The 56,020-nt window shown below is 42.7% G+C and overlaps 1 protein-coding gene and 2 long non-coding RNA genes across 5 annotated transcripts; 1 reads left to right on the top strand and 2 right to left on the bottom strand.

The window, feature by feature from the left end:
* Positions 1 to 7,166: 7,166 nt before the first annotated feature.
* Positions 7,167 to 15,840, top strand: LOC119087124 (putative leucine-rich repeat-containing protein DDB_G0290503). Its single transcript, XM_037201768.1, has 6 exons — positions 7,167 to 7,526; positions 9,486 to 9,645; positions 11,227 to 11,358; positions 12,428 to 12,611; positions 14,642 to 14,757; positions 15,711 to 15,840. The coding sequence occupies exons 1-6, from the start codon at positions 7,394 to 7,396 to the stop codon at positions 15,838 to 15,840; spliced, it is 855 nt and encodes a 284-aa protein (XP_037057663.1). The 5' UTR covers positions 7,167 to 7,393.
* Positions 15,841 to 21,344: 5,504 nt separating this feature from the next.
* Positions 21,345 to 27,718, bottom strand: LOC119087125. The gene is made up of 3 exons (XR_005090568.1): positions 27,138 to 27,718; positions 23,829 to 23,951; positions 21,345 to 21,519 (listed from the first exon to the last, which is right to left on the bottom strand). It is a non-coding gene; the product is annotated as an uncharacterized LOC119087125 (long non-coding RNA).
* Positions 27,719 to 37,938: 10,220 nt separating this feature from the next.
* Positions 37,939 to 47,940, bottom strand: LOC119087127. Of its 3 annotated transcripts, XR_005090570.1 has the most exons (5): positions 47,738 to 47,940; positions 47,251 to 47,323; positions 45,708 to 45,831; positions 45,131 to 45,424; positions 37,939 to 45,041 (listed from the first exon to the last, which is right to left on the bottom strand). It is a non-coding gene; the product is annotated as an uncharacterized LOC119087127 (long non-coding RNA). The 3 variants fall into 3 exon arrangements; XR_005090569.1 differs by having other exon boundaries at positions 37,939 to 45,424; XR_005090571.1 differs by lacking the exon at positions 45,708 to 45,831 and having other exon boundaries at positions 37,939 to 45,424.
* Between the last annotated feature and the right edge of the window lie 8,080 nt (positions 47,941 to 56,020).

Raw genomic sequence — 56,020 nt, forward strand, 5'->3', positions numbered from 1 at the left:
TCACCAGTGGAGTTCTGACACCTGAGAAGCACTCCACACCTGTCACTCACTCACTTCACCTTGGGAAGACATTACTATTCTCCTTCCCCTGTCCTGCCCAAGGAACTACCTGTTCTTAGTTCCCAAGTTCTAGCATACTATGAGCTAAGTTCAAAAATAGCAAGCATGTGGACTTTAGGAAGGAGAGCAGTGGGAGGAAGGTGACTGAAGCTGTCTGCCATGTAGAGTATGTTGCAATTTGAGTGAAGTTACTGACGGTGACAGTTATTGGCTGTTGACTTGCAGCATTATCACACTGGAATAATCCCTGTTAAATATTAAACAGAGACCTCAATTAACCACATGAACTTCATGAATTTCAGTTTGTCCTCACTCTGTGTTGGGAACTCTGACAACAGGGATTTGGCTCAGCCCAGGTGCACACACTTAATAACAACTGTACTGCTGGCCTCAGGAAGTCATGTCTTTTACTGCTTCCCCCAGGTAAGGTATGTTTAAATGCACCCAAAGGGCAGATGTGGGAAAACCACTGATAATGACATGTACCTCATGCTTTTCTGTAGTAGTGTCTCACTGATGTAATCATACCAAGAAAATCCCTCAATGAACAATTAATCCTTAGTAAATTCAGATATTAATCAATGAATATTAGGCAGATGCATTAAATAAAATTGGGATTCCTTAGTGACTACTCTAATTGTCCTGAAAAATGGTCAACAACATACCCAAAAATTATTCTAGCCAAAGGAAAGGCCAGAGGAAGCCTTTTGAATTCAAATGTCTTCCTAGCCATTAAATTATCTGGGAGAAAAGTCAGTCTTGATGATGACATGACTGTAGTGACACCAGAAGATTGGAGATACTTTCCAGGAAAGGGGAATGGGCCGTCTAACACTCTGCTCCTATTCTAATGGGTTACAATGAGTGCAATGTGTACATTTTCACTAGAGAATAACTTCAACTTATGTGAAAACATAAAATTCTTTGGTAAAATTAAATATATACATAAATCTCAGAACAGATTCCCATAATTTGGGTTGGTAGTTCCCCTCTTCATCATTTCATAAGATACAAAAGGAAATGGGTAAAATGTCAACCGTAATTGGTATAGGATATATAAAGATGTAATTTGTGATGTCAATGGTATAATGGATGGAGGAGGAACGAAAGAATGCAACTGTTTTATACAACCTACAAAAAGTTTAAATGAAGTTTACAAGTGACTATTGTATTTGAACATGTTTCATGTATTCCTCTTGTCAGCCACTGAGGATAGACCTGTAACATGTACACTGAAGGAAAAGAGATCAAGTCTGCTTGGCTGTCTGGATGCCTGTTCATTATTCTTGGCTGTTCAAGAGGAAAACTTTAGGTGAGGCTCAGCAGATATACCTTCTGGGTCATCCATCTTCCACACGGATGTGTGTCCTTGGACAGAGTCTTTAGAAAGCTCTTTATCTAAATCTTAATTGCATTCCTTTCTGCTGTTTTGCACTAGATATTTTCTGGGTTTGGAATGTTCTCCCACTTTCTGTCAGTGGACTCCTACACTACCCCCAATTTTAATGAATCACTAAAAAGGTTCCTAGGTTAATAAACCAGTCAGATTTATAGGTATAGTTCATGGTAGCAAAATATGTTGGTATTGAGAGCTTCTGCTAAGTATATCATACATACATGGAGATCTTATGTGGCTTACATTGGTTCTTTATTTTCCAGACCAATCAGAAATGAAACACAGATTGGTGTTTCACAACCTGCACCTAAATAACATTGTCAACAAAAACTCTTTTGCATAGAGATCCCATCCCAACTACAAACCATGGGGGTGTGATAGTTTGAATGTTAACTGTCCCCCAGGGGCTTGTGTGAATGAACACGTGGTTCCTCTCTGGTGAAGCTATTTCGGGAGGTTGTGGAACCTGTGAGACAAAATGACAAGCTGATAAACGAAGGTCACTAGGTCCAGGCTTTGAGATCCTACATTTCCTCTGCTTCTGATTCTGTGTCTTCTTCCTGGTCAGTACCATGTGATGATGCCACAAGTCCTGAGCATTATCTGTATGATGGACCATACCCCTTAAGATGTAAGTCACAACCAACTTCTCGTCCACTAAGCTGCTTCTATCACATACTCTAACAGAGTGCTGGGAAAATTAGCATAAAACTATGCCGAGAATTACAGTGTTTACTGTGAAATTCTGACCATGTGTCTTTTAGGCCTTTAGTTAAGGTTTGTGGTAGAAAAGTCAAAAAGCTTTGTGATATAGGTTGAGGAAACCCTAGGCTTTCACCAAGTGCCTTCCCCCACTGAGCGTTCTTGCCAGGACAGAAGTTACTATTTTAATAAGTCATTGAGAATTAGGCATATGTCCCATGACCAGCCAGGAGAACACTACAGATATGCATTGCAAAGACCCAGAGAAAGGAGAGGGTTAGACTCTGTTTGGAGACCTGTTTGACTGGAGAGTGAAGTAAGGCTGAGAGAAGAGATGAGACTAGGGAATGGGTCAGAACCCTGATGGCCAACAGCAAGTGTCTGATCTTACTGTGCTCATGAACCTTTCATTAACTGCATTTTGAAGCCAATCCCTTCCTGAGCCTTTTAGGCATTCATTACTAACCTACCCATAGAACTTTATTCCATAAAGTTTAGGAAATATTTAGATATTTTTTTGATCCTAGATGCCAGAGAGAGAAGAGAGTAGGAAATTTTATAACTGCTAGGGGGTTCAAGCTCCTAAGAGGAGTAGGTATGGGGCTAGGTGGTCTTACTGGAAACATAGGTCCACAGAGCCACAGATGATGCCAGTTCTGATTAACACTCAGGAAATTAATTCCTTACCAATTTGTTATACTCATCGAGAGGCATGTGATAAGAAGAGGTGGTTATGTGCAGGTGATAAAGGTCAGTAGATAATTCTCAACAAACTCATGAAATTGTAACCATGTGGTTGGGATTTTCTGAGCAAGAGTCCCAGTTTGCTGGCCTGGACCTCACTATGCAGACCATGCTGGCCTCAGACTCTCAGAGATCTGCCTGCCTCTGGTTCCTGAGCGATGGTATTCAATGTGTGCTCCACCACACACAGCTTAATCAGGGCTTTAGCCTAAGTGTGAACTTGCTCCTCTTTTTGACACTTGAATGTACACTGTGCATTCTACACTGTGCATTCTAGTGATGTCACTCTACAATGCTCTTAACTCTTTTGAATTATTTGTGAAATTCAGAGAATGGGCAGGGTTGGCTACCAGCCTGGTGCCCTAGTCTCTTCAGTAATACATTCAAATTAGATGTGGTATTGAATAAAGATGGTGGATAGGCTTGAAAAGAAATACTTTTATTCAGCTAGGTGGTGGTGGCACATACCTTAAATCAGCACTTGAGAGGCAGAGCTAGTCAGATCTCTGTCAGTTTGAGGCCAGCCTGATCTGTAGAGTGAGTTCCAGGACAGCCATGGGTACACAGAGAAATCCTGTCTCAAAAAAACAAAACAAAATGTTAGAAATATTTGTATTCTCCACATAATAATGTTCATTATAAAATATTGAATGGAGAACATTTGACATGAATTTAACTACTAGAGTAATCATAATTCTTCTCATTGTTATTAAAACCATAAATAAAATTACAGGCTATCATTTACTCTAATCAGAGCCCAACTGTAATGGATGGAGTCAAGTGTCAGAGATGAACCTCCACATTTCAGTCATGTACATAATGATTTCCTTTACACTAGACAGTTGATAATACTATGCACAGACATTGACCCTGTTCAGAGAATGTACTAACTTCTTAACCATTAAGGTTACAGACAGTGGATTAAGTCCATCTTCATTTGGACTTCATTCAAAGGTAAATTTGAGTCTATGTGTTCTGGGACATAAAACCCTTGATGAATACAGATGGACTCATTAGGAAATTCACACACCAGTTATGATGCCACCTCTCAACACAACCTTTAGGACAATTGATTTTTGTGGTTGAAGAAGCCCTTGCCCACTAGACACCAAGGGACCTTGAACAAACACAGTGAGAAGAAATGAGTGAACCATCCCCAACTCTAGAAGAAAATAGATAAGGTCCATTAACTACAAAGATGCTTTACAAACGCATGAAAACTATTAATTTTAATACATATTATCTAACCTGTGGCAAGATTGCACAATGAAAGCAATCTCCCAGACATTGATTTAGTAAAATATTTATTGACCACCAGCTGTTTATAGGGCCTGAATCACATATGTTCATCAGCTTATCAATTGTTGGTTGTCCTGTAGTTTCATTAACAAGTGAGTTTTAGTTTGATTTTACAGCTAGTGAGAAAGCTTTTGCCCATCAAATTCTGTAACCTTTATAAGAATGGAAAGTGGCTAAAATTCAGTTTAGATTAATTTTAGAGTATTTCAGCAAATTTGATTTAGTCTAAAATTTAAATCCAAGTTGCTTCCAATACAATATTTTACAAAAAGAGAAAGAAGTGAAAAGTTTAAATTTGGGGTTTTCACGTTTTAAAAGTGTTTACTAAAGCAAATGGAGGAATACTTGGTTTGTACAATTGTCATGCTTAGACTTACAGCTACAGGTTTTAAGGCTGTTTTAAATTGTCCCCAGCTTTGGTCTTCCCTATGTATTTCAGCTGAGAATCTGACGTGATTTTTCTCATGGTATAGACTCAGGCAGATGGATAGATGGAGGGTTGGTGGTGAGGTTTTGCCTCCAGAGTGCTGGGCTGAAAGGTGTGTGCCTGATGGACTTGGGTGTGTGGAAATGACTTTAGATTACATATTTAATACATAAGAACTGTCGCGTTTGCCTAGTTTCCCCCCACCTTTTTTTCCTTTGAAAGGATGTTCATCTAAGACAGAAGAATTGAAATCATTTCCTTAGAATTCAAGACGGCAGGAAAACTGGTTATATGAGACTCTCCTCTGGCAAGCCCCACTAAAATGGTGACTGCTTAACAGAGGAATTTCAAGCTTCCCTCCAGCTGCACAGGTTTGGGTTTGGTGCCCTCAACTGTCAGTTATGGAAACTGAGGCTGATGAAAGTATCTTGTTATGGGGTGGACTGGAGAGATGAGGACTATCTTACATTTAAATGGTGATTCAATTCTTAAAATATGGTCTTCTTAAGTGCTAAGAAATTTTCTAAATTTTCTTTTTTGCCAGACAAACTTAAAATGCAATTTCAAAAGATTGATTTAGAATTGGCCTCTCTGTAACAGAGATAGTTTTGCATGATTTCTGGGCCTTGGTGCATAGGGTATATACATATTGATGTCGAGGTGGGTGCCCCTTCTGTACTTTCTTTCTTTCTCTCTTTCTTTCTTGTTTGTTTTTTTTTTTTACATTTTTTATTGGGAATTTCACATCATGTACCCCAATTCCATTCACCTCTCATTCTCTCTGTATGTGCCCTTTACACTTGCAGTGTCCCTGCAAAAGGAAAACTAAAAAAATAAATAATGCAATTAAGATGAAAATAAAATAACAAATAAGAATATTAATTAAAAAGCAAAAACAAACATACAAACGAAAACAAAAAAACAAAACGCACTTTACTCCTCGGCCTTTCCTGCCTCGCCATCGCCTCTGCATTTGTCTTGGTGGCACTGGGAGCTGCCGTGTGTCAAGCAGGATACCCTTTGTCCACACAGCTTTACTTGCAAATGTTCATTTTGTAATGTGATGTTGGTCTGGTACAAGGCCTCTGGCTTCTGGTACACCATCAGTACTAGACCCTCACTGAAAATCCTCTTGGATATCCTGCCGTTGCCCTGAGTTACAGAGATCTCTGTGGCTATGGTTCTGAAGGACCAGTCCTTTTAAATGTTCCTGCAGGTCACAGATGGAGTAGAGGTTGGGGTGTGCCAACTCGAAGCTCTGGATGCATGTGTGCGTGGTAGCTGAGTTGGTCTGACATTTCCTTATAATTTCCTTGGCTTGTTGCCAGGTTATGGATAAATCCTTTTTTAAGTCTTTACTATTGACATAATATTTTTATGAAATTCTCTAGCCTCCAGCACATTTCCTATCAATAGTTTATTGATCTAGTCATTACCTTGTGCTAGAGGGCCTGGCAGACCCATATAGGATCCGATGTAAATTATATATAAGGGATGTTTCTTATTCCTGATTATATCTATAAAGGCTAAAAGCTTAAAAAAGGCTATAGTGCCTGATACTCACACATTATATACCTTTCTGATTCCTGCCATCACTTCCTGGGATGAAAGGCATGAGGACCAGGAACTAGAGCCTTTTTTAAGCTTTTAGCTTTTAGCAGCAGTTCATCTGGATCCATTCAGATGAGAACTCGGAGGCTTCCAGTCTGAGGAAACAGGATTGACTGAGAAATTGGCAAGCTGAGGTTAGCTGTGGCTTGTTCTGTTTCTCTGATCATTCAGCATTCACCCCAATACCTGGCTCCAGGTTTGTTTTTATTAATATGAACTGTTAAGATTTGTGCTACACAGGGTCAATAAGACAAAATGACAGCCTACAGAATGGGAAAAGATCTTCACAAGCCCACATCTGACAGAGGGATGATCTCCAAAATATATAAGGAACTCAAGAAACTAGACATCAGATTACCAAATAATCCAATTTAAAAAATGGGGTACAGATCTAAACAGAGAATTCAAAACAGAAGAATATTAAATGGCAAAAAGAAATTTAAGGAATTGCTCAAAATCCTTAGCCATGAGGAAATGCAAATCAAAATGACACTGATACCATCTTACACCTGTCAGAATGACTAAGATCAAATCCATTAATGACAGCTTATGTTGGAGAGGATGTGGAGCAAGGGGAACACTCCTCCACTGTTGGTGGAGTGCAAACTTGTACAGCCACTGTGGAAATCAGTAGGGCAGCACCTCATAAAGTTAGGAATCTACCTACATTAAGACACAACTATACCACTCTTGGGCATATACCCAAAAGATGCTCAATCATGCCACAGGTCACTTGCTCAACCATGGTTATAGCAGCATTATCGTAATAGCCAGAACCAGAAAACAACCTAGATGGCCCTCAACTGAAGGATATAATAATATAAATGTGGTACCTTTACACAATGGAATATTCCTCAGTGGTTAAAAAAAAAACAGTGACATCATGAAATTTGTAGGCAAATGGATGGAACTAGATACTGAGGGAGGTAACACAGACCCAGAAAGACAAATATGGTATGTGCTTACTCTTAAATGGATATTAAATGCAAAGCAAAGGGTAGCAGGGAAGTAATAGCTAGACCATGTGACATCAGCACATGGACATTCTACTGTCTCCTGGAGAGCCCTGGCATTCCATGTGATGTCACCAGTGTTGTGGCAACACCAACTGTCATTGGGGCATTGGTGCAGTGTCTCGTGTTTCACCTACAGACATGCTGACTAGACTGAACAGGATTCTTGGGAGACAGGATGGCGAGCACAGGGAGATCAGAGGGAGGCAGAAGGAAGATGGCCTTCAGTCTCCATGTCACACATCAAGAAACAAATGGTTCTGGGGAAAGCACAGTGAGTCCTGGGAAAGGGATGAGGAGCTCCTGAAGGAGGAAGGCTTCAGCTGATCCTTCCAGGAGTGGGGCTAAGGAGGGGAGAGTTTCTGAGAAGCAATGGGCCTATCCTGGTCCTCTGAGTTCTTCAAGAGCAGACCCAGAGATGAGGATTTCCCATGGTTAGTTTGCAGAGAGCCAGGGATGGTCAAGGCTGAAGCTGCTCTGTTGAGGGCCCTCTGCTTTCACTCTGAGTGGGAAGGAAGCACAGAGGGACTAAAGAGGTTTCAGTTCCAGCCCTGCACTTCACCCACACTGGATTTCTTTTGGTGTGTGTCACTAATAACAGGGAGAGTAAAGTCCCCTGGCCAGAGCTAGAGAGTCTCACATTTTAAATAACAACCACTGGCAGGACAGGAGCCACCAAGTATTGCCGCATGTCAGTGACCCCTAAGGTTTCTGAGTTCCTGCCTCTCACTAGCCAGTCCTCTTTCCTCTACTTGAGTACAGGACTGGGACATCACTCTTCCTGTAAGTATTTGTTCTTGGTGACTGAGGGCTCACCTGGGGATGCCCAGTCCTTAGTTATTTTCAGTCATACCTATCAGTAGTTGATAACACTTTTGCTAACTTCATGATGGTTGAAATGTATTCTGCTGAAGGTTTTAGCAAAAGTTCCATCATTTCCAATATGACTTATCATTGTTCTGACAGGACCCACATAATCATCCACCATTCCAATACATTGTAACTGCCCCGTGGATCTTCTCTAATGTGCTTGTTCATCTCATGGAACTGATCTTCCTTCCCCATTATCCTGAGCTAATTTCTTAGCATCCTTAATTTCTCATCTTATTAGCTTGCGATTGTAAGAATGAGAAGAACCATTTTTGGGCAGTGTTTGGAAAATGACTCTTGCTCTCCACACATGATGAACTGTTGAATTAGAATGAACTAGATTCTAATGAATCAGAGAGATCTCAGGATTGGAAGGAGGAGGTGCTGAAGGCCTTGCCCTGTTTCTCAGGAAAGGCTCCTGGAAAGGGCAGTTTGGCTTTTGGTGAATTGGGGAAGAGCTTGTTATCAGATAGGTGATGACCATTGGCAGTGGCCCTAACAGTCCATTCTCTGGAAATTCTATTGTATCCTGGAGAGCCCTTGGCATCTTCTGTGAAATCACCAGAGTCGGGCAATGCCAACTGCCCTTGAGGCATTCACTAAGTACTTATAGAGTTCACCAAATTGACATGTTGGCAAGACTGATCACACTGATTGCAGAGAGAGTTTCCTAAGGAGGTGAGGCTAGAACTGGACCTTCTAGTAATTGGGGTTCAGTAGCTGTGATCATGAAGCAATGGGCCTATGCTGCTTATCCGGGTTCCTAAAGAGCAGATCCAAGGTGGAGGATTCCTGATGGTTCGGTGGCAGAGGGCCAGGATGGTCAAGGCTGCAGCTGCTGTGCTGTGACCTCCTTCAGTTCATTCTGAGTGGCAAAGAATGCAACAGGAGGCCCAGAACCACTAATGCGGTATCAGAATGGGATGTTGTTGCACTTTATGTCTGATGTAAATACCAAGGAGGAAAGTTTCCATCCATGTACCCAGGTCTGAGACATTCAGTTCCTTTTAGTCATGGACACAGGTTATCAGGGCTGTTAGGCGAAGAGCACTAGGGACTCCTGGACTTCCTTGCATCACATCAGGTATGAGATGACAATTCCAAACCAACATGGCTGGCCTTGCTTATGTCTTTCAGGACCAGTGGGGCTGCAGTAGGGGCTGAGGCATATATCTAGCCATAGTGATTAGAGACAGACACATGGCTTATGAGGCCCAGCTTAAGGAGAGCTGCTCTGATCTTTGAGGGCTTCACTGGGTTCCATGCTTTTCCTCTTCCTCAGGCCTCCTCTTGGGACACCACATGATCTTCTTGGCTTATGCCATTCATCTGTACAAATTCACTTGTGTTTATGTACCTACAGGGACTGCTAGGAAGGCATCATCCACACCCTTCTTCCTCACTGAGCAGGAGCAGCAGCTGAACCAGGTGGAAAAACTGAAACTTCAGCTACAGATGATGACCAATGACAGGAATGAACTGCGTGAATTCCTGGCCCATTACAACAATGAGTTGAACAACAGGTATTCATCATGCCCTGTTCTCTGGTGAATGTCTTGACCCTACTGTGTCAATTCCAGCAGTCCTTGGGTCACTGGAAGCTGCACCTGCAGGGTGACCTGCACAAACAAATTTTCCTGAATGCATCTGAGAGGCAGAACTGAAGCCTGTAGGAGTGAGATGGGACACAGGCTGTTCTGATTCCTCCTAATGAAAACCAGAGCCTGTGGCCTGAATCACAATCCACAGAGAGGGGCAGTAGGGTGTAAGATCACAACATGCATTTCAAGAGGCCTTCACAGGTGTTGGCTTGTAGGACATGCTGGGTGCTCTGAGTTTAACCTGAGTCTCTGTATTTGACAAGGTATTTATTTTTGCTTGTTTCTCTGGGACCAGCTTGAAGGGCCTAGTGGTCCTACTTGGTACATCTTTGTGTCTGGAAGGCCTGGAGTCCATCCCTGCTCCTCGCTGGTCTTGTTCCTTGTACTGGGAGATAATGCCACCCACCTGCATTTCTCTGACATCCTAACTGTGTATGGGTTTGATTGCATGTGAATTGCCCTCTAAGGGGCCCCAACATCGCAAACATAGCAGTGTCAGGTTTGCCCTTTTCACTTCCCTCTCCCTTGATAAACCATTAGATTACATTCCTAAATTTAGTCCCCTATTTCATTCCCTTTTGTGGACACAGTCTCATTCTTGAAACTGAACACCAAAGTCCAACAATCAAAATTTCATTACCCGCCTACAGTTGCCAACCTGTCCAATCAGATCTCAGCAACTCACCCTAGCACAGACTTAACCTTTCTATTTAAAATCCCACTGCTGAAAAAAGCCTGCTGCATGTTGTCTGCCTTTGCCTGATCCAGAGGCAGGCTCCCAATGCCATGCTTGCCCTGCTGGGGAATACATCTCTTTGTGCTCAGGATTTGGTGTCTCATGTGTTTCTGTACTGTCTCTGAGAGGCTCCCTTACAGTGTGTGTGTGTGTGTGTGTGTGTGTGTGTGTGTGTGTGTGTGTGTGTGTGTTGTGTGTGTGTGTGTCCCTTCAGATCTTGTGAGTTGGATATTGATAGTAGGCCTGAGGATTTGCCTGTTTCAAAGATTTCAGGTGATATAAGTGCTGAGACCAGGGAGCTCCACTTTGAGCATCACTGTCTCAGTCTTTGTGCTCACCCTGGTGCCCATTGGAATCCCCTTGGGAGTTTATAAAGCCATCCTCATGGAGTGCCTCATGCATGGCAATACTGATAATGAGTTCTGGATATCCTTGTAAGTACAAAGCATTTCTGTTCTCACGACAGTGGAAATGTCATCACAAATTTCAGGAAGGCCCACACCTGTGGACCTTCTAGAAGAGCTACTCTACCTCTCCAGGCCTACTGAGGGAGCTCATGGAGCCCTGTCTCCCTCCCTGTTGACACTCAGCCTTTCCTGGCCCTGGGCAGGATAGCAAGTCTAATGCACATCAGGAGTTCCCAGTACATAGGATTCAGGGTGTGACATCCAGTAGGCTAGGGTAGTGCAAAATACAACCTTAATTCATGGGGTCCCTGAGGCCTGTGTTCACAGGGTTCTTTGCTCCTGGGGCTATGCCTACCACAGGCTGAATTTGGAGAATGAGATGCAGAACACGGAGCATAAGAAGGATATGTCAGATGTGAAGAAATTACCCAAGGAGATTAGTGAGGCCTTGTACAAGTGCACAGAGCTGAGTGAGAAGACCAAAACCTACCGGTGAGTGCCTGACTTGGGTGGACTCCAGAACTTGGTGAGGACTGCTTCTTGTTGTCTGAAGTTTCTCCAGTCCTGCCTGACCCCGCTGTCAGGAGGAATCTGTCCCTCCTGCCTCCTGCAGCAAATGGCCCAAATAAACACACAGAGGCTCACATTACTTACAAACTGTATGGCCAATGGCTTAAGTTTCAGGCTAGCTAGCTCTATCATCTTAAATTAACCAATTTCTATTAATCTGTGTTTTCCCACATGGCTGCTGCATTGCCAGGCTGCTGGCATGTTGCTCCTTGGGTGGCAGCTGGCATCTCCTCCGCCTCTGCCTTTCTTCTCTGTCTCTCCTGGACTTTCCTGCCTAGCTCCTTCCTGCCTTGCTATAGGACAAAGCAGCTTATTTATTAACCAATGGGAGCAATACATATTCACGGCATACAGAAAGACATCCCACAGCATCTTCTTCCCTTCTCCACCTTTGAACCAAAGTGAAGGCTGTGGTTCTAGTCTGTTTACCTCTTACCAAGCAGCCTGCCTTATAGTTCTTGGACTTGTGCCTCCTAGACTGAGTTCTCCTAAGTGTGAAGAGTCTGAGAGGCCCTTCCAACATTTTCCTGTCAGCTTCTGGAACTTCTAGACAGAAAACATGGTTTGTACGATGGTTTCTGTGGCTCTGGCAGGAGCTTACAGACCTGGTTTCTATGAGACACATGGATGGAATGTATTCCTGATGGGTCTTCTGTCTCCCTCAGAGCATGGTTTCCCTCTACCTGCTCATAGTTTCCCAGTACTGTGAACAGTTAAATACCAGGGTGTGTGTGTGGGAGAGGTAGCAGATCCAGTCTTCAGAGGTACATGGATCCCTTTTGCTGTCAGGGTCTTCAGAAGTAGTGTAAATCTTTCTGGAATTTGGCTATTCTCTGGCTTTGGCCTGCACCTGAGTGATGCTGGCATGGCTAATGAGGGCTCCAGGCCAGGGCTGTTGGGGATGGGGACATGGGTCCTTGCATGAATCATGGTATTAAGAGGCAGGAGTGGCAGATGGAGGTGGAGCTCATCATTTCTTGTGATATTTCAGCACCCTCTACAGTCAGCACCTGAGTGAACAGACTCAGCTGAAGGAAAAAGTGAGAATGTTGCTAGAGGACAAGAAAAAGCTGCAGGGGGAGCAGATTTTACTACAAGAGTCCTGTGAGGAAGCAAAGAGGCTCTGTGAAGAGGCCCATGAGAAGATATATGACCTCTGGACAAGGCAGCTGCAGGTAGGTTGAAGCAGCAGGGACAAACTGGCCACCTGTCTGACCATACACACACATACACATACACATACACATACACATACACATACACACATGTAACCATCTACTCACTTATCCAACTGACCCATCCCATCCAATAGTTCGCTTCTGTGATCATTCACAAGTCTTTCTGGGAGTTAGCCTCTTAGAGCAAGCAAACCCTACTGCTCTGTCTGGAAGCCACAGTCCATTGAGGGAGACTGGTCAATCACATACCACTCAACTGTAGGTCAGTATGTGAGGAGCCATGCTGTGATGGAGCCACAGAGATCTGAGTGAGTCAGGTCAGGGTCTGGGTCTCATTTGCTTGGCAGGGGTCATGTGAGATCAGAGCAGACACAGCATGGAAGGAGCAACACCCTCTGAAAAAGCCAAATGACCGGGACTCATAGACATCTTTTTGGGTGTCATATGGCATTTTACCCTCTTGTTCCCAGACTGCCATGGTGTTCTCTTTACCTGGCCAAGCTCTTGGTTCACAGTGACAGAAACTAAATTAACAGCTTGTCAGTACTGTTTGCTGTGAGTGGCATTGGCCGGTTCTCCCATCCTGGATCTTACATTCAGAAGCTAACTCGATGACCAGGGATGTGGCAAGGGGCTTATGACAGGTGGGGGTCATGGTGGCAGATTTGCGCCAACTGCATCAACATAGCCTGCAGAAACACAGCATGCTTCCCCACGTATTTTTAGTCCAAAATGATGCAGATCTGTGGGACTCACTTATAACAGCTAGTGTGAGGAGTCTAAATCCAACTGATAATGTCATCCTCATCCAGTGTGATGTCCTCCTCACTGCATTCTGATCACTGATGATTTGAGGGCTGTGTGTCTGTGTGTAAGAATGTCTGTGGGTGTTTTGGAAGGTCTGATGATGACATCAAGTGTCCTATGTTACTTTCTCCCTTATTCCCTTCAGCCCGGATCTCTCACTGAACCTGAAAGTTTCTGTTCTGGCTAAGCTGGATAGCCACAGATCTTTGGATCTCCTGTCTCCTCACAGTAGAGCGTCCTATCTTTTTCTGTCTCATTTCGTTGCTACATGGTACATTTGGTCAAAAAGAGAACTGACTTGCCCAACTACAAACTCTTCAGATATCTATCACTGATGAGTGCAAACATACAATGTGGTCCATGGGATATTGTTAAGTATGGAATAATATATGCAATCATTTGGCCGTGAGTTAGTCAACCTTCTGTTACTCAAATAAATCCCTGACACAATCATCTTACTTGGAGGAAAGCTTACTATAGACTCCTGTTTGGAGAGATTTTCTAGTTTTCTGAGGTCATTCCTTTGGGCCTAAATTGAGGCAACCTGTTGTATAGAGAGCTTATTTAGGAGGTAGCTGCCCTCCTTGGAGGCACTGGGATGCACTGAGTGGGAGCAAGGGGCTGGTCCACAGCCACCCAGTTGTCCAGTGCTGGGGAACTAAGCCTTCAATGCACAGACTAGGGAACTTTTTAGGAGAGCTTAGATTTCAGATCAAGCAAGCAGGTGTTCACCTGTCTGTGTAGAGGCTTTCAATGCAAGCACTACATCTGCCCACTTAGTTCCTGTACCAGGTCACCAAGCATGCAAGTGCCATACACACACACACACACACACACACACACAATCAGGCTGAACACCTGAACATATAAACTAAAAATAAACTGAAAAATTATAAAAACTGAGTAAGAGTACACAATCTCCACATCCTGTGCTCAGAGCATCCTGTGTTTCTTGCCTCTGGGCTGGAATATGTATGGGTAGAGAGGATGTAGGTTAATGAAAGGTAACTTTCTTCTCCATAGTATCCCAGGTGATCTCTTCTTACATTAGTGTTACCTGGGAAACTAAGCATGGATGGAATGTAGTGTACTTGTATGTGTGCATGGATATAAATGTGTGTGCTGGAGAGAGACAGAGACAGAGAGAGTACACCCACGCATGCATGTTTATGTACATGGTGAGGAAACCTCCCCTAAAAACACAATCTTCTAGTGAACAGGAACATCAAAGACTTGAGAAAAATCTTCAGGCCCTGCTGAAGCAAAAGGAGCTGCTCACCAGGCAAAGGGACTTGGCATCAAAGCTGCAGCATCACTTCACTGTGTCCCAGATGAGGTAGGAGCCCAGGGTTCCAAAAGCAGTTGGATCCAAGTGGGTCCGCTGTACCTGGATCTCCGTGATATTTGAGTTTTGTCAATTGGCAAAGCTCCCAGCCACAGGCAGGGAAAGAACCCTCAGAGTGTCGTTGCTGGCTCAGTCAACAGAAACTTGTGTCTAGGAGCAATAGGCTCTCTCCTTGGTCTTATGGGGACTGTGTCCCCTTCTTCCATTCTGAGACCTCCAGTATGCTCTGAGTATCTCATCCCTTAGATTATATCTCCCCACAAATATTCCCATGGCAGCCAGAAACGTGGAAAGGAGGATCTTTGATCATGAAGGAAAGTGTGTCCTCCTGCATCTTCTCCATCAGGAACATCACGGTTTAGAGAGAAGTGTCCACCCTTTGCAGATTTGCATACAGCACACTCCTGCTGACTGCAGGCTCTCTGCAGTGTTTATCAGTTTCTCATGAGAAGATTTACTCTGGTCTTAAACAGAGTAGGAGCTGACAAGTTAATCCCATGCAGGGTTCTGAGCTGCAGGAATAACCAGAGTCTTCTCTGCACTGCTGTGTAGGCTCCACTAGAGGGCAGGCATAGAGTTTTCCAGGAGGTTCCCATTCACCTGGTATCTAATCAAGGCCAGGGATATCTTTCTTAATCTGTGCCTCAGACCTTGACATACTGATATTTCTCCAAAATGATGTCTTTGGACTGTTGGAGAAATACGCTGTTTTTTTCTAATCCAGCAAAGTGTGTACTTACCAGTTCAACTTCTAGCAGTTTTTAAAAGCTGAGAAAAAAAATCCTGCCCAGGTGCTCTCTGACCATTTTCCCTTGTGGAAGCAGGGAATGAACTCAGCTGAAAGGTAATGCTTGATTGTCTAGCTGAGTAGAGTTGGTGGGGTCTCAAAAGCTGACATGGCATGTCCCCACCAGGCTTGTGCCCCAGCTGCCTTCCTCCCCTAGGTTTGAAAACCTCCAGCAGGAACTGGAGCAGACCACAGCCCAGGAAGAGAGCCTCCTGCAGATGGAGCTGCTCAGGCAGAAACACTATGTTCTAGGCAAGTCAGCCACCATTGAGTCCCATTCCCAGTAGCCAGGGTGTTCATGAAGTGTGATTTCTTTCTTAACTTTTGTTTACTAAGGATGAATAGGCCCTGATTTTTCTTGCCAGTGGCACAGCAAAACTGTTTCTAAATCCTATTTTCTTTACTGATTTTCCATGACAGCATCCCTTCAGAAAACTGAGAAGGCTGGAAGAAGCCAGAGACACCTTGAAGGCATGACATTCTACACTCCAGGTTCACGGCCTCCTCAGAAAATGCCACCTCTTTTCAGCTATGAATTCACTAGTGAGGCAAATATCAACCAACCTTCAGGCGATCCAGCCACAATCTGATCTATAACAATTGACTCACTATTCCCAGACAAAAGATTGTATCAGAAATAGTCTGAGTTTCAGAGGACACAATACATATTACTAAGACCCCTGACATCCATCAGCACGTGGCCCCAGTGAGGGGCAAAACAACATGGAAGAGGACATGTGGGTGAGCAAGAATTATTCAGTGGACTTACTATCAAGGCTTTGACAAGCTGACTCCATATGTAATGGAAATCTGACAAGGAAGACTGTGTTAACATCACACTGCCATCCAGAGAGACCACACCCAAAGGCGTAAGATTCTCTCTAGTGCAGTGCTGAAGCTGATGCCATGTCATGTGCTAGTGTTGCTGAAAATAATTCACTGCAGAGAATAAGCCATTTGCTCTTTCATAATGAAATTTCATTTGCTCTTTCATAATGAAATTCCAAAGGATCCTGAAATTTGCTTAATTTTTTGGTTATATGTTGGATATTTATGCTTTGGATTTTGGTTTCCTTCGTTTTGGTTTAAAGTTTTGTTAATTGTTCTTATTTTGTTTTAATAGTTTGCTAAGGGTATACATTGTATATAAGGACTGCTGTTTTGAAAGACCCCATTGAGTAAAATGAATGTATTTTTATGAATAAAATCCAATTTCAACTTTACTCTGAGACTCTTCTTTAGTCAGGTGAGGTTTCACACTGCTGAAAACCCTGAACTCAAAGTTTTGGATGTATCTCAGCAAGTTCCAGGAATCTTGGGCTGCACAAGGATTTCTCAGCCATGGGTCTCAGGGCTACACAGGAGGCTGACACCTTGGATGTGGATGGAATAGCCTACTCCACAGATACCCACTACATAATAGAAAAACTAGACATATTGTATCCTTGATGTCATATCTTTAGCTGCCAGTAAAGTGAGGTACACTGTACACACATGTTCACGAAATCATCATGTACACCAAGTATATTGCTCCAGGCCTCTCTGGAAATAAGAATATTCATTAAAATTGTATAAAAGAAATCAGGAAATGAAAAGCAATCTGCCTCTAGTTTCCTTGAAATATAACATGAATGATAACCGAGAAGAAGAGATAATTTCCTGCGAAACATGTTGGGATATTTTGTGGTGCTTTTCTTTATACTTATGGGTGTTTGGCCACCATGTACATGCAATTCCCACAGAGGACAGGTGAGAGCAGATTCCACCTGGAATTTAGGTTAAAGAGGTTTGTTAGCTGTCCTGTGGGTCTTCTGAGACAGCCATGAGTGCTCTTCATGGATGAGCCATCTCTCCAGTCCCTGTAGTTGACCTTGTCCTCCCAGCCATGTGTGCTGTCTTAAGTGGATTGGATCACTCCCAACCAAAAGATTCTTGAAACCTGTTGGGACAGGCATGCTAATTGTCTTAGGCTGCCATACATCCATGCAGGGCTCTCCTAGGTTCAAGATCCTGCTCCAGTATCACTGACTGTCAGACTGGCACAGATTTGCTAGATGTCTTCTAGGTTGACAACACGTATTAAGACTGTCTGATAAAATGCAGAATTGAGAAGACTGTCCTGGGGTGCAGGTGGGATGAGGAATCCCTCTTGATGGTCCAGATAAGCAATGTTGGGAGGAAACTCATGACTAGGTGGAGTGGATGGAGCCTGCATCAGGGGCCACATGTCTCTAGTGCAGAGTGATTTTGTGCAAGACTCAAAAAAGGAGAGAGGTGGTTGATGCTGCTCTTTTACCACAGCAGATCTCAGATTATATTGAGAAAGTTCTTCCAGATGACTTATTGACTCTTGTGAATCTCCTCTGGAATAGATGTGACTCCTGAGACTGAGAATGAGGCAGAGAGTTCATGTGTAAAGGAAGTTATCTCGTGGATCTCCAGACTGGAGCTGTCATATCAAGGGTAAAAAGAACCTCGTGTCCTCTGGTCTTCATGTGGTGGAGCTGTGCCAGGTCTTGGCCCACAGAAGCTAAGACATCTGGTTTTTCATTCCTCACTTAAGCTAGAATCTCTCCATCTCATATAATTACTTGTTTAGTTAGATTACAGTGTGTTCCATTTGAGAAATTGTGTTATTTTCAGACTTGTGTTTTTTACTTTCTTTCCAGAAGCTATAGAAGCCTACTAGGCCAGCATCAAAGCATCATCTAAAAAGCAGGTTAAGGGAATGTGACCATGTGGAATTTATAAGTGAAATAAGGCTGTTGTCAGGACCAAACTACTCTAAAAGTTCTATACCTGTCTGGTGCATTGGTCAGGGTTTTATGGGGTAACAGAATGAATTTCTATATATACAAAAGGCTATATTTTAGAATGACTTAGAGGCTGTGGTCCAGCTAACTGAACATTGGCTGGCTATATTGGCAAAGTCCTCGAATCTATGAGTTGCTCAGTCCACTATGCTTGATGTCTCAGCCCATCAGCAGTATAGTCTAGAATCCCAAGGAAGTTGGCTCCAATGCCAGTGAAGGAATGGACTTGTTAGCAAGGTGAGAGCAAGCAGCTAAAGAGCAAAAGCTCCCTTCTTCCATTTCCTTATATGGGCTTCCAGCACAAGGCCTGGCTGAGATTACAGGTGGGGTTTTGGGGCTCAAAACATCTGAGTTATAGGTGTTTCTTTCCTCATCAATATCCATATTAAAAGAATGTCTACCTAATGCAAAGATCAGGACTACATGTGGATCTTCTCTATTCAAATTAAGCAAAAGCACCTTATAGGGAGGCCCCTCCATTTTGGGGTTTTAGTTAATTCCAGATGTAATAAATGTGACAAACAAATATAGATATCACATCTGCACCCTTGTCAACTTGACACACAATTATATCTTTTATGTCATGATTAATTTCCAAATGTAAAACAATAACTATGTCTTAATAATGCCTAAATATGACATAATTATTGCAAGTACAACACAAAGGCATTATGCATTAGACCAGCTCAAAATTATGTCTAACATGATTAAATTATCCCTTGTAGTTGGAGTTTTCCTGTGTCCACCCAGCTCCTGCAGCCGCTCAGACCCAAGTAAACACACAGATACTTAAAAAGTGTATGGCGGTCGCAGGCTTCTTGCTATCCAGTTCTTATATCTTAAATTATCCCATTTCTATTAATCTATAAGTTGCCACGTGGCTTGTGGCTCACTGGCACTTTACATCTTACTTCTCATGGTGGCAGTGCGCATCTCCTGACTCATCCTTCCACTCCCAGCATTCTCCTCTCTGCTTATACTGCGATACTTACTTCTGGCCTGGCTACTGTCCAATCTGCGTTTATTTATCAATCACTCAGAGCAACACATTCACAACATACAGAAAGACATCCCCAGCAATCCCTTATAAGTGGAAACACATTATAAAGTTAGAATAAGTGGCAATGTCCCTGGAGGGACATTCTTTTAGTATCTCAAATTTAAATATGGTAACCATCAATATTCTTCCTCTTTTGGAATAAATTTGGTTTTATTTATTTGTTTATTTCTGTTTTTATATCCTAACCAAAATTTCCCCTCCATCCTGTCCTCTCAGTCCCTCCTCCACCCTCACTCTTCCTGCTCCCCATCCATTCCTCCTTCTCTTTTTTCTCTTCAGAAATGGACATGCCTCCTGTGCATTTCTGCCTGCCATGTTATATCAAGTTGTGGTGAGACTAGGCATGACTTCTTACATTGAAGGCTGGACGGAGCAATTCAGTAGGAGGAATGGGTCCCAAAAGCAGGCATTAGAGACAAGCCCTGCTCCCACCGTTAGGAGTCTCACAAGAAGATCAAGTTATACAACTATAAAATACATGGAGAGGACATAGGTCAGTACCATGCATGCTCCCTGGTTAGTGGTTCAGTCTCTGAGTCACTATGAACCTAGGTTAGTTAGTTCTGTGGGATGCTGGTAGGACTCCTGACCCCACTAACTCCTACAAATATTTAATTGCTTATTTGCTTTTTTATGTACATTAGTGTTTTGCCTTCATGTATGCCTGTGTGAGAGTGTCAACCCCTCTGGTCCTGAAGTTACAAACAGTTGTGAGCTGCATGAGATTTTTTTCATTATTTTAAAAATTAATTATATCATAAGATAAGTGTATAGAAATCTTCTGATTGGTATTTAAAATAATAACATCTATCTACTTATTTTGTGATGAGGAAATAAATATATACATACGATAGAGAGAGAATGAACATACTATACACGCCATGCCATTCTGTCATTCTGTTCCTATGGAGGACAATAAACAAATTAGGAGGAGTCAGCTCTTTCCTTCCACCCAGCTACCCATCTCATTGGCCCTTCCCTGGTACTTTTCATGATCAACTTGTGGCTTTCTGCCTTAGAGGGTTTTCTTGAGGTTCTGAAAGGTAGAGAATATTTTAATATTAAAAGGCATTGTGAAAAATTTGTGCAGAATTTTGTTTCAAATGAATGATACTGTTAATAAACATAACAGGCACTCAGAGTTGAAGGCAGGAAAGAGCTGACGCATCAAGCCAGCCACTCGGAAAGTTCTGCTGCCTCCTTGGCTGGTGTCTGGAAGTTGGGATTTCAGTTTATCTTTATATTTATATACGCATGTATATGCAGTTAGATATGGTTGTACATATTAGGTATATCATATACACACTTATAAAAATATGCACATAACTGTACTCATAGTTTTGCATATCACATGCATACCACACACATGCATACCAATGCCAAAAAGGTTGTTTGTTTCTTTTTAATTTCTTGTTATGCCAATTTATTATACATCTAATTTAATTTCAAAGTATAATTCTGAGTGTGTGTGTGTGTGTGTGTGTCTGTGTGTGTGTGCATGCAAAGGTGTAGACACATACATGTTTTTAAATGTATGAATGTGGGCACACATTTGTGTGTGTTGTATGGAAACAAGCATGTGTGTACTGTGGCACAACACTGACGGTGCCTTCATCATTTATGATGGGGTAGTAGCACTGTTACAGTAGGGTCGGGCATGCTTGATCATGCTTCACTCTGTGCATGGAACTTCCATGCTTCTAGAGCACTGATGTTGTCTAAGATGTTACTAACAATGTGTCGATGTTTCAGGATCTTTCTTAGATGGAGATCTACAATCTATGTCACATGTTAAGTCTCTCAGATACCATTTGATACCAAGCACAGACAAGTTTTCAGTCTCTTCTTCTTCTTCCACTCTACTTTCAGATTATAGGAAATCACCTGCATCAAGTAAGTCTAACTATGCTTACCGGCTATCCAGAACTTGGTGAAGAGCAGGAAACTGTGGGTTCCCAGGATCCAGTGATGCTGACAGGAAGACTTCCAGGTGGGCTGTTCCTACTGCAACTGTTGCCACAGGCATCCAGGCTGAGACAGCAAAGGGGCATCTCTGAGGGACAATTTTATAACTTCTCTTCTTCCAGATTCCGCTGTTGTAGACAGAAAAATTATTTCAAGCTCTGTGATTAGATAGCTGGTTTTATTGAGGCCAACCCTCCATCAACTACCATGATGAGAAGAGGTAGGGAAAGCCTCATGGCTTTCTGCTTGCTGGTCAATTCCACTTCAAGGTGTGTTTAATGATGTTGAAGGGACAGGCTGGAGGGCAAAATTTCAAACAACTCTCTTCCCCAAACCCAGGTACTGCAGATGTCACAATAAAACCTTCATAATGAGAGTCTCTTGATGATGAACTGAGTCTCAGAAATGATAGACCAGTATTTGAACCATATACATATGGACTGAGTCTGACCTTTCCCCCAATGACATTCCTCTTCTCAGCAGTGAGCTTCTGTAGTAAGACAGGATGATTGGTGGGAAGTTGAGAAAAGATGAACTCAATCTGAATGCTATAGAAGTGGGAAAGTAGGTCATGCACTTACTGACACCTCCTTAAAATACAGGCTATTTAATCTAATGAAATCTGAGAAAAAATATTTCCTGAGGGACTGGCTAACAGGAAGCATTGGGGATGCTTGGTTACCACAAGCAGAGATCTCACACAGACTGGAAGATGATGAAGGAAGGATGGGGTTTTCCTGATAAAATACATGTGAAAGAAGCAGTGCTTTACGGCCAATTCACTGGGCATGATGGAGCACTGGGCTGTGCTTACAGAAGAGGTCAAACATAAAATGGTTGATTCACCAGGGACTTCAGGACTGGTGTTTGCCATTAGTGCCTTTGCAGAGCTCTATGGGAGAATGTGAACTTGCAGAAACAACTAACATTTTAAGGAAAAGGTGAAGTGTTGTGTAACAGTTTTCCTTTTTATGACATGAAATACTTTTCTATTATTTTTGAGATTATAATTACATTACTTTCTCCTCTCTTTCATCCTTCAAAACCTCCCAATACTCTTCCTTGCTCCATTTCTAATTAATGACCTCTATTTTCATTAATTGTTGCTACATGCTTATACATATATATGTGTATAAAAAATATATATCCATATAGTTATATTTCCTAAATGTAAACCAATCATTCTGTATAGCTAGCATATATGTTTTCAGAAATGACCCTTTGATATTGAGTATCCAACTGGTGTACTCTTCCCTGGGCAGGACTATTTCATTAAGTCTCAGAAAGTTCTATGAAAAAAGAGAAGAGGTTCATAATATCCAGCAATTAAACCATGGCTGGGAAAGCTGAAATTTACAGGCATTACAAGGCCCTTCCACTTCCAAGGTTAAATGGGTGATAACTAAGGAGAACTGAAGAAAGGAGACCCTCTGTCCCACTCAGCTGCAAACAAGTCATGCAGACACATTCAGAGTCCTAGTCCTCATGAGTCACCCATTCTAATGAGAGCCTTTGTGATGCCACACATTAGAGTTATTCATATTCCTATAAGGAATACCATACCTATACTCCTGTATTAACCTCAATAAACTCATTCATTTGAGGGAATAGGAATCACAGTCTTCCCTGGGAGGCAGACAGATAAAGAAAGGGGAACTGATAAGTAATACAAAAGGCCAACTTATAGCTTCCTATTTATTTTCTGTACTGAGACAGATGCTCAGTAGGCATTGTCTTCCAACAGCAGGCTGCCTCTTCCAGCTGTCTGGTTTGGGACAGATAGGTGTGTTCACAGTCAGTCCTGAACATGGTCACCTGAAGCTGCAGGTGATCACAGATCTTGTGAGTGAGCAATGGTTATGTCATGTCCAAAGGACAGCATGTCTCAGCAGTTCCCTCATGCTCAGTCAATACATTCAGGACCCACTTCCAGGATGTTTCCTATCCTAATGGAAGTGGTTGAGCTACAGGTCCCATTTAGGAATGAGCATTCATGGTCATTTCAACATTTTGAAGTTATGAGGCTGTGCATTTGCTGCTGCATACCACAGAAAGAGAACCTCTGGCCAAGACTGAGAGCTGAAGAGATCTATGTGTAAAACAAAAATATTTACAAAGCAGTTGCTATTACACTAAGTAACAATAGTAGCATCATCTAAAGGGCTATGACCTGTCAAGCCAGTGTCTTTTGACCAGGTACACAGTAGCAGGTACTAATTCCTTCCTATAGTGCAGGCCTCACCAGAACAGAAGGAAGTTAATTACATAGTAACTCTGATGCCAATATTACACCAGTGATTTTCTCATATTCTGTATGCTACCACGTAAATTATATTTTCTTATGCTGAAATAAAAAGTCTTAATTTCATGAGATCCTATTTGTTGATTTTTGGTCTCATTTACTATTGGACAAGAGTCCTATTCAGAAAATCCTTACCTGTGCTTAGCAGTGGGAGTATTTTCTCTACTGTGTCCTTTGGCATTTTCAGGGTATCTGGTCTATGGCACATTTGGTGCAGAGCTTGTGTATGGTAGAAGATAGAGAGCAGAGTTTCATTTTCTGCATGCTGAAAACAATTTTTCACAATCAGCATATCTGAGACAGTATCTCAAATGCCAACAAATATATGAAATACAAATATGGGTGCAAAGTTAAACTAGGTACTCACAAGTACATTCTCCTTACCAAATGGACCACTTTGAGGTCACCAGCCGTGCAGTAATATGAGGTCCAGCTCTGACCACTCAGAACAATGCATGGCAACCATTTCAATAGAATAAATTGTCAGCAGGACTTACAGCCTGGCTCAAATACTATAGACTCTGTGGTCATTTTCTTGGGCCCCAGACCCATTTGTCACATTAGTAAAATAATATTCAGATTGCCCCATAATTCCAGCTTTAAGTGTCTTTAAAGTGATTACATTTTTCACCAAATCTAATTTTTTAAATGCTGCAAAGGAGGTGGAACAAGAACATATACGCTATGTTCATTGTAAACTAAAACATTCCAGGTACTGTGGATGCTGTAACGATGGTTATGAATGAAAATTTAACATAGACATGCCTGCTATACCACTCCTGGGTGTGCACACTGATCGAAATGAACGACACTGAATCACTACATATGTAAGGTGAGTTTGTGTGTAATTTTTATCACTGCACTACCTGCAATAGATGATTCAGGGAATGAGCTCAGATAACCACCATTATATGAATGACTAAAGACCACACAATATGCATAAATAATGCAAGATAATTCAAAATAAAAATTATAGAAAAAAGTTGCATAATTCTCAAGAAAATTGTTCCAACTATGTATCATCAAGTTTAGAAACAGACAACTCTCCAAAAACAATTAACACATATCTTCTCTCATAAATGGAATCTAGAAAAATGGAAAAGGGGTTAAAAAATTTTGAGGAAGTGTGAGGGGAAATATTTTAAATGGAGGGAGTATAACTGGGAAACAAGGTGGTGTACAGAAACAAATGACTTATTTTATATAATTAAAATGTACAGAATAATAAGATTGATTTTAGAAGTAACAAAACAGAAAAAGAATTACTTATTTGCACAAGGGCTCATATATTTTTATACAACTAAACATAATGACTACATTTTTACTATCTTCCAAACTTCTCTTAAGGTTTTTGAATGATGGGGCTAGAGTTGGCCTAACAGAAAAACACACACTGTACTCTTTCAAAGGACTTGAGTTCAGTTCCCATCACCTATCACAGTGACCCAAATCAAACACCAATATCTCTAGTTCCAGGTAATCTGGAGCCTCTTCTCATCTCTGTGGGAACTGCACTCATGTGTACATACCTACATGTCTAAACACATATGTGCAATTTTCAAATCATTGTTTCATAATTTCTCTGTTTATTTTTATGGACCCTGGGAGGCAGAGAGGCTTGCACCCATGCAGTACATGATGTCAGTTCATTCTCACTACTCTCAGTTGTAAGAATAAAGGATTGTGACCAAACGGAATGTAAGGACTATAAGGTCATTCAGGATCCCAGAACCATAAAAAGATAGTGCCAGGGAAATATAAAAAAATAAATAAAAATAATTGGATCATGCAAGATACAACCTGAAGTATGTAGCACAGTTGATAGCAAAATAATAAATCTGTGCATAAAATTTAAACAGAACAGACAGAACACTCCACTTGAAAAGTATTTAACTAGGAATCCTCCAACCTGGATGAGAAAGTGGATGGAAACTGACAAATCGACAAATAAAGTTGGAGATGGGAGTCGACAGAACAAAAGGAGGGGAAGTCCAACAGCTTCACTTGTAAATGTTCGATGTGTAAGGGGTGTTGGCGGTTCAAGGCCCCTGGCTTCAGTACACCATCAATACTAGACCTGCATGATACACAGCAGCTCCCAATGCCACTAAGATGATGGAGAGATGATGGAGAGGTGATGGAGAGTTGGAAAAGACTGGGGCTGGGGGAGTAAAGTGCTTTACTGTTTTCTTCTTTTTATTATTATTGTTTATTTTTATCTTATTTTTATTCCTATTTTGTTTTCCTTTGTGGTAGGACTCTACAAGATGTAGGGGCAGATATGGAGGGTCTGGGAGAGGAGTGGGATTAGAGTATATGGTATGAAATTCCCAAAGAATCAATAAAAAATACAATGCATACATAAAAAATTGACTTTCACTTTCTACCATTTGTTTATATGAACTAAACAATAAGAAGTTGTCAAATGAATGAGGTTTTAAACTTTTAAAAAACATGAACATATTGAATAATTCAGTGCAATTTTGACATAGGGACAGAAGTTCCTATATAACAAGGCTTCAAGATGTTGTATTTGGAATAGAAAATTCCATTTAACTCCTGATATATCCATATGACAAGATTTGGTAATAAGAAAAATTTAAATTATGACCAAATTAAGTTCTTTTACTGTAAAAAGAGAAAAGAAAGAATGAAAAGCAGAGAAAGTCATTAAGGACAAGGAGAACATGAACACTGCTGTCAATCAATTTCACCTGACAGACATTTACAGAACACCTCCTCAAATGACAGCTTAAGACAGCATTTCCAGAACACACAAGTCACTTTTCAACATACTCCACGTTACAAGCTACTAAACAGGTTTAAATAAACATAAAAGACCTGATATGAAGTGATGTGTGCAATCTGACTACAGGGAAATTAAAAGCACAAGTTAATAACAGAATAGTATCTTGATAATCCCCAATAAATAAAAATTAAATATTTCATTCTTAAAATAATCAATAAATTAAAAGAGAAAGTCATAGTGAAAGTAAAAGTATTGAAGTGGAAATAAAATATAACCAAATTTATGGAATAAGCTAAACCATGATTAGAAAAAACTAAAACATTAAATGATTTCATATGAAAGTGAATACATTTGGATTTTGTTTGTATGTTCTACAATAAGATGTCACTCTGTAGCAGTGTATCCAGTGCTACGTGTGTAACCCACACTGTTCTCAAACTCATGGAATCCTGATTCCCAAGGGCTTGGATTATAGATATGAAATACTTAACACCTGACTTAAGTAGATTTGTAATCTGTGACATAAATTTTATATAAATACTAAAAACAAAGTGATTAAGAAGCCTCTAGTCAATTTTTAAAATTCAATCAATTGAAAATCAGACAAGAGGTAAGAAAAAGACATATCTATACAACACTGATAAATCTCTAGGCACACTAGCAAAGAAAAATGAAAGATTATTAAAGTTACTCACATAAGGAATGAGAAAGGGGATATTGCAGATCCCACAGGTACTAAGATGAAGTAAAGAAATATGGAAAACGTTAAGCCCATAATAATCTGAATGAAAGCCTATAATTTTTTTCAGAACTGCATCCTGCCATCCTGGATCTTCACTGAGGGCATCTCAGCCTCATGAGACTGGGCTGTGAGGAGTCTCCAGGCTCTGAGAAGACGGCCTCACTAGACCTGGTCTAAGAGGAGACTGCTGTCAAGAAGGCAGGTTTGTCTTCACCTCAGCCTCCCAGAACAGGGCTGTGAGGAAGTCCAGACTCTGAGGAGACCCTGAGCCTGGCCACCCTGGCCTGGGAATGCCCTCACCAGATGAACTCCACAGACCCCTCCACAACGGCTCAGCAGCTCCTCAGCATTTCCTTAACGACCTCAAGTCTGAGCATGCTCAATGTCCCAGGCAGGAAGACCAAGGTGGAATGGGGGAGGTTTAGAGTCTCTGCCCGGATGCTCATTGGGCCAGAGTGCTTCAGGGGCGGGCTTAAGCCTCACATGCCATTTATGATTGGATGTGTTGCATGTGGCTCTATTTGGAGGCTGGCATTTTCTGGTGGGATGTGGCTTTGGTGGGAAAGGTCTGCAGTGTCTCAAAGGGACAGATATTGTGGAGCCTCTCAACACTGGGTCTGCACATATCAGACTTACAGCTCAGCACAGGACAAGTGGGACACTCAGGCTCCGATGGTCTGCTCATAAGTTACAGAGGGAGGCCTTGTGGCCAGAGCTGCACACCTACCATCCCATAGTTCTTGTTCTGTCTCACCTTGCCTCATCTTACTGACCTAGCCTCACATCCTCTTACCTTAGCAGAAAACCCATTTGGCCCTCTGGGAGGCCACCAGATAGCGCTGCTTTATTGCAAAAAGGAGAAAATTAAAATGACAACCAGATAGTCTCTTTCTCAAAATCACACAGCTGCTTGTATGGGACAGGGACCCTAGTCAAGTCAATTCCACAGACAGCTAGATTAGAGTTGACTTCTATTCCTCAGAACTGGCTGTGTTTATCCCAGTGAGGAAGCAGTACCTAACAATGTTGATTTTGTATCAGGTCATCAGCTTGGCGTTCCTGTGACTCAGCATGGACAAGGAGCTTGCATCAGCGGGACTGCACCCTTATCATTCACCTGCCCACGTGGTTTGGTAAACATTCGGCATGTAACATGACTTAGTGGCTCATGGCTGAGAAATGCAAAAGCATATGTTTGAGTGATTTTATCATTTTTAAGATAAGAACTGTCATGCAGAAGAGAAAGGAGGAAAACAGTTTGTGTCCAGGAAAACAGATTTTATTTTAGTCTTACTGTGAGGCTTCTCAAGTTGTGCCTCCTCTGTCTTCCATCAGGGTCACTTTTGGTCCTGAAGGTTGTAATAATGATAATCTGTGCTGGTTACCAGCGCTGGTTACTGTGAGGAAAGGTCATGGCCATGACAAACCCCAGTATCAGTATCAGAGCTTTATTAGGAGGAAGAGGGTTGAGGGGAAACAAGAGAACCAGGCCTGGGGAAGGAGAGAGAGAGAGAAAGATGGTGGGGGGTGGAGAGAGAGAACAGAACAGACTGAGAGGAGGTGAGGTCTGTGTCCGGTTCTTTAAGGTACAGATGAGCTTACAGAGCTACACCATGCATGCTAGATTGCTTGACCACACTACACATACGTAATCACCAGCACACACTGATGACTTAAGACACAAGACCCCAGACCCCTTGAGTAGTTCCTGAACTGGCATGTGCGGTCATGCAGCTGGAGCCCGGCAAAATCCCAACAAAGGTGTTGTTAAATCAGTTGCCAAGATAGAGAAATGATTTGGGGTTGGGATAATTTTGAAAGGAGGCAGCAAGTTCTACCTTCATCAAAGTATCTATCTAGAGCTTTGTTCATGCAAACTTCCACTCAATATCAGTAGGACCCTATGAAAGACACAAGTGCAAGTTTTGAGACAGGAAACTGGAAAATAGACCTATGTTTCATTTTAAGCTCTGCAGTTGCTTCTAGAAAGGGCAACTGCAGCAGCTATATAAACTCCAATTACATATACCTTATAAATGTAAGTACATAGATCTGACCATCCAGTTTGAGAAATACATTTTATTTGGTATGGTGGTGCATATTTCCAAAGCTACCAACTTGGGAAGCTGAGGCAGGAGGATCATGAATTTGAGACTGGTCTTAGTATGAGTGCCCTTCAGCTTTAAAAAATATAAAATTATTAAATTCAATATAAATGGTATTTTTTAAATTTGTTAATTAAATGAGATGCATACATTAAAGAGATTAGTGTTGTTTTCTTATTTCTATTTGTAATTTAATGTAATATTGAATGAGGTACTATTATCAATTGAATGCTGTAAATCTATATATTATCAAAGTTAAGTTATCAGACACTGAAAGAATTGTTCTCAACAGAATTTACTACCCAATCTATTTCTGAGTTCATAATATTACATTCCAAATTAAGGATGTTGCTCATTGGAACACCAGGTTTTGCGTTTTCTCTTCTGGATTGCCTATTTGCTATGGCCTTGTATTTTTTCGCTGTTGGAATTACAATAGACACTATACTGAAAGGAAAAATCAGGAGCCCTCTTGAGAGATGCTCTCTCGCCCCTCCTCTAAAGGTATTTGCTGACCAGCAGTTTTAGAGCCAACCAGAGATTGAACTTATGGGAAAATAGGACTGAAGCAATAAATCTGAATGTATATATCCTGGGCTCAGCAAAAACAGGACATAGGAGTAAAATTTATGTCTCTGTAGATACCCTGCATCCTGTTAGCCATTAGTAACCTCATGCTTATAGTTCAGCCAGTAACTTCAAAGAACTACCTCACCCTAGCCCCCTCATCCAATCCCGAGATATGTAACTCTCTGCACATAAATCTTTCTTATAGAAAACTCCTTGGAGTGAGTGCTCAGGGCCATCCTCCTCCACTCGGTGTGTTAGTTTGCCACAACAAAGCCGGTTTGTTTTGTTATTAACAAACCCATGTGCTTTCATCAGATATTGGCTCTGTGGTGGTCTTACTCAGGGCACAACACACTGAATCAAATTTTCACATAGGTAGGTGGATTTAGAAGAAAATCTGACATATTAGCCCATGCCTCTGCTCCCAACTCTTAGATCTGGTTCCTGTTGATTGTGTGCTGAGGAGTTGGTATTTAAAGAAAACAATCAACAAATGGCTAGATAGTTGTTAAATTAAAATTTTTATTAAAAATTGATATTTTGTAAATGAATTCCATCCAGGGTTGGTGGTACATGCCTTTACTTTAATCCTAGCACTCAGGAAACAGACAGAAGGATCTCTGTGAGTTTGAGTACAGTGTGACTTACATAACATGTTCCTGGCTAGCCAGGACTACATAATAAAACCATGACTCAAAAATAAATGAGAAAATAAATAAAATATTAAATATAAATTAACAATTTTGGAAAACATCTCTCACTGAATTTTAGCAGTTTCCTGTACTTAACTACATTTCTGAGGAAGGTGGTAACATTAATACAAGGAATTTCTCTAATATTGTGTGATGAGACTTGTTTACATATACTTTATAACAGAAGAAAATATAGCAATAAAAAATCATACATGGTTAAAAGATCCACTTAGAGGTATAGGATAGAAAAGAGCTCAAACTGTGCCACATTATGGGTGCCTTATAAGCCCCACCTCCCAGAGGCAAGAAACATGGAGGTGTGCCCTTTTCCTTTGATACCGGGACAAAGACTGCCACTTGCTCCAGAAGGAAAGAAAATAAAAGAAATGCAGAAAGGGGAGGTGCCCAAGTTCAAGGCCCTTCTGTGCCCCATTTTGACACCATTAACTTGCCAGAGAAAAAGGTAAAGAATGTGACTCAAGCTGAGCCTTTCTCCCTGGAGACAGACAAGAGGGGTGCCTATAAGGCTGAGATGTGGAAGCAACAGCTAGAGGAAGAACCGAAGCAGCAGAAGGAAGCAGCTTGCTTCAAGGCTGGTCCAAACACCATCATCTTCCAGGAGTCTTTGTTCCCAGGAAAGAGAAGAAATCAGTTGCTGAGAACCTCTCTGGTTCCCCAGTTCAGGAACCCTTTCAACTGGACACGGAGAAGAGAGCCAAGGAGCGCAGAGATGGAAAAGAGAATGGCTGAAAGGAAAGCCTTGAAAATGCAGCAGTTGGAGGAAGTCAGGCAACAGGAAGAGGCACAGAAGAGGAGGAGCTAGCCAGGCTATGGAAAGAGCTGGCACACAAGGCAAATCCAATCCGCTGGACTCAGCACTGGAGGTGAAGTCAAGTGAGCTGCTGGTGACAACTGTGCCCGTGTCTCCTCAGTTCTCCACCCGACTCCAATAGGAGCTCTCTACATCACCCCAGGCATGGAGAGCCATTCGATCTCCTTCAGGGTACATTTGTGGCTTTTTCCTAGTTATTGTAATAGTGAGGCCTAGTTCTAATATTGTTAGTTTGCAGCCTGTCATGGCTGCACTAATGTTGAGTTAGGCCTCTTTGCTTCTCTATAAAGAAGTAACATTCAGAGGTTCCCTTGCCTAGCAGCACTAACAGACTTTCACAGCAGCAGCAAAGGTCTGGAGGAGTTGCATGTGTTCACGAAGGAAGCTGTCAGGAGGTGTTTAGGAAGGCATTTAGGAATCACCATACAGATGCTTTAGCATCAAAGGAGCGTTGGAAGGAAGTTGACAGCTCCAGTGTTTGTCTGGCTCTTCAGCTTGCTACCCCAAGATTGAACGAACAGCTCCTCCCCAGCCTCCCCTCTGCTTGGCAAAATAAATCCCTTTGGATAGAAGGTATTGACTTATTACAATATGGTGTCTTTCTTTCCCTTATTTAGTTTCTACTCATAACCACAAACTTAACTGTGCAATCCAGCTCAACTTCAGGGGAATGAGGAAATTACAAACCCAAAGAAGAGCAGCAGGACTCAAGGACTATAAGATATTAATAGCAGAAGGATGGGTGCCACAGATGGATGGGTGCCCTTTGAGCTGCAGATGGGACGGTCTGGTGTTTAAGGTGTATGTCATTCAGAACTGTCACAGCTGTGCCATAGTTGGCAGTGGTGTGCTTCTTGCTGAACTTGCTCTTCTTGGACCCAAGTTGCTCATGGATTCAACAATGTTCATGTCTTCTTTAGCATTCCCAAGGACCATGTGTTTGCCATGAAAACATTGAGTCTCTGCATTGCAGATGAAAACTGTAAATTGCCTTGGTTCATCATTTGCCATGGACAAAATACCAGGACCTGAACCTTCAGGGTGATGTTCTCATCCTTAAATTTCACCTCATACATAAATGGACTTGCTTTCCTTTTCCTCCTCCAGGGACCGTGCTTAGAGGCACTCAGAATGGTCCAGCATTTGACATACCATCATGGGCTTTCATACAACACAACCTCTAACAAAACTAGGCTGTCTCAAACCCCTGGCAACAGGATTGTTTACCTTTATACCAAGAAGGTTGGAAAAGCACCTAAATCGGCATGTGGTGTGTGCCCAGGCAGGCTTCGAGGGGTTGCCTTGAAACTGTTCTGGATGTTGGATCATCTGGGACATGGTGTCATTGGAGACCTTTCAGGGGGTCTTGGCTAGTCAAACCTGATGTATCTTCATCTGGAACAAATCCATAGCCTCTTGCTTTCTGTGGAAACAAAAGCAGAGCCTCCTTTCCAAAGCAACATATCCTTAGATCCAAATTTTGAAGTCAAGTTACCTTTAAAATGTACATATTGGTTTAACTGAGCAGCTTTTACAATTGAATGTCTTTCTGCAGTTAAAAATATCAAAGACAACACAATCCAGATTTTCTGTGTAATATCCATCTTTTCGTGGCTTATTTTTTATATTACTTTTACTGTCTCTTTAAAGACTCTATTTTTAAAACTATTTGTTTATATAACTGTCTATATTCATTTTCTTCTCTCTTCCAAGCCTACATACATTTTTACCTACATACACATTGTAAACCATTTAAAGTCTTGTTCCATCTGAATCTGCCTTATTGTGTAACTATGCTTTAAACTGCAGTGGCTAGTACTGAAGCAGAAGCCTTGGCTGCTGACTCTGCCCAACTCAGCTTCCCAACATGGCAGAACTATGGGGAGCAGTGGGTCTATGCTTCCATCTCAACCATTTATAGCCCAAAAACCTTTTCTTTCACTTTCTTTCTTTCTTTCCTTCCTTCCTTCCTTCCTTCCTTTCTTTCTTTCTTTCCTTCTTTCTTCTCTTCTTCTTCCTTCCTTCCTCCCTTTCTCTCCTTTCTCTCTCTCTCTCTCTCTTCTCTCTCTCTCTCTCTCTCTCTCTCTCTCTCTCTCTTTTTTTATTAGCAAAGGCTAAATTTACCATGCAGTGCAATGTGCAACTTGGAGATGCCTCATTGCTGCCATGCTGCAGGTCAAGCCCACATGCCACGAACCCACCATAAAGTACCTCAAACCCACATGTTGTGGCATCTCACCACCCACATGACACATGAAGCAGGAACCTGCTTTGGGCTCCATTTAGAATTGCTTATTAAATATTCTCAAGATTCAGGTACAAACTCGAGCCATTGGGTGCCATTTGTAGCTGAAGTTTTCCTGGTCCTGCCTGGCTACTGCAGCCCTGTAGCCACTTGGACCCAAGTAAACACAGAGAGGCTTATATTAATTAAGACTGCTCGGCCATTAGCTCAGGATAACTATTGACTAGCTCTTACACTTAAATTAACCCATAATTCTTATTTATGTTCAGCCACATGGCTTGGTACCTTTTCTCAGTTCTGCCTTCACATCTTGCTTCCTCTGTGTCTGGCTGTTGACTCCTGACTCAACCTTCCTGTTGCCAGAATTCTCCTCCCTGGTTTTCCCAACTATACTATACTTCCTGCCTGGCTACTGGCCAATCAGTATTTAATTTATCAACCACATCAGAGCAACACACATTCACCATATACAGAAAGACATCCCCAGCAATCCTCCGGTTTTCCAAGATGTCCCATAAAGGGTTTGTCAGCTCTTCTGCTCTGTACATTCATCTTTACAGTACAACTAGGGCATGTTAATGATCTATTTTTTCATAGAAACTTGCCTTCATTGCTGCCTCAGAAACAGATGCCTGAGGTCTCCAGGATGACAATTGACTGGAGGCTCCTCCCCTCACACCTCCTGCTGTATGTGAGCCCAGCAACCCCAACTCCTCTTCCTCACGTCGCCCCATGCCTGAAGGAAGTAGTCAGACTTGAACCAGTGCCCCTATACCCAAAGAGTCTTGAATATTTGGGTGGGAGCTCCACCTCAGCCCCTGGCACCCTGGCTTCCCTATACCCAAAGAGTCTGGAATGTTTGGAAGGAGTCTGGTGGAAGATCCATCTTAACTCTCCTCCCCCATCTCTTTCCCCAAACCTACACCTTCAAAGCTCACCAAACACAGTTCCTCCCCAAATCCACCCCTTTGAAGCCTGCTAAACACAGCTCCTCCCCCAGAGCTGCATCCCAGAAAACAGACATGTGGTTCGTCCAGTCTACGTCCCTGTCTCCTCTCTGAGGGGTGGGGGATTCATCTGGGAACACTTTAACCATTAAACCTGGGCTTTTCCAATTCTGTCTGATTCAGTTTAATTTGGATTGCATTCAGGCTGCAAAAAAATTATCAGAAAGTTCAATGACTTTCCTAGCAGATGGAGTGTCTGTATCAGGCAATCAGGCCCAAGGCAGGGTTACTTTGTTTTCACATCTTGGCATAAGGGATGACGACCAGGGCAGTGAGAATATGTAACCCTAGGCCCCTGGTTTACCTGCCAGGACTGTAAAATCTAAATGTAAAGGTAATGTTCACCCCATCACCTAAAGTCTTCTGAGAATTTAAGAACTGGATAGGTTTGAACCAGGGAAAACCAGGGCTGCAGATGATTTTCAAGCCAGTGTTCATTGAGCTCTGAGATTCTGAAGTTCAGTCCCAATCTTGATTTGAAGGGGAGTGTTTAGATGAAAGGAGGGACCAACAGTCTCACAGGAACTGAAAATGGGTAGTGTTCTCCCTTTGTCTTCCCCACAGAACCATGTGATCCCTGAGAAGTCATCAATACAAGGTGGAGTCAGAATCTTCAGTTGTGTCTACATGTGAGTCAGGTTACAAGAGACGTGTCCAGGACTGGCTCAGTGATGGCTGCAGAAAGGATAGGTGAAGACAGATCCCCAGTTGCTCCTTAGTGATTGGGGAACACTTGCCTGGTATAAGGTATAAGGTGTGTTAGTGTAGGAAATGAAGTCCCAAGACCTCTTACCCACTCAGCTGCTCCTGACATGGGCTGCTATGGAACCTTTTACCTTCATCCAATCTCCACATTGCTAGCTTTTATTGTCATAGAGCTCTCATGGTATGGATGCCATCTGGTTCTTTCTGATGGACAATGAGCCAGCAATGAGCAGATCCCATAGTCATTAGTGCCATGCCACTTGCCCTTTGGCCTTGGTCTTTAACTTCATTCTTACAATCCATGGAGGATCAGCATCATTTGGGGATTTTTTTTCTATATGAGATCTTGGTTATTAACATATGACACTGAATGTCTACACAGTATGATTTGAAACCAAGGGGAAGGGAGCTATGCTGTGGCCAGACACAGCTGAAGGTCAATGGTCATGGCATTCCACTTGCTTTACTGGGGTTTGCATCACTGTGGAGCTGTCCTCCTTAAGTCTCACCAGGTGGTCTCCATAGCCCACTGCTCTCAGAGTGCTTTAACTTTCCTGGGGTCCCAGCAATGGGCAAGCCAGGAGTAAGCTGCTGGGTGAGGTCAGGAAAGGCATGGATAATAACAAATCTTACCCATCAGGTACATTATTCATGGGCAGTTTGCTTCCACTAATGGAGCATCAGTCCTTCCTTGACATGGTCCCTGCCATGTGGGTTATCCTAATCACCACCCAGCACTGGATCTGCCAGATCTTCAAAAGTGCTCACATCCCACACCCCACAACAGTATCTGCCCAATGACACCAATATATTCCCAGAGTAATAGCCATGTTTTCTTGTCCATCTACAGACCTCCTCTTATCCCAGTGTTCTCTACCATTCTGGAAGTCAGGACTTGCCCAATTGGGATTATACTGAGCAGTATGTGTTAGGAAGCAGAGTGGTGCACAGCAGGACTCACAAATAGGTTCCCAAGAGCCAGCCAAAGCCCAAGGGACAGTCCCACTACCATTGTTAGGAGTCACACAAGTAGACCAAGCTACACATCTGTCACATATATGTAGAGGGCATAGGTTATTCCTATGCAGGCTCCCTGGTTATTGGTTCAGACTCTGTGAGTTCCAATGACCCAGGTTACTTGCTTCTGCTTTTTGTGGTATTCTTGACCCTTCTGACTCCTATAATTCTTACTCCCTCTCTTCATCAGGATTCCCTCAACCAAAAGAAATCTAATGTTTTGCTGTGAATCTCTGCATGTATTTCCATCAGTTACTGAATGAAGGCTCCCTGATGACAATTGAGGTAGCCATCAACTAACCACTAGAGATGGCTGGTTCAAGCTGTGCTATCCACTATTACTAGAAGTCTTAGTTGGCATCATCCTTGTAGATTTTGGGGAGTTTCCCTTGCATCATGTTCTAACTGACCCTAAAATGCTCCCTGCTTCCAATCATCTCTCAGTAGAGTACCCCTTCATACACCTCCCAACCCAAACCCTCATGCTCCCATCCTAACCTGCCCCCAGGAGATATTCCTTTATTTCCCCTTCCCAGGGAGATCCATGCATCTGCATTGGGCTTTCCTTGTTACCCAGCCTTGAATTTGGTTAAGTCTCTCTTATTGTTGGCCACTACTTTGGAACTGGTCATTTTGGGAGGAGTTATGTTGTCTGGATTTTCATGTTACTTCTTGCTCATCTGGATTTAGTTTGTTACTTGAGTGTTTCTGTTTGCTTTCATTTGGGGAGTATTTGGATTGATCCTTGGTGTTCCTAGTGTGGCTGTGCTAGGTTCATCTGTGTTCTGCTTGAGCTCAGGTGTGGAGACACAGGGTGCTGGTTTGTAGGTGGGATAACTTCCTCATGCTGGATGATCTAGGAGTAGTATCCCTTCTGACTCATCAACCAGAATGCAGGAATTGAGATGTCTACTGGGGCAGGATTCAGAATACCCCACATGCTGTGATCTCATGAGCCAGGTTATGTGTATTACAATGATTGTGTGTGCTGGTCTCGATGTGCTAACATGTATTCTGACCTCATGAGCCATGTTCCACAGAGTGCAGTGGGTATATTCACCAACATTGGATCCAGAGCGTGAACAAGCCATGATGTTTTCACAGTTCTGCCAGCCTCCTAAACTGAGGTTTCAGCAATCACTGTTATTAATTACATGCCCCATGATTAACTGTCTCAAGTCATAGGATTCCACTCTTCTATTTATACTCTGTTTGGTACTTAACATATTAAAAAATAAACTAAGATTCCTCCCCTGTCTCTGTATATACCGTCAGGCACTATTTGTTTGTCTATCCTCATTCAGCAGTATTTCTCCAATCTGTCTGCTTGAGATGTATTCGATGATTAACTTCATTAAAATAACCTCACCTGATGAAATTGTATTGTACTGGTCCTTGATTTGTTTTCTCCCTGAGATCTAGTCAACCTTAAAGCTTCTATTTGTTCATACAGGTTTATATTACATTCTTAAAGCCAACGGTCAGTAGGTGAAGTTTGGAGGATTACAAATTGAGGCCAGTCCTGGGATACTGTCTTAGTATACTTTGTATTGTTGATAGACAGATCCTGACATAACCCAATGTGGTAGAAAGAGTTTATTTGGCCCCCATGTCCTGTTCAATGTCCATCATTAGGGAAGTTTTCAGGAACTCTAGCAGATTCAGAGGACAGCTCTTTCCTGACTTGCTCTTCATGGCTAATTCAGTTTCCTTTCTTACACAATTCCTGACCAATGTACAGGGGTGGAGGCACCCACATTGGGCCTGATCTCCCACATTAGGCATTAATAAAGAAATGAGTCCTGTAAACTGCATGCAACTGCAAAATCACAGGACTAGTTTCAGACACTCAGCAAATAATCCTCTTTGTTTAAGCCATCCTTCTGTGTAAATGGATGGATGTGGAAAAGATAATATTGAGTGAGAGAACCCAGATCCAGAAAGACAAATGCCAGAGGTCATCTCCATCAGCTGTTTCTGGCTCCCACACTTCTGAAGTGAGTATAAAACATAGAGATACACAGATGGGATTGGATACCAAAAGAACTGACACCTAGCTTTTTGTGTCTAGCTTTGGCTGTATGTATATTCCTCTTACTCAGCTAGATACCATGTCCTCTTAGAGGTTCTTCTGAGATCTTACTAGGGAGATTGTATCTAGCAGGAGTAGAAATCTAGCCCTGTCTGTGTTATGTGGGACTTTCCTGGGGGGAGGAAATGTCTAGAAGTAACAGATACATAGTTGTGTGTGTGTGTGTGTGTGTGTGTGTGTGTGTGTGTGTGTGTGTGTATGAGAGAGACAGACAGAGACAGAGATAGAGTCTTTGATTATAAGTCTGGGGCAGTCAGAATAACCTAACTCCATCTCTTTGTGTACCTGTAACATTGGCTGTAGAGATTAGGGTACCTAGCATGATGTGACACCTGGCCAGTATATTTGAAGCTTTGCTTTTGGGGACATGATACTGAGGAGGACATGGTGCTCTAGTCATAGGTGGGTCTTTTCAATATAGGGTGATATTCCTAGCAGGTTCTGAGATTTGTGTCAGTTTGGCTAGGCTGTAAGGAATTGTTTATCCAGCAGGAACTGATAGTGAGCCATATATGTGAATAAAGGTCTTTGGCTGTAGGGTAGGTGTGTAAAGACCTACTAGGCATTACTTCACCAAGCTAATGCACAACCCTACACACACACACACACACACACACACACACACACACACACACACACACACACACAAAGTCAAGTCCTGATGGACTTCTTTCTATTTTAAGCCCTAGTTCTCCACACAGGGCTAGGTGTCAAGAGTAGCACTGTAGTCTCACCCTTACAGCCAAAGTCATAAACACATACATGACTACTTGTATTCCTGTGAGGAAGACCCCAGTTCTACATCAAAGCCACACACTCACAGGTAGGTGCCAAGTCCTAGCCTTCCCCTAAATCCATAGCTCCATTCATGTGTCTAGGGTACTCCTGGGACTCACACTCAGGGGAGGGTTCCCACAGGCCTGCATGCATGATTGTATATGTGCATGTGTGCATGCTTGCATTTGTATGTTTGTTAACCTGGTGTTTTGCTGTGGGGAAGAAGGTACCTAGCAGATCCTAAAACCTAACCATGTTTGTGTATGTGGAACTTTGGTTGTAAGGCTAGAGACAAATACCTGACCTGACACTTGCCTTATATGAATATGAGAGCTGTGCCTGGGTGTTTGCCTGTGTCCGGGGTTCCTAGCAGGATGTGATGCCTAGCCTTGTGCATGGGACTCTAGTGTATCGCATTGGATCTCTAGGAGTTCATGATACCTAGCTGCTGTAAGAGGAATATTGGCTGTAGGGAAGAGTGGACCTAACAGAAGCTGACACCTGGCCCTGTTTAGATGCTTTGGCTCTAAGGAAGCTGTAAATCCAACAGATCCTGCCATGTAACTGCACTTGTGTGTGTGTGTGTGTGTGTGTGTGTGTGTGTGTGTGTGTGTTGTGTGTTGATGAGGGGGTGGCTTTGCCTATAATGGAGACAATAACCCTGAAAGTCCAGTCAAATTGCATGTATTGGGAGTCTTTGGCTCTAGGCAAATGTATACCTAACAGTACAGGGCCTTAGATGTACATATATACATGTGTGTATGTGACAGAGGGAGGGGATGCAGTGGGAGAGGGGAGAGAAAGAGACAGAGAGATTCGCTTTAGTAATGGACACCTAGCAGCAGAAGCACCTTGTTGGCTGTGTGTAAATAGGGCTTTGGCTCTATGTGGGACACCTCACAGGACCTAACACCTAGAGGTGTGTGTGGGGATATTTTTGGTATGGGTGATACCTCTAACTCACAGGAGTTAACACCTAGAAGTATATGAGGGTTTTTCCTTGTATGGTGGCTATCTTCTAGGACCTGATAGCTAGCTGAGAGTGTATTGAATTCGTGAAGGCATTTATAGGAGCATGCATGCCTGAGTGTGTTTCTGAGTGTGTGAGTGTGTACCTAGCATTTGATTATAGGGAGGGGGTGCATATTGGTAAACTAGCTGTGTAAGAATATTGCACTATGAATATAGAAAAAGAGGTAGGTATCAGGACCTGACACCTAGCCCTGAGTAGACAGCTTTGTCTGTTATGGAATGGGAACAGCAGCACCTGACCTCAGACTCTGTGTCTCTCTGTCTGTATCTTTGTCTCTGTGTCTCTGTCTGTCTCTGTGTATGTGTTTGGCTGCAGGGGATGGACACCCAGAAGGGCAGCACTTTGACAGCTGTGTGTAAATAGGGCTTTGGCTGAATGGGGGAGACCTTGTTGACATGACAGCTAGATGAAAGTGCATGAGCACGTGCATGGGATCATACAAGCATGTGTGCCTGAGTGTGTTTGTGAGTGTGTGGCTGTGTACAAGGCATTTGACTATAGGGGAGGGGTACCAGTACTAGAAAACTAGCTGTGTAACTGTGTGGTCCTTTGGATGTAGGGAAGAGGTGCCCAGCAGGATCTGAAGCCTAGTTCTGGGTGTTTGCACTGATGTAGCTGAGGCAATTCCTATCAGGAATGTGACCTAACCACGTATGTATATGTGGTTGTATGGGAAGAGATAAATACTGGCCCCTGACACTTGTGTCATAGTATGTGGGCGTCTGTTTATGGCTTCTGCTGCTGTAGGTAAGGGGATCCTTAGAAACACCAGATACCCAGCCCTGTGCATGGGGCTTTAGCCATTGCATTGTTGATGTCGTGGAGGACAAGCTACCCAACTGTATGAGAGGAGCATTTTCTTTAATGGACAGTTGACCTACCGGACCTCACGCCTAGGCATGTGTGTTTGGCACCTGCTGTAGAAGACATTTTTCAGAGTAGACGCTGACACCTAGCAATGTGGGGGTGGGTTTTAAGTGTGGGGACTCCTTACAGACGATGATACCTAGTGTTGTTGGCAAAGAGAAAACTTGGCTTCTTGGTACAGTAAAAATAAAGTCAAATTCCTCCCCTAGGCCTGTATTCATCAAGCCTCACATTTCTAGTTTTCTACCCTTACTCTTCCAAATCTCTCAAGTCCATGTCTTGAAGATACTTTCTCAGATCAACTCCATTAATAATATACTGACCCTGGGATTCTATTTGCCTAGTCACTGACTCATTTTCTCTAAGACAGCTATCTCCATGACAATACAGCACACTCTCTGACCACTCACTACAAGTTCAAACACACGTGTGCACACATGCGAGCACGCGCACACACACACTTTTCCTTATAACATCATCATCTTTAGCACTGTTCCACATACACTACTATTGAAAACACAGGGCTGCAAACGCCCCTGATATCCTACATAGACTGCTAGGTGTCATGTCATAAGGAATCTATACAGCTCCCAACTGATGCCACCCAACATACACTGTTGTATTCATAAGAAACACTGTAGAGCATCTTCCTGCTTCTCCCGCAGAGACTCATCCCACTATGAGGGGCTGGCCACATAACCGGCCTTGCTAGCTACTGCCCCCCAGTCCTGCTGCCAAACCCATCCATGTCCCACTAGTTACCAGGCCCAGCTGGACACCCCTATCCCTGCCACTATAGCCTGAAACACACTGCTTGGTTTCAGGCTTTGCTGCACACCTGCCTGAGGCCTAGATGCCCTACAGTGTATCACATCCTCAGGACTCCCCAGTCCTAACCTGGATATTGTGCAGGATAACAGGCCTCATCTAATAAGTTTCTCTTCCACACCCATCCTCCTGCCACAATAGCCCTGCTAATTTTCAGCTGTGCTTAGACCCATGCCCCTGTCTGGTAGTGTATGTTGTCAACAGAATGGTGCTACTTTGGGTAAGGCTTGAAGCCAATTATTGTATATGCATACAATATACTTCAATATACATGACTGAAATCTGCACAGAGTGGTAGTGTCTGATAGCAAGAAACTTGATATGTCAGTGATGGAGGTGTCTAGAAGAGCCTTAAAATTGCAGTGTTCACTGGGCCAGTAGTGTATATAGGGGGTAAGGGTGTGTGTCAACATTGTCTGGTACCTAGCAAGTCATGTGTGATGAAGCTTGTGTTCAAGTGAACCTGACACACAGCACTTTATATGCACTGTGGTTTGGACAGGGGTTAGTGTCCAGCATGGCCCAGTAACCAGCAGTAGAGCCTGAGACCCAGCACGTGGTATAGCATAGGAAGGAGTCCAGTAGAAGCTGATGCCTAGCAGTGTGGATGTGTCTTCAGCAGAAGGAGGGGGTCCAGAAATGCTAATTGCTACGTATTGTGCAAGACCTGACAGGGGGAATGTTCCCAGCATGGTCTGATGGCTGTCGATTAATGTGGGGTATGAGGTCAAACTGGACCTGGTACCTAGAGTGGATGTGTGGTCACAGGGGTGGTGGTGTGTCCAGTGTGTTTGATGATAACTGTATGTCAGAGGGGAGCAGTGGAAGGATGGGGTGTCGAGCTCTGCACAATCCCTACTGAGTATGTGTCAGCTTATGGGTGATCTGGTGTCCATCAAGGTCTGATCATTCATTTTGAAGTACGTTGGCAGTATGCGATGTATTGTACAAGTGTGCTTGACACTTCAGTGTGTGAGTGAGGCATTGAGGGAGCCAGCAGAGCCTGACACCTGACAGTGCATGTGAGGGCTGCAGGGTGATGTGTGCATTCCAGGGCCTTCAGCTAGCCTGGTAGGAGTTGCCATGGAGTTTGGAATGACCAGCAGGTCTGAAATATAACAGGGATATGTGGGTTGATGGAATGTGGTATCCAGTGGGCCCTGATACTAACACTGTAGATTGTGGTGGTGCGGTGTGATACTCAAGAGGGCATGAACCCTAGCAGTGTATGTGAAATTTCAGTGATGTTAGGGTGTCAAGTGGGGTCTAATACTAGCAGAGTATTTGCGTACAGTGGCAAGAGAGTGTCCTGTATGACCTGATAAGTGGCTGTTAATAAAGGATTATGTGGGTTGTATTCTGGATCCAGACCTAGGAATACATGAGAGGTATGTGTGAGGGTTTGTTTAGCAATGCCTGATACCTAGCAGTCAATGTGTGGTTTGGTGGGAAGTCATGCATGGCCCAATACTTAGAAGTGTATTAAAGTGTGTGTGTGTGTGTGTGTGTGTGTGTGTGTGTGTGTGTGTGTGTGTGTGTGATGTAGAGGTTGTTTATCTGGTCTGACAGCTGGTAGTACAAGTGAGGTGGCATGGCTGTAGTGTCACACGCTGCATTATACCTAGTGTTGTACGTCAGTGCAGGAAGATTCCAGGAGTGTTTGAACCAAGCAGTAACTGTGTGTCCTTGTCAGAAGGTAAAGTGTGCAACAGTGTCTGATACCTTTCCCCATGTCTTAGTACACTGTGGTTGGAGGCATTTAGCATGTTCTAGAATCTAGCATTGCGTGTGGGATAGCAGAAGGTAGTTGAATATCTAGGCCTAATACCTAGAGAACTCTGTGGTGAGTGTGGGTGAGGGGAGTCCTTCATGTCCTTACACTGACACTGTATGTAAGTTGTTAACAAGGGGAGGGGCATAGGTAGCACATGTGAGTATCTAGGTGTCAGCCCTGCTGCTTTCCCCAGCTGACTGGACCATCAATACAGTGCTGTTATCAGATCAGCTGGACAGCTCATCTCCATCCCACATGATGTGATAGGTTTCAGCCCTCCTCACACCACACAACACACACTACACCTCCACCTCCTCTTAGCCACACAACGTTCACTGTCAGGGATTTGTTGTCTGCTGGGGTGTGTCAGTGGCCAGGTTCTCTCTAGATGTCCTGGGGGAGTGTCCTGCTCTTGCCATGCTCCAGCTTCTGTATTTTCATGGCTGGTGGCATCAGGGCTCCTGAGTCCACAGTTCATCTTTTCCATGTTATTTCTGATCTTCCTTTCTATAAGGCAGGAATGTATGTAGTCCTCTACTATAACTTTATGTGAGCATTATAGTGTTTGTATTTGAGGTCAATAGAAATGGTGACTGTGTTCAGTTTTTCAATAGGTTCCTTATTGCTTGTTTTTTAAATCTTCTTCTGCAATCATTTGTGGACAAGCCATTCTCTCTGCCTTGATTTCCATGGGTGACTATAAGAAAATCAGCTGGCAGGATCTTGCTGGGTTTGCTTCTGAGCATTCTGTTTTGTTCCACGTATCCAGTCTCCATTACTTCCCTGTAGCCTTTTGTGGATCTCTGAGGCTTTGTGCAAAGTCCTGGGAGAAGATCAGAGTCTGGAGGGATCTCTCCTGTCCTCTGCCATGTCTTCTAGGTTTAGATCCCATTGGTTGTTACATCTTGTGTTTGAGCATCAGACTGGATTTTGCTGATTCTATAGATGAAGTGCAAACATCTGTCACCTTTAGAATAACAACTGGTGGAGCCGGAGAGCTCATTAGCTTTGGATTTCTCTCCTCCAGTGGTCAAAGCATTCTGAATGCCAATTTATAGAAATTATGTTAGAATTCTAATTAAATACTTGAGTATTTCTTTGTAAATTGTCTCTGCCTAATACCAGTGAGAAATTGGCCAAATGTATGACCTCAAGTTCTGCCTCATCATGTTAGTGGAGGCCTGTGACAGGTGGTCCATGGGTACTGCCCTTCTCAGGAGATCCACTCTAGAGTTCAGAAAGAGAAGCACATTTAATTCCCAAGGCTCTTCTGAGATATTTCTTTACCTGCTCAGGCAGGTTTTCTTTGTTATCTGTGAAGACAGAGAGGCATAGGTGACTTTCTGAAGTGTCAAAATGCAGATGGGTCTAAGTTGGGCAGGATTCAACAGTAAGTACCCACTGGGAGGCTTTCACAAGGGGACGCTCCTGTAGATTCCCCAGGTCTTGTTGGTAATTTGGGGTGGTTGTCTGTAGTTGGATGGAGGCAGAGAAACCATGTCATCGTCCTCCACAGCATGTCCTCCTGTTGCTGTGTGGAGCCTCTGAGTTCCTCTGGAGCTCAGACAATGGCATGCTAGTCTGCCAGGAAGGGGAGGGGAGAGGTGCTCTTTTCCCTCCATGTCACCAATGCTCAGTGTGCACACATGCAAGTCAGGAATTCTCGGGGTCCACGATTCAGGATATGGCCAGGCACCTAGAAGAAAAAGCTTGTATTAGACAATGGTGAGGCTGGCAGAAAGATTCATTCACCACCCTAGACCTGTGGCCTTTCAGATAATAGCTGGTTTATTTCTGGTGGAGTTCAGGACCTAATGAGGCAGGAATAATGACTTTTTCTTCCCATGTGACTTCCTGTGGGAGAATTCAGTGGGTTCTCCCTGCGAAGCCCTGATTGCAGGGATTGGTTTGTCCTAGCTGCTCTGCTACTGTCCCATAAACAGGCTCTAGGATCAAGAAGGAAATGCAGTTTCACCAACATGTCTGTGTCTAGACGCTGTGCTTCCTGCACCCAGCTCACTGAACACTTGCCTAGATGAGACAGGATGCACATACGGTGAAGATGAGCTTTGTCTCAGAACATATCCAGCAGAACCTGCAGATCTGAGGAAAGAAAGGATGTCAATGAGAGTTCTGGAGTTGGCCTCTGAGATACAAGAGACTCAGGCTGTTACCACACTAGTCATCCAATCTGTGTCAATGACCTGGAGGAATTTAAACAGTCCCAACCAGTCAGCCACTGTCAAAAGAGCAAGCTACCCAGCATCATTTGGACTCACTTTATTCCACTGGGAAGTGAGTATTACTGAGCAACTTTGGGGTAGTGTGTGAAAAGATCTTGGTACCAAGAGCATGTATTGTCTGCACCTGTTCCTGCTGCTTCCAGGAGGCAGGCAGTGGGGAAGGAGGGTGTTGAAGTGTGTGAGCCTGATCATAAGCTGACTTGTCTCATGTAACTATCTAAAGGCCACCACATGCTCCCTGCAGTGGCCAGCAATATAAAAAGTTCACATTAAACTCACCTGGCCTCTTAGGCATCAACTCTGGTTCCTAAGGGTCACATTCTTAGAGACCATCATTACTAGGGTTTGGAGTCCTGGTCCACATGTGCTGTCTCCTGAGAGATTCCATGCCTGGCCACAGTACCCAAGACTCCCTTCCACAGGCCCTGGTTTCAGTTAAGTGCATCAGGGTGAAGCCTGCCTTAGTGGTCACTCACTGACATACAGACCAGACATGGGCAGAGGAGCAAGCAGTCATTGTCTCTTGGCTGGTTCCCCTTGCTAGGTTGTGTGAATCCCCATTCCCCAGTCTCTGGAACCCAACACAGACTAAGTCACTGGCCAGTGACAGAATGGATGTCACAGCATACAGGTGTGAGAAGATGTTCACCATCTTTGATTCAAAGTGTTCCTTCTCAATGGTGTTAGGATCAGAGGGGAGAGATGTGCCACCTACACCAAGTTATCTCAATATCCCTCTGTAGCCATGACTCAGCTGTTTCTATCTATCTATCTATCTATCTATCTATCTATCTATCTATCTATCTATCTATCCATCTATCGATCTCTTGTCCTCTGTAATACAAGCTAAGTGACCACCTACTCTTGGGATTGAGGCAGACCTGCCTGATCAGCCTCATTCTTCCTATCCTCTAAGCCAGAGTCAAGTTTAGACAAGAAACCAAAAACTTAGCATCTGCTACAGGCTGTTATATAGTGGTCTCAGTGATGCTTTCAGCCATGTGCTGCCCAGAGATGAGCCTTGACAATCATCCCATTCAGAGTGGCATCCTTCACTGCATGGAGAGGCTGTCTGCCTGTCAGGTGCACCTGACAACACTCTAGACAATTATCCCAGCAGGACAAGCAAGCAGACACCTAGCAGAAAGCCATAGCTCTATGGTCAACAAGGATGTCGAGACCTGACCACTGTACCCAGTGGACCTGGGTACAAAGTAGTTTCAAGAGTGCTGACCCCACCTCTGACCACTGTGCCCTTGGCTAGGTAAGGCCTACTCACTTCCAAAGTGGAGCAATGTCCCAGCATTCCATCCAAAGTGGTACCCATTTTCCTCCAGCTTGCTGTCACTTTCCTGTTAGGAGACAAATATGGTTCTGATGAAACTCCCTACAGTGAGGCCCCTTCACAAACACATAAACTAGACCAGCATGCTGTGGGACTGTGTCTTTTCTGATGGTCAGGACACAGGGATAAATGAAGGCTGCAAATACAACAGCAGGGAAGGAGGAAGAGGAAGGAGAGGAAGGAGCTCCCTTCCCTCATGTGGGGAAACATTTCACTAGGATCAGAAACCTAAAGGGTGGACAGATTAATGAGTACTGCTAGTTATTCCCCTGCAGACTGGTCCACAGGGTCTGCATGTTCAAGGGCAGCTTGTACATGATATTGGCTCAAGTCCCCCTCAGAGAAGGATGCTGTGAAACACCAGCCCTGGATCCTTGATAACTAGTGTTTCCTGGATAGAAACCTGTGGTAGTTGGCTCACCTCCTCCTGTGCTGGACACAGACCCTTCATGCTGGGGAAGTGGGCACACTGCCATCTGGACTTCCTGCAGAGCTCCTACTTCTGCTGTCTCAGGCCACACCTGCAAGTCGCCACCCTGTGTCTCCTGATGTAGAGAGCTCATCACTTTAAAGAGGACGGACATGGGAATGGGACTCTAGGGGAACTTGAAATATGCAGCACTTAAGCTAAAGCTACTGTGCATCCCTCTCCGAATTGGTCTTCCCCTCTTCTCTTCCATCTTCTCCAAATTCCTCCCTTAGCCAATTCTTTCCTGATGCCTCTGCAATGTCTGGTTCTCATCTTCTGTTCTCCATCTCCAGCTCAACTATGTCACTTTATTTAGAAGTGGATTTGTACTGTGGCACTGGTGATTTTGAAGTCAGAGTTTTAAATTTGATTGCCCATGCTGTGAAACAAGTTAATGTGCCAATTACATAGTCCAGATGACATTACCAAATGCAAAAGTAGTGTAGTAGACACCTGAGGACTGGAACCAGACCAGTGACTCTGCAATGAGCACTAACAAGTGAAGACATGTGGACAGAAGGTTTACACTGTGACTCACTCTGTCACACTCGGTCACTGCAGCTTCCAAAAGGAAACTTTGAAGTCTCCCCTTTTTAAAATTTATCTTACTTTCCCTTTTTATTCTCTTAAATTTTGTTTTATTTGGGCAGGTTTAAGAGTAGAGGGCAGGTGTGAAGAGATGGGATCATGAATGTGATCAAGATACTGATATAAAAGTCATAGAATGAATATATAAATGAATAAATAACTCAGTAGTGAGATAAGTAAATAAATAGATGAAATAAATAAATGAAGAGCAGACAGGCTAAAAAGCACATTCTCCTCAAGCGTGAATGAAATTTAGACATTTTTTAGAAAAGAGATACAGCTGTTGTCTTGTTTGTTGACCTTGACCAGATGATTTCCCTATGCTGATTCCCTGCTGGTTTCCTTCTTCCTGAATTCGCACCAGAGGTTCTTTGTTTGTGTATACTGCATTTGGTGTAAACAGCTTAGATGCAAGAATGTAGAACATTGGGTAGTGAACTTTGCCATTGATCTGTAAGCCTGTACTTAAGGTCTCCTTCCTCTTTCAATAAATGGCATTCAGCATTCTGCTGAGGCAAATGACCTGCTTCTCTTGTCTCTGTTTTTTGATCCACAGCCCCTCGCTCAGACATGGTGAACGGGTGGTGGTAGCATGGGCACTACTGCTACAAATGGAGGATCCACCGAGATCCGAGAAAGAAGGGACGTCGCTGATGGACACCCGAAAGTGAGGCTGGCCAGCATTTTAAAGAAAAGAGAAGGTAAGGGTAAATTGTCATGGGTGCAATAGGGCACCACCAGTAAAGACAGGACAGCCAAAGATTTTAAATCTTCCCAATAGAGAAGAGGGAAGGAAAGGAAATTTCCCATTAGAAATGAAGAAATTTTTAATTTAAAAAAAAAAAAGGATTTTCCATGTAAAAAGGGGGAAATTTTTGAAACTAGGCCTAAAGATTGTGAGGCCCTGTAGAGAAAGGATGAAAGAAAGAGAAAAGCCTCTTCCCAATGGTAATGGAGGGAGAAAGGGCTCTTTCCTATTAAAAAAAAACTTCAGGATAAGCTAAAACTCTGAGCTTTTTCTGCCTTCCAGTGCAGAACCGCAGCATCTGAATTACAAAGAATCGGCAGGTGGGCCTCACTGATGCTGGCTGAACAAGCAAGGGAGCCCAGAGGTTAGAAGTTTTGTTGTCTGTTTGTTTAACTTTGCTTTAAATGTTTTTTTTTCCCCTCATAGTGGGAATAATTCAATATTTAGGATCCCTTTGTGGGAATGTTTTTTCTGTTTTATCCTTATGGTGGGAATAACTCATTATTATTCATGGGAGTAGGGGAAGTTTAAATGGGAGTGCGCAAGTGTGGGCCGGCACAGTAGACAAAGACATGTGTGGTGGTGAGGCCCACGAGGGAAAGGCACTCATGGGCAGACAAACAAGTAGAGGCCTGAAGAGGGACAGGTGCTAAAAGTTCAAAACGGCCCAACTTCTTGTAAAAAATGGTTTCGGTCAGGACATGAAATGGTAAGTCAACGCTGTTGAATGTCCATTCATTGTATGAAGAATGTACTGTTCTTCTGATTGTCTTAATAAATGTTTGGATGAATGTTTGATTCTTACGGTAGATAAACTAAAAAACAGAATTCATAATTTTAAACTATATATTAGGTATGCTCTTGTCTGTTGATCATTACTAAAAATTTGGCTCTGTTCTTTAAGCTGCTTTCTAGAAATTTTTAAAAATTCTGTAAAAATAATAACACCTAAAATGAATTGGGTTGTTAATTTATTAAATAATGTTGTTGCTAAGATAAACCCATAAAAATAATCAATACTAATAAAGAGTTTACAAAATTATTTTTCCAGTAAATAAAATACAGGTAAATTGTTTGGTCCACATTGTTAATAATTGGTTATTTATACCAATGTGTCACTTAAAATCTATAAAAAAGTATCCTCTTTTTAAAAATTTATAAAAATACTCTAAAAGAGTATTACCTAACATCATCTCTTCAAATCCTATAAAGATTGTATTTAATGCTTTTTATAATTGACATATGTAAAAAGGTCCATAAAAATAAAAGCTGATGATAAAATTGCTCAATTATTATTGCTTTCATATTTTAAATACAAAGTGGTGCCTATATGTAAAACTAGAGGCTTTAAAAGTACAAAAAAAAGGTATTTTGACAAACAGCTATCAATGATAACCAGTCTAAATTAAAAACAAAATTATATGGAATTGAGATAAAAACATTATTAGATTCTGGTGCTGGATATATCTATAATTTCACGAGAATACTGAGATCCCAACTGGCCTCTACAAAAAGTCAAAAAAATAGAGACTTACAAGATCTTAGAACTGTAAATAAAACCATGCTTCTCATGGAAGCAACACAGCCTGGTTTGCCTGCCCCTGTGGCAATTCCTAAACATTGATATTTAATTGTGATTAATTTATATGGATGATATTTTATTGGCTGCTAAAGATAAAAAACTTGTTTTTGATGCCTTTTCTAAATTACAAGAGGTTCATGGCCTGACTAATTTACAAACAGCCCCCAAAAAGGTACAGGTATCCTTTTCCTATCATTATTTAGGTCATGGATATTTTGTTTTTCTCATTCACCTACTAGAGTGTTCTGACAAACAGGTCCTATTCTATGGGTACATTCCACATCTTCTCCAGTGAAAACCATTACTCCTTATCCTCAGGCTGTTGCTCAGATTATATTTAAGAAAATCAAGGTAAGTGTTCAAACTGTTCGTAAGGAGCCAGATATTGTGGTAACCCCATACACCCAGTCTCAAATAACATGGTTACAAGATAATGATAATGATTGGGCCATATTGACATGCTCCATGCAGGGTCAGTTTGATACTCACTACCCCTCCAATGATGTGTGTCAATTTTTTAAATTGCATCCTGTTATATTTCCCAAGACAGTACAGATGACTCCTATTCCTTAGGCCCATATGATATTTACTGATGACACTTCCCTTGGTTTTGCTATGGTGGTTTCTGGTAACATTGTAAAAAGAATAAAAGTCCAGGACACTTCTGCCCAGATGGCAGAGGTACCAGCACTGTTGCTTGCTTTACAGATGTTTTCTAATGAATGTGTAAGTATTTATAATGATAGCATATGTGACACATGCCATTATGCCTTTAAAAACAACAGCCTACATAAGGTAATCAATCAGAGGACTAATACCATTACTCATATGGCTGTCACATTAATTTGTTCTGCCTTTGAAAAGGCTACTCAGTTACATCAACATTATCATCTTAATGCTGGATCTCTTGGTCATCACACAGGCATAACCCAGAAACAAGCCATACAGATAGTTAAATCATATCCTCTTTGTGCTGAATTTTTACCTGTTCCTCATTTGGGAGTTAATCCCAGAGGACTTTTACCTAATCAGGTGTGGCAGATAGATGTCGCACATGTGCCTTCCTTTGGAAAATTACAATATGTCCATGTGTCTGTTGATACATATTCCTCTCCAATTTTTGCCTCTGCCCATTCAGGTGAAAAGTTTAAAGATATAAAAAATTATTGTCTTCATGCTTTTGCTTATATGGGAGTGCCAAAATACATAAAGACTGATAATTGTCCCACCTACAGCAGTACGGGATTTGCAAAATTCTGCCAAGATTTTTCTATTGTTAATAAGACTAGTCCTGTGGGGTTCTGTTCTCAGGTTCCTCATGGCTTTACTCAGCAGGTCCACAAAGAGGATGATTAGGTCCATGGGCCTGAGTGCACGTGTCTGAGATGGTCTGCACTTGGTTGTGCTCTGGGATGGTCTATATGTCAAGTTGCTCTGATTGGTCAATAAATAAAACTTGATTGGCCGTGGCTAGATGAGAAAAATAGGCAGGACTAACAGAGAAGTGAAATAAAAGAACAGGAAGGCAGAAGGACTCACTGCCAGCCACTGCCAGGATAAGCAGCATGTAAAGATGCTGGTAACCCAAGAGCCACATGGCAAGGTATAGATTTGTAGAAATGGGTTAATTTAAGATATAAGAACAGTTAGCAAAAAGCCTGCCACGGCCATACAGTTTGTAAGCGAAATAAGTCTCTGTGTTTACTTGGTTGGGTCTGAGCAGCTGTGGGACTGGTGGGTGACAAAGATTTGTCCTGACTGTGAGCAAGGCAGGAAAACTCTAGCTACAAATAATAATCCTTATAATCCTCAAGGACAGACTATAGTAAACCACTGCCATCATACCTTAAAACCATATTTTGCTAAAGTAAAAAGGGAGAGCTGGGAACTCGTCTCTCTTCTTCACATTCTATTCTTTCCCTTGTTTTATATATTTTAAATTTTTATCAGGGGATTCTGCTGGAGCATCTGCTGCAGATAAACACTGGAGGGCTCCTGTTACAAATCATCCTCTAATGCAATGGGAGGATCTTTCTACTAGCACTTGCGGGAGCCCAATCTGGTGTTGGTGTGGGCTGGGGATCTGTTTGTGTCTTTCCACAGAACAATGAAGTTTCTCTTTGGGTTTCTGAGCGCTGTGTGTGCCCTGTGGCTGCTGTTGAATCCCAACGTGGCAGAGACCTATTGGACCTTCATGAAGAACTCTCCCCTTCCGATGCCAATGGGGATTGAAAGCCCAATACGGCCAACCTTGGCAAGCATTAATGTAAGCCAAGGAACTGTAGCCATGTGGTTGGATTCTCCAGAAGGTAATGGATGGTAACTGCTTTTTCAAGTATGTTTGAGAACATGTCACCCAGACACCTTGGAGATTAAGGATAACCCTGAAGGTCACTGACTTCCTATTGTTAACTGTACCATGCCAGCTAAGCCTTTTCATTTTCACAATTCTCTTCAAGCTGGTCTAGCACCTACCTTTTAAGGAGTGGCTCTGTGCAACATTTATTGGCCTTCTGAAATTCATCTAGCCTCCCTTGAAGATACCTTAAAATTTGTGAGCCTGAATGTAGCCATTATGAAACCATTAGTTCTGTTCCTTGTGTGCTGTCTTTTTCCTTTGTGGTTCTTAGTTGTTCTTTTGCAGAGCTGCCAACTTAAGTTGTGCTGGGATAAAAACAAATGGGCCTTGGTGGTTTGTGTTCCTGGAGCTGTGTCCATGCCATTGGACAATGGCAGAAAGACACAGATGATGCTCACATGCTCCAGAAGAGAATTTGACATTGCTGCTGCTATTGTTGCTATTATAGAAGTGGTGGACACTGCTGCTACTGTTTCTGGGATTGCTATTTCATAATTGGTTACTATAGCTAGCACAATGGAGATCCTGGCAGCAAAAGTAGCTACCATAGTTACTTAACCTATCTTTCTATTGGGCATGGTAAATTTAATTCAACAGTTATATACATTTTGAATGGCTTTAAAAGTTATAAAATTTATGAAACTCAACTTCCACTTGCTTTTGGAAGCATCTTACCAGAACTCCAATTTGCAGTAAGGCTTATTTAGGAAGGGAATGGCTTAGCCTACTGGGTATGGGTGGGTTAAGATTTCTGTTGGTCTTTTCCATGTCACACAGATTGCAAGCCCAGTGCCACTTTGAGATCTTTGGCAACAGTTAACTCTGCAGCTCACACATGGATGTTCCTGTATGATAATTAGTATTCAGAGATGGGTAATGCCTGGGGGGCGCTCACCAACCTAAGTCAGAGCGCCTGTGTAGGAGGGGCAGGTGTCTCCATGATGGGTAAGGTGACCTGCTGACATCTCACACAGCCTAAGTCAAAAGCTCATTTTTTTAGTAAAAATCAGGCACCTGTAGGGCCCTGGCCCCCTATTTTGGGTAGCTGTTGCCTTGCTTGCTGACCTTGAACAGATGTCCTCCCTATGCTGACTCCCTGCTGGTTTCCTTCTTCCTGAATGCTCACAAGAGGTTCTTTGTTTGTGTATCCTGCATTTGGTGTAAACAGCTTAGATGCAAGAATGTAGAACATTCAGTAGCAAAGTTCTGCCCTCTGGGGTCCCTCCATTGTGCTGTAAGCCTGTATTTAAGGTTTCTTGTCTCTTTCAAAAAATGGCATTCCACATTCTGCTGAGTTGAATGACCTGCTGTCTCTTGCCTCTGTTTTTTGATCCACAGTCCCTTGCTCAGACATGGTGAATGGGTGGTGGTACTGCGGGCACTACAGCTACAAGATACAACTGAGGATGACTGTGTTATGTGTGACAAGCTTGTCCCAAAACAAGGATCACTGTTTTCTTTCATATGCAAAATGTGCAGGTCATAGGGGTCAGAACATGAACAACAGAACACTCAGGATATGAAATAGGACAGTGGTCTTCCTGGGATTGTCCACAATGTTCTTGGGAGGGGCTGATCACCTCTACCATCACACACTGTCCAGAGTGGGGTGTACAGAGTCCTAGTTGGTTCAGAATCCAGAAATCTGCAGTGCTGGGCTCTCCATTAACCAGGGAGTATGAACAAGGTTCAGTGGCCTAAAACCAACCCAAAGTGGTTTTGACAAGTAACAAAAACACTGTGGGACCCATGAGCAAGAGTAGCCATGGAAGTCAGCAGACAAGCAGACAGAATCTGGGTATCAGATGAGTAGAACTGGAAGCTCCTATCTAGAATATGTGGCTTCATGTACTGCCTCTGCCACTGGTGTCCTTAAAGTGAAAGCCCTGCCTCTAATATCCCAAGACAGGCACCAGCTGTCTCAGTGACCCACCTTGAGTCCTCAGCTGTGATCACATGGCTCAAATGTAAAGAACTCAATCAGACCAGGTAGCCAATCTGGACTCTCCTGCTTGGTCAGGTTGAGGTCATGGGATTTGTGCCTGAACTGCAGTGGGGAACCTGAGAAAAAGGATTAGAAAGTAGCCTTTGCATGTTCTGTGCCTTGTTTCCAAGGATGTATCAGCTAGTGCATACCTCCTCCAGCCCAATGACTGGGGTCCCCAGAAGAATTCATGACAACAGTTCTCACCTCCAGGTATCTATTCAGTGGTGGACATAGACTTCTACTCTGAAGGGTAGATTTGGACTTTGCTGCTGTTTGTAGTCCATCCTGGATGAAAGAAACTTCAGTTCAATCCCTGAACCTGTTAGGATGAAAGAAGCACAGAACTTGTCTCCTTTCCCTCACATGTTTGAGGAATTTACCATTGATGCTATACATACAGTACTTGAAGCCAGGCATGGCAGTCCACATCTGTAATTGCAGTACTCAGGAGGCAGAGAAGGGAGGTCAATCTCTGTGAGATTGAGACTGCATGTTCTACACAGAGAGTGTCAGGATAGTAAGGGCTATATAGTGAGATCCAGTCTCAAAAAAAGTAAAATATAAAATGAGGATTCAGAAAATTTCCCCATCTCATTTCTAGAACTCAACAGAATCTTGAACCATTTCTCAGCCCTGCCTTCACTGATATGCAGCAGAAACACAGTCTGACACCAGGTGATACCCACAAACTGAAAATTTCTCTCTCTTTCTGAACAAACTGACTGATCTTGTTCTGTGCACTTGGGACTCACCAGATGGTCAGGGTTCTAGAAGTCAGTGACAGCACAAGCTGGCCATCATCCTGCTGGGAAGATCTGGCCAAAGACTGTAATATCCATCAGTATTTGTTAACAGCCCAGGATCAGATGGTCAGAATGGAGCTGGAGGCCAACTACAGCAGAGAAGCTGGTTCCTCCCTTGTCAACCTCTGCAGTCTCTCAGTCTCCCATTGCTCTTCAGTTGAGCAAGTC

This window comes from Peromyscus leucopus, unplaced genomic scaffold (genome assembly GCF_004664715.2).
Source record: "Peromyscus leucopus breed LL Stock unplaced genomic scaffold, UCI_PerLeu_2.1 scaffold_1356, whole genome shotgun sequence".
NCBI lineage: Eukaryota > Metazoa > Chordata > Mammalia > Rodentia > Cricetidae > Peromyscus > Peromyscus leucopus.

Bases quoted from the DNA above. Each gene is read 5' to 3' on its own strand.
- LOC119087124 (XM_037201768.1), top strand. From the start codon at position 7,394: ATGCTGACTAGACTGAACAGGATTCTTGGGAGACAGGATGGCGAGCAC. The intron at 7,527-9,485 runs GTGAGTCCTGGG...ATGTACCTACAG, and splicing joins ATGGTTCTGGGGAAAGCACA to GGACTGCTAGGAAGGCATCA. The intron at 11,359-12,427 runs GTGAGTGCCTGA...GTGATATTTCAG, and splicing joins GAGAAGACCAAAACCTACCG to CACCCTCTACAGTCAGCACC.